The 64,738-nt window shown below is 44.0% G+C and overlaps 3 protein-coding genes across 3 annotated transcripts; 1 reads left to right on the forward strand and 2 right to left on the reverse strand.

Moving 5' to 3' along the window:
- Window positions 1-163: 163 nt before the first annotated feature.
- Window positions 164-33,412, reverse strand: LOC136635918 (1-phosphatidylinositol 4,5-bisphosphate phosphodiesterase delta-4-like). The gene is made up of 12 exons (XM_066610994.1): window positions 33,286-33,412; window positions 14,310-14,369; window positions 13,292-13,450; window positions 11,197-11,425; window positions 10,036-10,165; window positions 7,794-8,025; window positions 6,665-6,866; window positions 3,394-3,538; window positions 2,928-3,080; window positions 2,150-2,323; window positions 1,267-1,423; window positions 164-616 (listed from the first exon to the last, which is right to left on the reverse strand). The coding sequence occupies exons 2-12, from the start codon at window positions 14,332-14,334 to the stop codon at window positions 300-302; spliced, it is 1,923 nt and encodes a 640-aa protein (XP_066467091.1). The 5' UTR covers window positions 14,335-14,369; window positions 33,286-33,412; the 3' UTR covers window positions 164-299.
- Window positions 33,413-42,440: 9,028 nt separating this feature from the next.
- Window positions 42,441-56,227, reverse strand: LOC136635917 (CCR4-NOT transcription complex subunit 9). Its single transcript, XM_066610993.1, has 8 exons — window positions 56,014-56,227; window positions 50,553-50,732; window positions 50,042-50,157; window positions 48,682-48,791; window positions 47,184-47,293; window positions 46,175-46,273; window positions 44,703-44,794; window positions 42,441-44,065 (listed from the first exon to the last, which is right to left on the reverse strand). The coding sequence occupies exons 1-8, from the start codon at window positions 56,035-56,037 to the stop codon at window positions 43,897-43,899; spliced, it is 900 nt and encodes a 299-aa protein (XP_066467090.1). The 5' UTR covers window positions 56,038-56,227; the 3' UTR covers window positions 42,441-43,896.
- Window positions 56,228-56,416: 189 nt separating this feature from the next.
- On the forward strand, window positions 56,417-63,608 carry LOC136635916 (ubiquitin carboxyl-terminal hydrolase 37-like; the record flags this gene model as incomplete). The annotated part of the gene is made up of 4 exons (XM_066610992.1): window positions 56,417-56,498; window positions 60,249-60,457; window positions 62,216-62,384; window positions 63,508-63,608. Coding segments are annotated over exons 2-4 (426 nt in total), but the record flags the coding sequence as incomplete, so codon positions are not given.
- Between the last annotated feature and the right edge of the window lie 1,130 nt (window positions 63,609-64,738).

Consider the following 64,738-nt stretch of genomic DNA (forward strand, 5'->3'; position numbering starts at 1 on the left):
ATGAGAATCCCCACATTTTTATGGTAGCTTTGATTTGAAGTCCAGATATTTGAGCCATGTCCCCTTCTTCAAAAAAGCAATGCCTTTTCTTTCAAAAAGATGAACCCAACTGAATACTAAAATCGCAATGAAGAAAATACAAATTTTGTAAGAGGTGTGCTTCATAGAGTCCTGAAAAAACCTACCTCAGCCCTGTGTAACTCCTCTGCCTTTTCAAAAGGGGAATCTGAGCTCCATTTCCTGCACTTTCACAAGCTAGTAGTAGCCCAGGGTATAAATCTGGTGGCAGATGCAGATGGTCAGAATGGCTGACTAGTTTTTTCTTTCTTCTTTTCTCTGTCACCAGAGAGAAGACCCAGGACCCATGGTCTGGGAACAAGCCAAGTGAAGTGCATAATGGAGGTGTCTGCTCTGCAGAATGTTGACAAAGACATTACAAAAAATGAAAGTGATTTCCCCCCTTCCGCCAATGACCCTGGTATTTGCACCTCATGCATACCCATCTGGCACCCCACATTCCACATTGCTTGGGGGTTGTAATTGGAGGAGTCAGTCCGCAACCCACTGGGAAAGATGCGTGTCAGCTGCCAGGCATTATGGCGGACGAAATCATTCCCTGCAGGAGCGAGGAAGCACAGCAATAGTTAAGGAGCCAGGGAGCCCTGCACAGTAAATTAGGCGAGAAGGCATTTGTGCTGGTTGGTTTTCAAACCTGAACTCTCATTTAGGATTTTCCTAACAAAAACCTGTTCCAAATTAAAAATGGGATAGATTTGTGCCACACCCCAGAAGATCCTGAAGGAGATAAAATCATGTTTTCTCTACAGCGAGAGAGAGTGCGGGAGTGGGGGTGGGGGAGTTGAGGAAGTTGTGGTGGAAAACCCGGATATGCTCAAAGCCACTATTGTGTAGGCAAGAATAAATGGAACTCCTGTCTCCGGAAGCACTAAGTTCCTGTGGGCTGCAGGGAGCAGTCTTGAGGGGTGCACAAATTACCCTCTGGGAATCTGACACAGTGTTAGCAGATTTGCTGTCTGCTCATAGGAGCTGGCTGGCTTTTGCTCTGCTTGGTGCCTATATTAGTAAATAAAGCAAACACTACAAAAGGCCCCAGTACTCTCTCTCAGTCAAAAGAAACCAAGTTCAGCAGTAATACTGCCAGATCTTCTCTCCACTCAGGCAAGTGGGGTGAGTAACAATATGGGAAGGAGAAGGTGTTTGGCCCAAATATCTTGCCTCCTCGCAGCCCCATCCCCAGGTTCTCACCAGCCTCTCGGATGAGCTTTCGAGTCTTGGATTCAGCAAAGGAGGACATCTCGTAGGGCTTGTAGTGGCTACGAGAGTGCTGGAAGGTGTAGAAGGGCACACTCTTGCAGTAGATAATACAGTCAGAAAACTCCTGGGAGAGGGTCTGTTTGGCTTTCTGCAAAGAACGTGATAGGCATAGTTTGCATATTTCTCTCTGTGCACACAGATATGGACATTAACCCCTCCATTACAAAAAAGAAATAGTGTTCCCATTTTTTTCTGGCAGGGCTCCGCTGACTTTAACTGGTGCATGGCAGGTAGTAACAGAAAGGAAGCTTTGCCTGGAGGTGAGAAACTGTGACAATGAAATCTTTTTAAAATAAATGTCTACCTTTCATACAGCTGATACTTTAGGGTGGTAACCCTAAAAATGTTACATCAGAATTGTCCCTTATTAGAATGTTACAAATTAAAAGATAGGGATGGGCCATCAGTCAGCAGTAGCGTGTACAGTTGACGTTAAGAAAATGCCAGTCCTTGGCATCTCCAGTGAAAAGGATCTCAGGGACAAGGTTGGGAAAAATCCACACTTGGAGATACACTGCAAGTCCGAATAGGCATTACTGAGAGGATACTTTGAGATCGCTGGTCCGATTCAGTTTCAGGCAACTTTAAAGGTGCATCTGATAAGAACAGTTCACCTCGTAGCTTCCTAGGCAGAACCGCTAACCCCTCATGATACAAAGACTATATTGGGGGGTGTGAGCATATTTGGCCCCTCTTCACAGCATAAATTCTTTGGAACTCCCCATAGAATCAACTTTTCCCTGAAATAAAAAGTTGCCACTTCTGAGTTGATACTATCTCTAAAGAGCTGCCCACCCAAGATGTCCATATACACCTTCTCCTTCTTCTTCTCTTCATTGCGCAGAGTTTCCTCCTCTGTCTCGGGGCCCTCCTCCTCCTCCTCAACATCCTCCTCAACATCTTCAGACACTTCATCTGGCTGCCCATTCAGATAATCTTCTAGATATCCAATCTTCTTCCCCTTCAGAATGATTTTGCCTTTCAGATCCTGCATGAGGACATAAAGCAGGGAGCTTCCTTCAGGTAATGGGGGACAGGATTTTCTTGACTCCCACAGTTCCTGCTCAGCAATTTACTCATTTTCTGGCAAATTCACCAGTAAAATTCCATCTTTCCCCCACAGTTTCACCACTGCTATGCCAGCCCATCACGTGCTTCCAAGAAACATCTCTCCAAACCAGCCCTCCATTGAATTTTCATTCAATCTATCACCAGGGCTGAATCTATCAACCTCTTTTTGGGCTCTCAATATACATCCCTCCTAACTTGGCTCTCTCAAACACAGCCACTCTTTTCCTCATAAGTTCTCTTTGAAGCTCTCCTCAGTGGTTCCCACAATAACCTTAATCCCCACAATTACATCTATATAACCCACTCCTGGCTCATCATGCTTGTAAATCCCAGCACCCTGAGGTTCCCCCTATTTTGCTCCTCTTCCTCCCATGGACACTTTTGTAATGGTTCAGACTGAGGAAGACCTTGGGGTATGTGGTGTGACTATACTGTAACTGTTTGCCCTGAGACTGCAGCCACAATTTCTTAACCCAGTTTCGGGGGGGGGGGGGGAAGTGTGAACTATTTCAGTTCCCTACCTCAGGAGAAGGCAACTGCATAGGGACACGTCCATCAATGGTGCTAGTAAGGAGCTTCTCTCCCAGAATTCCCTTCAGCTGTTGTGCCATGATATCCTGCTGCTCTATGCTGCAGTGGTTCTCAATGGAGAGGATGATGGGATAATCAGAAGTCTAGGAGATCAAGATCATGAGTTAAAGGAAGGTCTAAGGGTTACAAAGGTTGAAAATAGAGCATCAGGGTACAGGAACAGGGGAATGACAGGGAAGAGAATCCCAGTGGCCTTTTGAAGCATATACCGGAGTATAAGTATAGTGAGTTGTCTTTATACCCAGGATAAATTGATTCTTGCAGGATCACACATGCACCCTCTTCCCCAACTCTGTATGTTCTCCTCTGTCTGTGTCTTGTGCCATTCTTCCTAGTGACTCCTTTCCCTCGAGCACAGCAAAGCCATCATCCTCTTTGGCAGAAAGTCCAACCTACCCGGAAGGCATATTTCTCAAGGGTTGTCACTACTTCCCGGAAGAGGATCTTGGAAGTGAAGGTATGGCCATGGTAGACAATAGGATCCCCATTAGGCCCATCCCAACAGTCTACTTCTAGGCATCGACAGCCCCGCTTCAAAGCCCTGCAGAAGGAAGAAGGTAGTCCATCAGCCCTTCCTATCCTCCCAGAGCATAGGCAGCCTCCTCAGCAGATAACACAGGAAACCCTCTTTTGCCTTGCCTTTATCCCACCAAGTTGTTTGAAGATGGGCGGAGGTGGCACCACATGTGCCTGCAGGCACAATGCCGGGGTTTTTGCCCCCCAGGCCCCCCCAGGCCTGCCACTGCTTTGCAAATAGGGATAGCTGAGGGTATGGCTAAGGTCTGCACCACTACAGGAAGGGGGCACAGCTAACCAGCACATTCCTGTTTGCCCTGTGCATGGGTACACTGTACCCACTTTCTTTCTATAAGACCTAAACAGGTGTTGTGTCTTGCCATATCAGCTTAAATCACTTTGCTTCCTGTCATTAGGGTGAAAATAATGTGGCTACCTTGAAAATGCAGGTACCTTTCTTTTTTGATGGGCTCATAGCATGATCAGGGTTGCCACCTTGTTTCCTGACACAGGCTCCTGTGCCTTTAACAGTTGCTTGATGGTGAGAAATTCAGCTGGTACATTTTTCTTCCTGTAGTGATGAAGGAAAAACAGCATTTGTTGAATTTCTCAGCATTGCGCATCTGTTAAAGTCACATGAGCCTCTGTCAGGAAAGAAGGGGGGCACTAGTAAGTATGATTCCTATCATGCTAACTGCTTGGTTTGTGGTGATTCTTCAACAGCTGCTGCCTGCAGGGCAGATTTGGGGGGAGGCGAAAAAGAGGACACTGGCAGAACATAAAGTCGCAGGATCCAGATATGCAGTCAATGCTTATAAATGCTGTGCCTTAACCTGCGCAGCAATTTTATATAGCACATTGGAAGGATCCTGTACACTCTGCAAAATGAAGGCCACTCAGGTGGACCAAAAAAATAAGAGTCTGGTCCTCCCTTTTCCAGTGAGATGGTGTGGCTTAGTCACAAGCCGGCTGAAATCATGTACAGAAGAGGCAAGTCAAGGTAGTCTAGGAGAGAAGAAAGTAGCAGGACTGCCGAAGCTGAGGAGCCAAGAAGTGAAACAGGAAGGGACAGAAGCTGTGAGTCTTATGTGCCTTATTAGGAGCAGCCCAAGCTGATCTGCTGCTGTCTGAAACAGCACCAGATTCTGCTGCCAATCTCCCCCAATCCATCCCTTCCCTTGCCAACATGTGCAATGGTATCCCCTTCCATGTCAGCATGCACTGCCCCATCCGCCTTTTTCAGTATCCACTCCACTGCTGCTTCTTGTAAAGTAACTGGGTGAGGAGAATCCTGGGAGTGGAGCCTATTCACTTCCAACATTCTCCTCATACAACCACTGTACAAAAAGCAATGTGGGAAGAAAGGCAGTGGAAGAAGTGGCAGCACTTTCCCCAAGTGCTCTCATAGATTGACAGTGCTCAGAAAAACGCCTGCTGCAGCAGCTACTTTCTCTAGTGCTGCCACAATGGTCAGCAAGAACACTGCAGTAGCCTCCTATCTTCTTCTTGCTCACTCTCCAGCATCCATGAAGAGCTTGAGGCAGAGGTTGGGTGCATGGCTGGACAGGTGGCAAGATAGGGAAGGTGGCAGGCATGCATGGGGTGAGGGGCACTCCCTGTCAGTTTGCCACCTCCTCCAGCCCACCGCTCAAACTAAATGTTTCAGCCAGCGTCCTAGTTGGGCTGCCCCGGGCCTCATAGAATAGATGGTTAGCTATCGAGATTGAGAGGAAGGAACAGGAAATGACTTTGCCCAGTCATATTGGAATGGGACAAACCAAGTCAAAGAGCTAGTAAAGCCACCTGGACCAGGGGGTGGCCCAACCACAAAGCCACCTGAAAAGTTTGGTGTGGCAGCAAACTCCTGGCTCATCATGCTCATGTGATGAGCCCCTGCCTGTCTGCCTCTCTAGTCTGTCACTCCAGTGGGCACTCTAAGCCTCTTCTGAACTGCAGAGAGCAAGTTGAAAGAGGATTGCAGCAGTGGCAGCTCCTTCTCCATTCAGTGCTGCTGGAGGAAGAGGCAGAAAAGTAGTAGAAGTAAAGATTTGCACTCTCTATCCACAGGTTAGGACCTGCAGATTGAACTTAATGTAGGTCCCAACCCGCATCTGGAGGGCCTCATCGAACCTCCTGAATGTGACTGGAAGTGTCTTCTAGGTGCATCTAGGAGGTGTTCTGAGGGGCAGGAAGGCCACACGGGGCCTCCCCACGCCTCAGAAGGCTTCCCAAAGGCTTCTGAGAGGCACTTCCAGTTTGATGAAAAAGCAGTAGTGCCTTTCAGAAATCTCTGGGAGGGCTTCCGAGGCCTGGGGAGGCAGTGTACATCCAAAACACCCCTGAATGCAACCAGAATGCACTTCTGTTACATCTAAAGGTCGTCTTAGGGCCCCTTTGCAGATCTTAATATCTGCGGCAGGTTCAGGAACAGATCCTCCACAGATACCAAGGAGCTGCTGCAAAAAAACTGCAGCTCCACCTCTCCCTCTCCCCCCCCTCTCTGCTCCTCTTACAAAGCACCAAGTAGGCAAGGAAAGGCAACAGCATCCATGACCCTCCTTAACACAGTAAATCTGGGAGGAAACTGGCCTGCTACAGTAACTCTTTGGCATGTGGATCCGATAACCACGAAGGAGTGTACAGAAGCTCAGGGACCCAGCTGTGAGGCTACAGCTGCTGCGGAAGTTCATTTTGATCCAGTCTAGTGTGAGCCTAAATACGATTATGCTAATTTTCTGCAATCGATTTTCTATATTCCAAAAATTTTAGAGAGACTTAGGAGTGTGTTTTGATTTGCATATTACTTTATCTAGCTGCCAAAGTAGACCTGGGCTCTGCATCAAAAGCCTAGTAGACCTGAGCTCCAAAGACTATTGTGGCTGTCAGCACCCTCCCCCACCCTATTTTGCCCCCTGTTCTGCCTGCCCCCATTGCCTCCTTTCCCCTTCTGGGAAGGGACCCAGAAGAAACTTTGTACCCCCTGCTAAAATTCCTCTCATAGGCCCTGATGTCATCTTTTTACCAGGGGAGATGGGCATCCCAGGTGAAGAGCGTAAGTAAAGATTTTGGAGGAATCTTGTGCTTGGTTCTGTTGTGGCAGACCACAATTGCCGAGGCAAACACATTAGCATCTGCGCTTTGGCTGTAATACCTGATATATCCTTCGACACTGCTCTGTCCTCGCAGCTGGTCCTCCATCAGATATGTGTTGTGGGAGGAGGAGATAAAATAATGACAGAGGGGCTGTGACATGTCCTGGAATACCTTTTTGTGCTCAGGGTTGAAGATGGAGCCGTCTGGAGAGCACAGGTACATGAGGAAACCATCAATGCTCAAGGAATGGCGAGCCTTAGCTGTGGGAAGAAAGAGAGTGGAATGAAAAATGCAACAGGAAGGTGGATCTCCAAGTGACACTGCAAAGAAAAAGGCCTTTAAACTGGGCAAAGCCACTGAAACAGGAAACTTTGGAAAACTGGGGGAAGCAGGTAGGCAGCCATTTCTACAGAAGTAGATGTCATGAAACCGATGTAGGAAGTGGAATATGCTTTGCAGAGATCTACTGGAGTGATGCTGTACACACTCCCTCTTGCCTTGCATGGTCAGGAGTTCCTGTCCTTGAAGGACTTGAGAGTTACACAGAGAAAAGTGCTAGGTGCCTTTCCAGAATTCACCAGCTCTAATGGTCCCAGAAATGGAACCCTTGCACTTGGGAAATGAATGGAGGAGGTGGATTCAAGGGGGGAGACCTACACAGACCCTAGGGGCTCCTAATTCAGAACCTTCTAAGCAAGGGCATCCATGGGTACCCCTCCACATCCAGAGGACACAGATTCACCCTCTTCCTTCAACTCTGAAGACTCACCTGAGGAGCAAGCAAGGAACCACATTCCTCCCCCTGCCCCACATCATCAGAGTCAGAGGTTGCAGGACCAGGCAAAGACCCTTTAAACCACAGCAAGCTTCTCAGGGGAAGGCGCAGAGTTAGCCACCTTGCATTTCTCAGTAGATACTTCAACCTACAGTCTGCTTCACACCTCTCATGAAAAAACATTGAAGCCTGTCTTGCTGGCTATGGCTGACCCAGTCTTGGAGCCATCTGACCTCATGTGTGTTCTGTTTTCCTTGTAAGTTGTTGAAAGCCTGGCTCTTGGCATTACACTCATGTCATGATCTGAACTCTCTGCATTGGCAGCCCATGAGAATACCTGAATTAGGATATAATTCTGGATATTTGTCAACACTATGGACCTAACAGCTTTCCTTCCCACTGCTGCCCCCACCTGACTCAGATGGCTCATATCTGTCAATCAGCTCCATGGCCAACTCATCAACGCCATTGCTCTCCATTTGCTCCTGCAACAAGAAGTCCACAAACTCCAGCAGTGTCATCTTCTTGCCATCCTCAGAGTACTCCTGGAAGATTTCAAGCACTTCATCTCTCTGAGTCAGTGCTTTGTAGAACAATACAAATTCCTCCCCCTCTAGTGTCCCAGTCTCGGATTTGTCTGCCATCTGCAAGGAAAGGAAGGATCTCAGTATTACCGTAAACACATGGGCAATTGAACCGAGACAATTAAAGCAATGGAATGAGAGACATATTATTACTACTGTAGCTTTAACTAAGCACTAACTGTTTATTATATGCTATACGGTACACAGAAGCATTGTTCTCTTGTCCAGAGAACTTCAATCTACTTTACCCTGACAAACTGGGCATTAGATGAGGGGAAGGGAAAAGCTAGGGATTGCAGGTGGGAGAGAAGGCTTACAGTGGGGGAGCCAAAAAGGTTCAGAGAAGGATTTGTTGGGTCTTTCACAAATAGGGAACTTAAAAATATGAAAGAGAAAGCTTGATAAAGAGAGATGAAGGCTCTCCAAACTTATCATGAAAAAAGCAATGAAAATAAAGAGCTTATGCAATGCAGGAATTCAATTAAAAAAAAGAAGAAACAAGACAGGCAGTATCAGATGTAGCTCTGATTATAGAGCTGAAAAGTAGTGGAATTACAGGTATATACAAACATAAATTAACTTGCAATTTTCCAGGTTTTTTGGAGCACAGCTGAAAATTGTGGTCCAAAAACAGTTTAAAAAAAAATTTGAATATATACATCAAACTATTAGTAGTATTACAGATGGAGAACTAAGGTTGAGTGACAATTGACATGCCCAAGCCACCTATGTAAGTTCATGGCTGAGATACAGCTTGACCCTGAAACTCTGTCCATTGGATGTTCCTGGTTCCACAGCTGCTCCTCTTTAAATAGCAACAGGGATCTGAGCAATCTGAGCTGAGGGCCAAATATAAGGGCCCGGGTTGTCTTCCTACCTTTCCTCCAACAACTGCCTGGAATACCCATCAACTGGGAATATTTTTGAAGTCACCCCACCCCTTTCTGGATAATGTAAAAAGGACACTAGATCATTTTTCACAAGTGATCCAATTTTCTTCTGCATTTATATCTATATCTATGCATATGTAAGGCACAGATGTACATAGGGAGAGGGTGCAGGGTTATTTTTAGCATTTTTTTTCAGCAGAGCCAGCTCTGCTCTTACACAAGAACACAGGAAACCGTCTTGTGCTGAGTCAGGGCATCTTGGGCATCTAGCCTAGTACTGCCTACACTAACTAGCAGTAGGTCTCCAGGGTTTGTCTTTCCCAGTCTTACCTGGAGATGCTGGGCATTCAACCCGGGACCTTCTACATGCAAAACGGGCATACTGCCACTGAGCTATGGTTTCAACCCCTTCTCCCTACTTTTACTTCTGTTCCTATTGACATGTACCTTGCCCTGGAGTGAAATTGGATTTTCGATTTCCAATTTCCCCTACTCACAATGGATTTTCATTGGAGGGGGGAAGCAGGCATGTGTGACACACAATAGTTTCTTTGGGTTCTTTTTCCCCCCGAGGCACCTGACTTGCTAATCCAAGCCTGTTGGAGCTTTAGCTTTAAGCCTATTAAAAATATCCTTTCTATGCATTTTGAAACTGGGTCAGAGGAGGAAGAACGAGGTGCCTTCCTGACTGACACAACAGGGATAGCCAATCATTGCTGGGCACAGCCTTACTCTGAGAGGGAGAAAATGGCTTTATGACTGACAGAAAAGCCAATCGATTGGTGCTGTACAAATCCAGTTTCTCCGGAAACCAGAAAAAAGCTCCCTAAGTTACATCTTGGACAGAAAGCTATACAAGTATTGCAAGAGTGTCAAGTGTTGAGGAAGAGGCATTGGTGTATATGTACTACAGTTAGAGGATCGTGGGTGGCAACATGGCTGTGAAAAGAATAAGCCACTGCTACCATCAAGGAAAACCCAGGACCTCTTCGTGTAACCAGTCCCATAGTGGTTGGCAACCTTCAGTCTCGAAAGACTATGGTATAAGCCTACAGCACCCGGTATTCCCAGGTGGTCTCCCTTCTAAGTACTAACCAGGCCTGAGCCTGCTTCTAAGATCAGACAAGATTGGGCATGTGCAGGGTAACAGCATAGTTCTCCTACTCAAACACACAGTTACCTGGAAGAGTCGGAAGGCATGGTCCTCATTCATATCCACGTTCATCATCCTCAGCAAGTGTTGCACTTCCTTGAAATTCATGCGTCCATCCTTGTTTTTATCGGCTTTCTGGAACCAGTCACAAATCCATGTGCAGTCCAAGGCATTGATTAAGGAACACAGACTCATAGAAACTGAGTAGAACAAGGCCTTCAGAGTAGGAACTAACAGCCCAATTCTATCCTTCCCGACACCCACAAGAACAGCAGTGCCAAAATGGCAACTGCTGTATCCTGCGGGTGCCCGGAAACTGCTGGAGGTCTCCAAGGAAAGTTCCAGGCCCCGCAATGGGGCTTCTCACATCTGCACCAGTTATTTTGCCAGCACAGACAAGAGAACCTCTGTGTCAAGCTTTTCAGCCCTGCTTTTTAATCTTTCATGTCAAACTTTCCAGTCCTGCCCCACCCCATCCTCACCCTGCCCCAGAATGCCTACCCCAAAATCTCACACCACTGCCCAGAGCTCTTACCTTCCTCCACGTGGCATCCTGGTGCTAGGACCAGCACTGGTGCGCCTTCCTCTGAGGATGCCATAAATGTGCTTTATGGCATACTTATGATACCTAGCACTGGTGCTGGAGCTCAGCGCCAGGGCTAAGGGCCTTTAGGATTGGGCCCTAAATTGGTTATAATGTGCAACTACATGGATATGTAGTGTACAACTACATACCCCTTTCCTCTGTGACTCTGAGGCTGAAGGGGTGCATCCAAGGAGCTCCTTTGCTCTCCTGACTCACTAATCACATTGCAGTTGGTTGAGAGTTGCCTTTCCTCCCTTGCCTCTAAGGAAGGCAGGCCACGCCTGCACCTTGGGGCCCTCAACTTTACAAGATAGTCATTCCTGATTTCTGATACCCATGACAGAAGCAGTTATTTGACTGGGAATGGCTATAGAAGACAAATGTGTATTTCCCCTCCTGAAGTAGGAGGGGAGATACGTAAAAGGAACTGAGGGAACAACATAGTTGATGTGAAGGTACGATGACACTTGGGAATGCCGGATCATATATTTGATATGCCTCCAATATTAGGGCCAAAATCAAGCTGAGCTCTTGCAATTAGCTTTCCATTTTTTTCTGGAAAGGCACTGAAATGGACAGCAGACCATTAAATGGAAGGATATTGATCTATCTTCTCTTTCTGATCCATATTTGCAACAACCTCCACAAGGCGCCGCAAGCCTTGGATCCAACACTGAGCTTCCTCGGCTGTGCCAGCAATTAGGTCCAGGTTGTTACGGCGCCCATAGAAGACGACAGTGAAACAGCATTCGGGTGGGAACTCTTCAGCAAGACTCTGCAGTACCTCCGATTGATGCCCCTCACGCACAGTCTCCACATCGCTCACCGAGACTGAGAGGGGGGCAACCAAGAAAGGTCACCCTTCACCTGTGGGCTGGGCTTATGTTACAAAACTGTGGCCTGCTTCTTCAAGCAGGACAGGACAAGGGGCAATCACATAAATTACCTATCCAACTCCTCTATTCATGTATTCCTCTGTTCAGCCTGTCTACCCCCTCCCTCACATGTTCTATTCAACTCTAACACTAGAACAGTATCTGCAGCTACTCTGGTCAAAAAAATGCAGAGACAACAGCTTTTAAAGGACCAACTAAATATCAACACTAAATAAAAGAAATACAAGCATATTTAGCATAAACTGCCAGCTGTAGAAGTGAGCTGAAGGTAAGACATTTTCACCCAGCATGTCATTAGCTTGGGGAAGTCACAGCAGGAGGGTGGAAGTTCAGAGAAATTCCAAATGGGAGAAATGTTTAAATGGTTTGACAAAACAAAAACATCTAGATGATGTAACAAAGGAAGGGAGGACACACTGTTTGTTCAGGTCTAAATCCAAATTCTGACATTACAGGCTAGGGCTCAGTGGGTCACTGGGGGTGTGGGCCGCACCAAGGGATGACATGCACTAGTAATCAAACTCTCTAAAATCGTGGTTTGTAGGTGTAATTTACAGCAGAATGCAATGGGAAAAAACCACTATGAAATATCTGTGTTCTTTCAAAAGATATAGCCAAAAAACCAGCAGAGCGGGTTGATGGTACATCACCACGCCCACCACCCACCTCACTCTGCCCACTGCATGGCAGGTGGTCCATCATGCAGGTGACGCGATGGCCTCCTGCACCAGCTGGTGCAAACCCTAGTGACGCCACTGCTAGGGCTCACTGCATTCGTTTTGCATCTCCCTGACCAAGACGATAGAATCTTTGAGTCTTCCTCCTAGGATCACCTCATTTTGATGCCCAAGGCAGAAAATTCAAATTGTATCCCACGGTGGCATAGCTGGAGGGCGGTGGGACACTCAGCCTGGCAGGGGGGTGGGCGAGTGGCCCCTCCCTTTGGAGCTATGCCCCCCCTGCCAGGAATGGCTCCGAAGGGAGGGACTGCATGCCCACCCCCCTGCCAGGCCGAGTGCTCCGTCCCCCCTCCAGCTACGCCACCGGCATCCCCTATGCAATGAGAAACAATGGTGCATTAAGTAATTGGCGATTTGGTGCCATAGATCTGCCACCTGAGATCTCATCATGATATGGTCACTGTCCACAGTCAGATATGAGAAACTGGGCTCAGGAGTTGTTTGGGCTTCTGCACAGTTTCTGCCCTCATATTCCCAAATGTTCCATACCAGAATTTATAGCTCAGAACATACATGTACACAAGCAAACAACCAGATGTGAGGCCTCCCTGTGGGGGAGGGGAGGGCCCGCCTGGCCTTTCCGAGGGGGACCCCCTGGTGGAGGCCTCAGACTAGTTCCCCCACAAGAAGGGGGGGTTGCGTCACCCAGTTCCCCCTCTTAGGGTTGGCAGCATGAGCTAGTCAGGAGCAGGGGCTGCTAGCCATGTATCTCTACTGCAATTTTTTTCAGATTATTAGTCAATTAAATTAATTGATTTATTTTGCTATGTAGACGACTTTTGAACTACCTTTTGTTGAAAAGCAAAATATAAGTATTCTAAACAATAATAATATTTTGCTCTAGAATCATGATATTGTACATTTTTACCACTAATGACAACTAGTGGTGTCAAATCTTCATTCAATCATTTCAAGTGTCAGTTTATGCAACTTGAAAAAAAAGTCAACCCATGTGTAAGGATTCACATGTTGAGCTATACACTTGTTTGCAACGCAAACACACAGTGTTACACAGGACCGTTCCCAGTGTCAACAATACACAGCAGGGAATCTAAACTCACAGGCGGACTTGGCACTGCCAGACATCTTGGATTTGTACCAGATGGTCATGCAGTCCTCCTGCAACATGAAGTAACGCTGTTTCTTCCAGTTCTTGGATTTCACCTTGCGCATCATTGTCCCCTGCTGCATCTGTTCTAGGTTCTCGTCCAGTGGAAGGCCTGAACAGAGGGGAGAAAGGGATAGCCATTTCAAAATGAGAAGCACAAAGGCTGGTGCTAATGCAGAATGGGTCACATGCATGTCATACGTGTGTTTCAGAATATCACTGAGACAGCATCTGAGCTTTACAACATGGGATCTTGGGGCCAAACTACACATTACATTAACATGCATAATTTGGTCTTGCATGTTTTTAAGCACAGCTGCAAGGGGGCTCAGGACTGGAAGGTAGAAGACAGTAGGCAGAAAGGAAGCATTTCATCTTTTCCCATCACACCACAGTCCCACCAAAAACCACACCCTCCCCAAGGTGTTATTAGCCCTGTGAGAAAGCTTCTGTTTAATGGAAGCTTCTCTCTTGGGCTAATGACAGCCTCGGTGACATGTGATGGGGGGGGCAGAGAGAACAGCAGTGTGACAGGAAAGGGTTACATAGCCACATGCCATAGCCCTGAACTTGATCTCTCCATGGATGCTACTTGAGTACAGGAAGTGAATACAAACAAGGCCAACCTGTGCATTTAATGCAATGCATGATGTGTAGTTTGATCTCAGATGGAAGACCAGAAATGTCTAGCTGCTGGAGAAACATGGGATCTGAATGACCCATAAGTTCTTTTTAAGAACCATAATGGCTGTAAGTTCAGATCTCATTTTGCTTTCGGTTACTGTGGCCATGGGCATACCTTGTCATGTGTCTTCTCCCTCAGGCCCAGAGAGAGAATTTGACCAGGTGCTGGTGAGTTTGAGGAGTGGGGCTTACTGAGAAAGAGTCTAGGGACAGTGTCTTGTCTGAAGGCCAACCAGAACACAGAGCTAGCATTGTCTGGTTTCTTGGAGACTCAAGCAAATACTCACGGGGGCTGTAGAGAAGTGAAGCCATGGCTCTTCTTTCCCTGGGTTGGCACAACTGTCACCCTATGGTACAAAAGAGCAGAAGCTGTTGAAAGAAAAAACACTCTGGGACAACAGACACCTGCGTTTTTACGCTTTTTGTTAAAGTAATACAATATAATAAATGTAGTCTTTGTTTAGACATCTATTGGTTTGGTTTTCCCGCTCCACCTCCCCAGCTCAGTGGTAGAGTCTATGCATTGCGTATAGAAGGTCACAGGTTCAGTCTTTGGCATTTCCAAAGATCTCAGATAGCAAAGATGGGGAAAAGCCCTGACAGGAAGAATGGACAGATGCTGCAAATCAAAGAATACAGCACCAGGCTCATTGACTCGGGCTACAATCCTACACACTTGCCTGGGAGTAAGCCTTCTTGAACTCAGTGGGATTTACTTCTGAGTACACGTGCATAGGATTGTGCTGTGAGTGTTCTATCTTGGCACAAGGCAGCTCCTTAGATTCTATCCCCAAATGAAATCTAACCCCTCATGTTCTAAAGAACAGTCTGTCTGGGATGGAGAAACCCATAATTATTTTTAAAAAGTAATGTTTAGTCCCTTCCCAGGTACGTTTTCTGTTTCTTACAGCCGAACCCTAACGGAAGCCCCATGCTGGAACCCTCCGTTGGTGCAGCCTCCACTGCATTCAGCGTGGGACTAGAGGCTGCTGGAGGTCTCCTTGGGATAAGGGGACTTTCGTCTCCAACCAGTTGTTTCACAGGGAAGGCAGAGTGAGGAACTGAACCCTGCTTTGCCTACCTACTGATTAGCAGAAGTTAAGCATTTTTTTAAAAGCTCTGCACGTGACTGCTTTGATAAAACTGTGTCTGCAGGATCATTTGGTACATGTGGTTCTATCTGTCATCCCACTGGGGAAATGCACACAGAAGCTTGCTTCTCTGTGCATGTAGTGCCCCTGACTGAATAACTGTATTTGTTTAGAAGAATGGGAACTAGCTGTGCACTGAAAGGCTGAGCAGTGATTCTGTCCCTTCAATCTAAGACCAGCCTCTAACCACTATACCACATTTGCTCTTAGTACAAGTGTGTATGTAATATTAAATGCCAGGGATCTGTCCTTGATTTCTATCCATCCTTTTGATCTAGAACAGTGGTTTCCAAATTGTGGGTCAGGACACACTGGATAGGTCACAACCTGATTTTTGGTGGGTCGTCAATATCAGATAACTAACTGCCTCAAGCCTTGAGGCAGTTCAAAAATCAGATACTGTAGTTGCTCATTGTACTTGCTAAACTGAACCCTGCAAAGAGTTCAGCTCCTGCAGTTTGCAAGATTGCTGCTAATTGTCCTGCAAGGAGCTGAGCTCCTGAAGTCTGCAAGCATGTGTAAATACAGGGAGATAAATGTTTTAGGGCGCAATCCTAACCAACTTTCCAGCACTGAGATAAAGGCAATGTAGTTCCAAGATAAGGGAGCAAACATTCTGTCACCTTGAGGAGGCCTCCTTGACTGTCCCCCAACTGCAGGATGCAGCTGTGCCAATGGGGCATGTGCTATATCAAAGTTGCAAAATTGGTTAGGATTTGGGCCTTGTGGTTTTTTTCTGGTTATAATTACTTAGAAATAAACAAATAAGATATTTTTTTGTAGATCTCCTTTTTAAAAGTCTGATAAACCTAGGTGGATCCTGATAGTGTTGTTTAAAAAGGTGGTTCCCGGTGCTGAAAAGTTTGGGAACCACTGATCTAGAAGGATCCCTGAGGCTTTCATCAGAGAATAAAAGACAATGACATTGGGGCTTACTCTGTCCCCTCCAACACATGGTATTGCTTTGGGATAGCATATCCTCCCCTCAAGAACCGAGTTCTCATTAGGTCATTGTGGGAGTTGCATAGAGGAGCAGGTTTCCCAGGGTAGCACCTCTCATTTATTCCGTTCAGGCTTTGTCTCAGCTCCCTGCTGATCCTACTTATTTGCTAGCAAGGGGAGAGGGCAAGGAGAAACGGGGCACTCCACATCTAGAAAGAAATCTGACACCGAGTGGTGACCCCTCTTTAAAATCCTAACCTTTTCTCTCCAGAGCTTTCTCTGACCACTCAGAAATGGGCTCTTAGGCCAAGAAAATACACAGAAGCAACAAAAGGATGGGTGTACATTTAATTGAATGATGCCATGGACTTCTGGGAAGAGTTATTTGTCTCAGGAACACACAGTTCTTTCTTACTTAGATCAAGGGGGAAGCGGAGAGCAGTACTTTGTAAAGAGAAATGATAATCTTAACAGGGAAGCACACTTTTTCCTACTGTAAAGCCAGTTCCCCAAGGAGACCATTATCCCAGAGAGAAAGGGCAGAAAAGAACTTGAACTTTGCTTTGCTCAAGCCCCTGAACATGAGATCTCCCTGCAATGTGACAGCTGTAAGCTAGAGCTGACCTTGAAATAACCAAAGCAAAGTGATACAGAATCTGTCAGGAATGGCAATCTAGCAGGAGCTAGATTTATTTCCATTTGATGGCAAGGGGAACCCTGAGCACCTTGCCCTGTGGAAATTGATGGGATCAAAACTTGTTTCTTTGTCAGTTTCCCTGCCTTGTTCAAGTTACAGTACTTAGTTGTCATCCTCATCATTATAAATAATTCACATGGCACTTTTGATCTGCCAAGTACTTAGTTTCCCCCTCCTAATAAGTACAGTCTCGCAGCAATGTCTAACCATATATAACAGTGTTTCTCAAACTGTGGGTCAAGACCCACGTGAGCCAATTTCAGGTGGGTCCCCATTTTTAATATATTAGACTTGATGCTGTCATGGTATGTGACTACATTTGGGGAAATGTTACAGACCTGTACTTTTAACAGGCTACTATGTATATGCTTTTAACAGTGAAAGTCAATGGGACTTACGCCTGGGTAAGTGTGGGTAGGATTACAACCTAGGATTGTTAAAAATTTTCATGCTTAATGATGTCATTCTGGTCATGACATGACTTCTGGTGGGTCCTGACAGATTCTCATGCCAAAAGTATGATTCCCGGTGCCAAAAGTATGAGAACCTCACATAAAGGCTAATAGGTTCTGAGCTGACTGTGACAGATCAGGAGAGAGATCTTGGGGTGGTGGTGGTGGACAAACCGATGAAAGTGTCGACCTAATGTGTGGCGGCAGTAAAGAAGGCCAATTCTATGCTTGGGATCATTAGAAAAGGTATTGAGAACCAAACAGCTAATATTATAATGCTGTTGTACAAATTGATGGTAAGGCCACACCTGGAGTATTGTGTCCAGTTCTGGTCGCCACATCTCAAAAAGGACATAGTGGAAATGGAAAAGGTGCAAAAGAGAGTGACTAAGATGATTACTGGGCTAGGGCACCTTCCTTATGAGGAAAGTCTATGGCGTTTGGGCTTCTTCAGCTTAGAAAAGAGACGCCTGAGGAGGGACATGATTGAGACATACAAAATTATGCATGGGAAGGATAAAGCGAATGCTCTTTACACTCTCACATAACACCAGAACCAGGGGACATCCACCAAAACTGAGTGTTGGGAGAGTTAGGACAGACAAAAGAAAATATTTCTTTACTCAGCATGTGGTTGGTCTGTGGAACTCCTTGCCACAGGATGTGGTGATGGCATCTGGCCTGGATGCCTTTAAAAGGGGATTGGACAAGTTTCTGGAGGAAAAATCCATGATGGCTTACAAGCCATGATGTATATGTGCAACCTCCTGATTTTAGAAATGGGCTATGTCAGAATGCCAGATGCAAGGGAAGGCACCAGGATGCAGGTCTCTTGTTATCAGGTGTGCTCCCTGGGGCATTTGGTGGGGCCGCTGTGAGATACAGGAAGGTGGACTAGATGGGCCTATGGCCTGATCCAGTGGGGCTGTTCTTATGTTCTTAACCACTGATATATAACATAAATTGAAAAATAACATACCTCTACTGACTGGAAAAGTTCTCTTTTTTTAAAATCAATTATCCCACCCAGGAGAGTGTGGTGTAGCATTTAGAGCCCAATCATATGCATATACAGTATTATTATCCTTTACAAGTGCCTCATAAGTGTTCCGATGCTCATTCCTTCCTTCAAGAAGCTCATGGTTATATCCTCCCCCATTCTTTTTTACTAACACAGGCTCATTCAGATTGTGCCTATCTTTAATGATAACCTGCTTCCACATGCCATATTTTAAGGGACAGTGGCTGTAGCTCAGAGGTAGAGCACCTGACTTGCATGTAGACGGTCCCAAGTCCAGTGTCCGGCATTTCCAAGAATGTTTCCTGTTTGAAGCTCTCTAGAGAGCTGCTGCTAGCCAAGATCAGCAACACTGAAGTAGGTGGACCAGTGGTCTGAGGGTAAGGTATGTTCCTATAGCAATATTTTTTTCACAGTTATTCTACCTTTAAAAAAAAAAAAAGATGCTACAAATATAACCATAAAGTTCTCATAGGAATATATAGACTCTTCTCAAATGGATTTTATCATTCTGAAGCCAAACTTCCAGGTTGGCAATTTAGAAGCCGGACCACTGTCTCCTGTGATCTGGAAGCAATTAATAAGAGTAGATGTTCTCTTAGAGCCTGGTGCTGTTAAACATTTCACTTGCAACTCACACTGATGGCCACTGGAGAGTCCACAGTCTAATGTTTCAGGATTCCCTTGGCAAGAAGATATATTGCTTTCCACCTCTTGGGTGGCAGCTGCTTGATAGATCTGTCTTGCTTGCACTTGGCTGGGCTGCTTTCGAATCTTGTATATGCCACTGGCACAGACCAATGGGTTCCCAAGGAGAAATCGTTTGTCCTTAGCTTTTCATTGCTTTACATCTTGCATCAGCATTCTTGGTGTTTGTAAAGCCTCCAGGTGCATGCCAAAATAGGAATGGTATGGAAGTGGAGGGTTCAGATTAAAATCCTTGCAGATGGGTGAGATTTCAGAAGTATGTAAGAGATTCCTGATTGGTTTATTTTCCTTCATGAGGTAGTTGTGTTGGTCTGCTGAAGCGAAAATAACAAAGAGTTGTCTCATGCAACATGCATCTGATGAAGTGGACTGCAGTAGAAGAAAGTTTTTTGCCAGAATAATTTGGGGGCTAGTCTTTAAGGTGCTACAAGACTCTCTCTCTGTGCATTTGTGTTTAAGTTCTGTTTCCCTCCCACACGAAACCACACCACTGAAGTCGGTAGCTAGTTCCTTATTTGCAGAGACGAAGAGCCATGCTACCAGCAAATATTGGCAGCAGCCTGCAACATTCAGGCTCTACCCTCTAGAGCAATGTTTCTCAAACTGTGGGTCAGGACCCACGAGGTGGGTCGCGAGCCCATTTCAGGTGAATTCCCACTCATTTTAATATTTTATTTTTAAAGTATTAGACTTGATGCTACCACGGTATGTGACTGCATTTGGGGAAACGTTACAGATTTGTACTTTGAACAGACTACTACAGGTCAAACCTTATTATACACAGATTTTTTTATACACGAATTTGACTCAACACAAATGGCCACTGCAAATGAGAAGGAAAGTGCTGATCCCTGGAGAAGGGGAAAAAATCCATCCCTTTAAAATCACAGTTTAAAAAACTGCTTTTTACTGTTATAGAGATAATCATGCACGTGATTACAGGTATAACCTAATTTTCCATGGATTTTTCCGGAGGGGGGGAGGAGGGAATCCACAGATTTTTCTATTCCATGAGAAGTGCCCTTTAAATTAAAGGAAAACAGTCATTTAACAATAGCCTGGTTAATGCAAGAGAGGGCAGCCAGCTGACAATGCATCAATCATTCTCCAGGCTTCACTTCTCCCTTTTCCCTGAGCACGTGAAAGAAGGCTAAATGGCAGTGATTATCATCTCCATTCTTTCCCCCTCACTGCAGCTCCTGGTGAAGAGAGGGACTGCTACCTCCTAGTGAGGCCTAAGCACCTGGAGAAAGACTGATTACCTCTGTGTGCATTTCAAAAGGTCAGCAAGGCTGTTTTAAAATCACAGGAGCAAAGGGACTTAGTTCTTTAAATTGATTTGCTTTAGTGCATTTTTTGCCATCCACATGAGTTCTGGGAATGGAACCCTCTCAAATGAGACTATATATATATGCTACATATATATATATATGCTTTTAACAATGATAGTAAATGAGACTTAATCCTGGGTAAGTGTGGGAAGGACTACAGCCTAGGATTGTTAAAAGTCTTCCTGCTTGATGATGTCATTTCCAGTCATAACATCACTTCCAGTGGGTCCTGACAGATTCTCATTCTAAAAAGTGGGTCCCGGTGATAAAGGTTTGACAACCAGTGCTCTAGAGTAGACTTTAGGCTTCAACTTGGCACCTACACTCAGGAGGGACTGTGGCTCAAGCTCAACAGAAATCATTTGGTTTAGACAGGTGGTTCCTAATCCAGCAAGAGGATAACTTGAACACTTCAAGTTTATGCTTGTCTTCATGTAATTGTGAAATGAGTGTGATTGATCCATAAAACATAAGTTCATTTGAACTGTATTTTATTAATGGGCTGCTTTTTAAATAGATGTACTGTACTGATAAATTTATTTATTTACTAAATATCTACCTGCTTTCTCTCTGAAGGAGATTTAAAGTGGCTTACAACATAAAATCACACTAAAAACCAGTTTAATAAAACCATAAAATCACAGTAAAAACCAGTTTAATAAAACCATAAAATCACAATAAAAACTATAAACTTTAAAAATCTACTCAATACAAAGCAGCTTTAAAATATCAGATTAAAAGATCAAAGACAAAAATCATAAACTAGCAGCAATCACTAAACAGTAACAAAGGGACCAACCCATAAAATCTAACCCACATAAAAATCCACAATATCCAATATTAAAAAGACCTAACCTCAAAAGGTTGATCTAAACAACGTCTTTAGGCCCTACTGGAAACCCTCTAAGGAAGGAGCAATTCTGATAAATCCTCTGGCAGTAATCCTGAAAAAAGCTTAAGTTGATGTTGATGAGTTTTGAACAGCCTATGTGCAGCAGCGCAGCCTCTATTCCCATCACTCTCTGGATATCATCCACATACAATGGTGCAGTGCAAAATTTTAAAGTTAGGGAGTTCTTCATGACAGCCCCTATACCACATCATACCATATAGCCACACCCCATTGAGACCATGGCAAAAAAAATATTTAAATTCCTTTATTATCGTATTTTTTCTCATGCCACTTATTTCTAAACTGAAACTTATACTTTAAGGATCTCTAACTCATTTCAGCCCAGACTCTTGGAGTGGATTGCAATAGTTTTCAATGCATAAACACTGAAAAATGGGATTAAAAACATATACCAAATAAATATTTAAGAGTGTACTAAAGTGCTATCTTATGCATGTTTATTCAGAAGTAAGTCCTCCAATGTTCAACTGCACTTTGTTTATTTACAGCCCAATCCTATCCACACTTTCCTGGGAGTAAGCTCCATTGACTCTAAAGGGACTTACTTCTGAGTAGATATGCATAGGATTGGGTTGTCAGTCATTAAGTGGTGTCCAATTCTTCATGACCCCATGGACCACAGCACACCAGACCCCCCTGTGTTCCGGAGTTTGTCCAAATTCATATTCATTGCTTTGGTGACACTATCTAATCATTTCATCCTCTGCCATCCTCTTCTCCTCTTCAATTTTTCCCAGCATTAGGGTATGTCAATTGGACTTACTCCCAGATCAATTTGCATGGGACTGTAGCTTTAACAATGAACTCTGTAGTGTCTCGGAGGCACTTCCACTATATTGCTGGCCTTGTATAAACTGTGTGGCCATTCAGAGCCCCCCCCCCCCACACACACACACCCCAGAGCTCTTGTCAAGTCAAGTCAACCTTTATTAGGCATAAACATTTGGTAGGTGAAGACTGTACGGAAACCGTAGCCAGAGCTCTTGTACCACCAATACTTATGTAGAGAAAGAAGCTTCCATGTCATTTCAGGGCTGCACCTTTCAAGATTCTCTCTTTCACACAACTATTTAAAGTACAGGAGAAACCTTGTTCTTTTCTTGCAACTGATCATTGAGAAATATGAAGCTGAGACAGGTAAAACTATCAGTTCATTTATAGCCCAGGCCAGTTCTGCTTATAGGCAACATTAAACAGAGAAAACATGAACAATTGACTCAGCCTTTTTCATGCATTGTTTTCCATAAACGTCAATACAGTATGTCTCAGTCTGGTTCCTACGTTCTCTGCTTATGTCCTCCATTATTTAGGCTTCTTCTCCCCCTACCCAGTCATCCTTCACAGGGGTGGCATCAGAGGTCGCCTGAGGGCCCACATCAGGGCCAGCTGAAGTTATTGAGCTGGCAGAGGCAGCACATAGCTCAATCCTTCCCTCCCCCCCCCCCCGCATTGGGCTCCTTCTTCCATGCAGGCTGTGTTCTTTTTCTAACTTCTAGCACTAGAAGCACTAGAGAGCTTTTTTTTTTTTAAGGTTTCAGCACACTCGGGTCATGTTCATGCTTATGTCACTTCTGCCCATTTTCTATCAAAACAAATAGAGGAATCTGTCAGGAAAATGGCGGCCTCCAGAGTGTAAGAACTGTACAGTGACAACATGGTGAGCTCCATACAGTTGATTTCAATGTGGGGATGCCATTTTGTCATTTTTAAAATAACCATGCTGGAAGCATGCTAACAGCATGCTGGAGATGTCATTTCTGGATTTTTTCTAGCTCAAAAAAATAACACAGCCACAGACTCTGGAATCAAAGCAGGAGATGTGAAGCATGCTGGGATCACTTCCAGAGTACTCTACAATTCCTCCTTTGTTTAAAGAGCTCTGACAGTGGAAAGAGCAATCTTGCTCCTTCCCCAATTGGGATCTTTTGAAGATTGGTGGAGGAAGAAGAGGATCAGATCCTCTTGCCAGATCACTACACTCCAAGGATCAAAACTCTCACTCCATCCTCTACATGGGCTCTTTATACAAAGCAGGCAACACAATGCATGGTGGAAGTGTGCCCTGCATCCCCTGCTTTGATTCAAGAGCCATGTACAGGAAGGGACTGGTGAGAAGGCCAGCTCTGTCCATGGCAACAGAATGGGGGGGAGATGGAGGACATCATTTGCTCCCTCCTCCACTTGGGCCCAATCCACAGCCTGATGTGAATGGGCTCAATTGCATTATAGATGGGCAAGCCCTGATCCACATACATCAGAAGATCTACCCGGTCACGCTGTCCTAGACCCTCAGTACCAGTAGCAATGTGTCATCAGGCAGCAAGAAAGGGCACCATGTGAGTCTAGTGCAGGGCTTTGTCCATTCTAGGACTCCCCTCAGCTCGGCCAGTGCCTGTCAGCCTTCCGCATATGACAATCTGTCTTCTTAAGGCAGCGTCCATTGTCACTAATTTAATTAAGCATGCACTTATGTTGCCAAAGGCTTCTAGATGTCATGTGTGTTTGGGCCTTTCCAGAAACACTCCCACACAGCCTTTTGCTGTCAAGCAGGTGCTGCTTCGCTTACAAGGCAGGGTTGAGAAAAATGGGGACGAGCACCCACATGCTTTAGGGCAAAATGTGATGGAAATGAGCAAAGATATCTATGGAAGACTGAAGCCTTCAAAGAGATGGAAGGAGGAATAGGGTACCATGCCCCAAGAGATGAATTCTGATGCCAACATAATGTGATACTTCTCTGCATGCAACAGCTTTATTAAAGTTTCCTGCTCACGGCTGTAGCATCTGTACTTTTGAGAAGGACATGAAAGCACAGCAATTGACAGTGGCCTATTGATAAATCTTACTCCCAGAATTTTCTCCATGCCCTACACCCTAAAATTAATACCTATACCTGTATTGTCTTGTGAAAGGCAAAAACTTTGCTTTGTTCACACTGGCACCAAGGGAAGCATTTCTCCTGGGGCAAATAGCAGCCATGTGGGGGGCTGATACAACTGGGACTACAGCAGTGATTAAGGATTAAAGTCTCCCTTCCTCCATGATGGAGCCTCCCCAATTCGGTTTGTTCTCCCCCCCCCCAGCTTTTTTTTTACAAAAGAAAAACTAAACCCATCAGGATTAATGGCACATTAAATCTCTTATAGAGTTTCGCCCTGGACCCATGTTCCCAAACTGTAAGTTGGGATCCACCAGGGATCATGGTGGGGCATGAAACTAAAACTGACAAGGAAAATGTATTGAGCCCTATGGACAGTGAAACTGAATGTGTGTTTACTCATGAGTAGACTAACATGCCCAAGTCCAATTCAAAGGGCAGTCCAAGAGGAATGCAACACCACCAGAGTGGTACCAATCCTATGAATGTAGGCCCCAAAAAACACTTGAGAAGGAAATCCCCCCCCCTTCAAGCTGACAAGGAAAAAATGTATTGAGCCCTATGGAAAGTGAAACTGAGCCAACATATGCATGTTTACTCAGGATAGGCAAACATGCCTTGGCTCTTATTGAAGGCCAGGTGAAAGGGAACACAAGGCCACCAGAATGATGATGATCCAATGAACATGGAGCTCAACAGTCTGACAGTCACACTGCCTAACCCCCTGTGAGCTGCCACTTTCTACTCTAACTGCAGTTTCTCAATGGGCAGCCTCGCACAGAGTGTTTAACAGAAAGTTAGACAGGAATTACCTTAATGCTTCTTTCCCGCACTCTTCCCTCTGAACGCCACATAGCTGAGGCTCACTGAGCTGCTTTCCAAAAATGCTTCCCCTGAGAAAGCAATCTTGGCTCCCTTTGCCTTGAATGAAGCTCCCCTTGCCCAGCCTGATGCTAACTGAGGCTACTGCTTGCCTCTCCCGGGATCTGCTTATCAAGCCACTTCTTCCTCTGTATCCACCTTTGAATCAGGAGATCACTGAATCTTGGCAAACTAGCTGCATGCAACACAAGCCCAGCAGATCCTGATAAGTAAACTTTGCCTTGGTACCCCTAGCCATTGCCCACCCGCAACTCTCTTCTGTGTCTCATGTGCAGTCAAACAGACAACAGGCTGTGGTGGAATCGCAAAAGATTCTCAAGGAGATAGGGCGTGGTGGCAGCAGTGGCCCCATGCTCAAGATCAGCCAGGAAACCTAGGGCTAGGGTTAACCCCAGGGCCCCAATCTGCAGTGGGCTTGCTGCACAGCTGCAGCCATTAGAGGCAGTCAGGTCATTACAAGATTAAAAGCAGCACCTGGAGCAGTGAGAGAGTTTGCAGGTAGCAGAAGGAGGACAGGTTTGCAGGAAGGAGGGAGAATTGACTAGCTGACTGACGAACGGACTGGCTAACAGACTAATGGACCTACTGATGGATTAATGAACTGGTTAACTGTTTAAGGGATCTGCTGACTGATTAACGGGCTGACTGATTGACTGACGGACTAGCGAATGGACAACTGCGGACTACTGGAACTGTGACAACTGGAGACTGCTGATTGGAGGAGAACTGGGGAAGCTAATTAGCTTAAAGGTGGTCCTAACTTCTCTGGAAAGATTAGAGAGAGAAAACTTGGGCAAAATACAGGCTTAGCATAAACACAAATAAAATTGTTCCCAAAATTGTTTGAGTTGATAGACTGTAGGCACCTTCTTCCTCCTTACAGCATTACGGGGAACTGAAAGATGGCTGCCTTCTAGCAGAATCTCGGCTGCTGGAGCTCTTATCAATTTTAGCCTTAGTGGCAACACGGGAGGTTTTTACTTCACCCAAGTTATTTTAACTTGCTGAAGATCCTGCTGGCAACATTGATACTGGTTATTTTGCTGCTTTGGAGTGCCTACTCTTGCAGATTGATTTGGATTGAAAACATGGACAGGAGAAGGAAACGGCAGCGAGCTGCCAGCAGTTCCCCACTGAAGGTCTCTAAACAACTTCACCTGGACCAAATAACATCTTGGAACAAGATCATAAGTGTTACTCCCAACCCTGCTTCGTTTAACAACTCGGGCTGTCTAGAGACTGAAATTGATTTGGAGGGGGAAGAACATAACAACATACCATGTTTGGGAAACACTAAGAATGGGTCCTGCCCTGAAGTGATTCTACAAAATGTTTATGCTCGTGAGAGTACGCTGGGAGATAAGGACCTAGCTCAAAGGGACCAAGAGGAACCGGTGGACCTAGAACCAGGCAATACTTCCCTCTTAACTCTTTTGGGAGATCACTCCCTTGTTGCAGCTAGAACAGTTTTGGCAATCTTTCAGGAACTTAAGTTTATATCCTCCCAAACCAATGCACTACAGAAGAAGCTGCAGGAGTAATCAACCCCAAGACCCAAGGGCAGTTCTCCGGCAACAACAGGAGCTTATAGTCACATGCAGATAATGCCCAAGGACGCCTCTGTCTCTGTGAAAGAATCAAGGATCAAACCTGTCTCTTTGCCTAATGCTGCTGGCTCTCACTCACGCTGTTTCCAAGCAAACCAAATTCTCTTGGAGCTTGGCAGAGTGCCAGTAAATTATGGAAAATGGAGGGACAGGTTCTGTGTAAAAATATCCTTAAGTAAACTTTTATGTGTGGATCTAAGTCAGATTGATATGATAAGTGCCCAATGGCTAAGTAGTCCTGCATCTAGAGTCGGACTCCTTCTATCCTTTGACACCTCTACAATTCCCTTGACTCTGTTTTGGATGAGAAGGTTTCTCAGCACATTTAAAATAACAGCGAAGAGAGGCTTCTCTGATTTCTCTGTCTCTAATCAAGAGCTGCTGCCCTCCTCCACACATAGCTTGAAGGCTCTGACCACTGCATCATCCTCCATCCCTGCACAAAGTGATTCTTGGCTGCCTGCCCAGACAGCTGATAAGACTGCAGCAACATCCCCCTCTAATGAAAAAACAAACTCTCCGAGTCCAAATATAATAAAGAACACGACTGAAAGGGACTCAGCTACCTTGTCTTAGTGGTATAATCAATGACCTGACTGGTAAATTTCCCTCTTATAAGATTCTAATCGCAGGAGATTTCAATTCCAGGGTAGGGCATAATTCTGACATCTTTCATCAACTTTGGGATTTACCTACTGACACGATATTGCCAAAGACCTGTCTATTCGAAAGATAAAACAATCAATGCTTCTCCTAGCCAAATTTTATATTACTTATGGCCTTACTTGGCTAAATGGCTTAGACGCATTGGGGGATAATGGAGAATTCACTTACATCTCACCTAGAGGTGCAAGTGTTATTGATTATATCTTGGTTCCTCCTCAACGCCTTCCCCAGATAGCAAACTTTTGTGTTGGATACCCTCAATCTAGTGACCATCTTCCTCTGTTGTGTGATTTAGACTATCTCCCAAATCATTATCATAACACTAACACCCAGGAGGAAGAAGGTTACCCAAATATAACAAAAAGAATTAAATGGGACCCAGACTCTAAGGACTCATTTTGTGCATTGATACAAGCAAAGAAAATCCCTCAGTTGTCCACCCTGGATCAACCAAGGATTGTCCACTTTTTCGAGGACTTAATATCTACTCTTTTGAACGTATTAGGTAAGATCCCCTCAACCCAAAGAGTTGAGGGTGGGCGAGATGACTCTAAGATTGATCAGATCTGCTTATCTCTGAAAACTGCCATTCGCAGCACTTATAAAAAATTTAGAGACACTAACAGTAAAACACTTTTACACCAACATTTCAAGCTGACTGCCCACCTGAAGGAAGCTGTCAGAGTTTCGATCCATCGTATTGCAGAAGCAAGATGTTCACTGCTAATCAACGCTGTTAGATCAAAAAATGCTAAGAGTTTTTGGCAAATTATATCAGGTTTTCATAAAGAGTCAGTTGGTACTACCATGATCCCTGCTAAACTGTGGGAATCACACTTTAAATCAATTTTTTTTATGAATCCAAATCGACCTCTGTTGTTCAGGCATCCATCCTGTCAGACCTCCCAGAGTGGCCTGCTGTCTCAGTGGATGGGGTCATCTCAGTTATTAACCAGCTAAAACAGGGTAAAGCAGCTGGCCCAGATGCAATTCCCTCAAACATTTATAAAGCAGCACCAGACTGGAGGGCACCAATGATCGCGGAACTGTTCACAAGAATCAATAAATTTGGAGTAATTCCAGAATCCTGGACCAGATCAATCTTGGTCCCTATTTTCAAAAAAGGAAATAAGAACCTTCCTTCTAACTACAGACCAATAAGCCTTTTGGATGTCGCAGGGAAAATGTACGCATCCCACTTACTGAAGAAACTTTCTTCCTGGATATCTGATTATAACATCATAGGTCCAGAGCAAGCAGGTTTCAGACCAAACAAGTCCACAGTCGACCACTGTGTGATATTATCCCATTTAATTTTCAAACAGGTGACTCAAAAGAAATCTTGACTCTATGTGGCATTCCTGGATTTAAAGTCTGCCTCTGACTCTCTTGATAGGGACAGACTCTGGGAAAAAGTTGAGAAGATGGGACTTGACAAAAGATTATTAGAATTAATTTGTATCCTCCACCTAAACACTTCCTGTCAAGTGAAATTATCCCCACAAGGTGACCTTTCAGCTCCAATTCCGATCAACAAGGGGGTCAAGCAGGGTTGTATGCTGGCACCCATTTTGTTCATCCTTTTCACCAATGATTTGGCCCCCTTCTTAACAAAGTTTGACATGCAGTGCCCCAAACTGGGATCGGTGGACGTCCCTTTACTTTTATATGCTGATGACATGGCTCTGATCTCATGTACAAAAATAGGCTTATGAAGACTGGTCAAAGCCTGCATTGAATATTTTACAATAAACTCTTTGTTATGTAAACTCTTAACTTGTTGTTAAGTTATGAAAAGTCTAAAATTGTGGTTTTTGGGAACTCATGGAAACCACAATCTTGGCTTTTCAGTAGAAAATTAATACAGCGGGTCAAGGAATTCCAGTACCTTGGTCTTTGATTTCATTACAAGCATTCCTGGTCCTCTCATCGATCAATTGCAATTAATTCATCCAAACCAGTGGTTCAAGCCATAACTCGCTTTTTCTTCTCCTGGGGCAACTGGTTTGTACCAGCTGCTTTACAAGCTTTCTATTCTTAAGTCATACCACAAATTTTATATGGCATCCCAGTATAGAAGCTGGCATTAAATAACACAATTGAAAGGGTTCAATCTAAATTTCTTTACAAAATTCTCGGGTTACCGCATTGTATTCCCTACGCAACACTCTGCCTGGAATCAGGTCAACATATACTGGAGTTACATCCATGGTCCAGTTTTAAATAGTGGGCCAATGTCTTTTTCAGGGCTGATCACGATTTGCTGCTAAAGGAGCTGTTGACTGATTCAACGTTAACCCCTTGCCTAGTACTATTTTATAAAAAAAACTCAACAGATGGGCCTTGAGGCCAATCTACAAGGGGCCCCCTCTCCTGAGGTTATCACCAGACTTTTGGAAACCGGACTATTTGATATAGAAAGGCAAGAGATTCTAGGCACAGCACGGAAAAAATGTTCACCTTTGAATTTTCAACTTAAAAATTACAAGTGGTCAACAACCAAAATATCTGTCCCTCCTAATGCACCCCCTGGAGAGAAGAGCCTTTACCTTGGCACGTTGTAATGTGACCCCCTCTAATGACTTACATGGCAGATTCAGAAATGCCTCCTGGGAAGACCGTTTATGTAGCTGCAATTTAGGAGTAGAAGCATCCATACACATTATGTTGCACTGTCCCAGATATCAAGCGCTAAGACAGCAATTTCTCTCTCCGTTGCTCAATGCTAAAACAGGGCATTCTGAGAACACTATAATTCAATTCCTTCTAGCAGGTGACATAGAGCATACAACCCTCTCAGTCGCACAGTTCCTAAATTTGAGTAATCTGACTCGAGCCAAACTTTCTATACCAAGCAATCACTGAGTAGATTACATCTTGGCAATATCTATAGAGTAACTGATTGATTCCTGTCTTTTAAATAATTCATGTGTGTATGTTTGCATCTGTTTGTACACGTAGGTGTGCACATATACATATATTTGTGTACTGCTTAGGTTTCTATTCTCTCTACGGTTTCTGTACAGAGTCTTCACCCATCAAATGTTTATGCCTAATAAAGGTTTTGTTGACTGTTGATAGGCTGTAGTTGAAGAAAAACAGTTTTACCTGATGTTTCGCCTACTGCTATGGTGGACATTTTCAAAGGCTACCCTCAGAAGAAAAAAGAAAAACAGTTATCAACGGTCACTAATCACTTGCTGGCCTCTGGTGGAGTCACTGCTGTTCTTAAAGTTCCTTTGTTCCACATAAGTTCACTGTTGGTCCTAAAGTCACAGGTGCCTATGTTCCTCAGAGCCGGTAACCAAGTGTTGTTGATACACAATGTCTCCTCTTTTCCATTCATTTTGTTCTGATGTTTCGAAATCCCATTGGTCCCCCCTCCCTCTCCCCCCATATAAATACATGCTAAGCCTGTTTTGAGCAAACACAGGTGTTATCTACCACCAGACTCTATTACATATATATATAGTCTGGTGGTAGATAACACCTGTGTTTGCTCAAAACAGGCTTAGTGTTTCTATCCCTTCTTCCTTTTGTTTAGCATCTTTTTTATTCCCCTGCCCTGTTGTTGTATGTTTATGCCCACAATAAAATCTCTTGTTGCATCTACATATTTGCCTTTCTCCTTTATCTCATGCTATTCTATTGCATTATGCCAGGAGCCGCTGCACTTGTACAGATAGTCAATTGCATGCATGTTGCATATGTCTTAGAGCATGGCTAGTAACAACAGTACCCCTCTTCCAGCTAAAAGCAAGAGAGCCTTCCCTTTGAAAAGGTGACTCTTTGATCGGTTAGCTGGTCTGAGAAAAAGATCAGAATCACAAGGATTTCAGTCATAAGGAAACAAAGGTAAGACACTCCTAGTCGGTATGCTGCTTCATCTCTGAGGATGCAATAAGATCTCCTGCAGTCATGCAACAGAATTCTTTCTCTTTTTCTCAAAGTACCAATACAAGAGGCAGGAAAACAGGCTTGCATAGAGTAGAAGAGGCTTTCTGGAGTCCCAAAACAAGTTCGATTGTCTTGCAGAATTCATTTTCAGATAAAAAAATTATTTGTCCCAGGCATGTCTTGTTTCAGGCTTTCCAGAAGTTGAAAGAAAATTATTCTAATTTGAACCCTAGAGCTTATAGGTCAGAGAAATGCCGTATCTTGTCTGAGTCCCAGCTAGAGGGGACAGCACACATTTGCCTTTACAGAAAGGTAAACCCATCATCCAATTTCACATGTTGGGCTAGATAGTAGATCCTGAAAGGAGGAAGGTATCCATACATTGCATCCTAGAAAATATATTTCTGCTCAGCTATAATACAAAAAAGTGGGTTGATTTTTCAATGGATAACTCACAACATCTCATCTCTTCTAGTCACAAATTTTCTATTGATGCTCAATCATAACTGAACAGAAACTGCTCCACCTTAAAAGCCAAGGCTGTGGCTCATCCTAGGTGGAGCTCTGTGCCACAATTCCCACTGTCTGCCTCTGAAGAAGAAACTTCTGATACCAAGGACATAGAAGTGTTCCTTTTCAAGGAGCACTTTATCAAGGAAGAAAAGTGCTCAGGACTTTTCAGTGTTCCATAAAACTTCATCCTGCTGGTCAGTTTTTTGCAGGGAAAAATTTTTTTACCAAAAAAGTCCCTTCATAAAGAGATCTAGAGGCTAGAAAGTAGATCTTGGATTTGAGAGAGCTGAGTTCTAGTCTTTCCTCTGTCACTGACCCATTGCATACCCTTAGTTTGGTTTCTGCTCTATAAAGTAGGTGCAACAGCATGGGGACATGGTTGTCAAGGTTAACACTGATATTCAAATTTACTTAGAAATCAGTCTCTTTTAGATCAGTGAGGCTTGCTTCCAAGTAACAGTGTGTAAAATCAGACTGAAATCCAAAAGACTGTGAAGCACTTTGCAACTCATTTTTGCCCAGCTCACAGGTGTACTTTGCTCCCTGTTGTATATATGCAACATTGGGCAGAAATGGCTTAAAGCAAATCTCGGGCATACATCATGGAGCCAGCAGGGTGACCTACTATTGATGCATAAACAGCAAGCAGGCGAGCAAGCTGGAGCTTCCTTAAATATCCAGCTTTCACTTCTCTCATGGATAAACGATCTTCCAAATCAGTTTTGTCCTTTATGAGACAGTGTTTAGCGATGGAAAAAAAGACTCATTTCCCGGGTTACTACAGTCCCAATCAAATGTGTGCATGCACACTCAGTTGCATGCTGAAAAATGCACCAGTGAACAGAAAAGAAGAAAGCCAGACATCCTCTTGGAGGAGATGCTATTATATCCCTTGAGGCCATGAAATAAAACTAATGAAATTATCTGAACTGATTGACCATGGCCCCTTGCGGCTATTAGTTTCATTGCCTCTAGTTATTTGATGTACTACTGTTCAGATTTCAGCTATTTCCCTTCAGTAAATAATCTGCCCTTCCCTGGCACAGAAAAGCCTCGTTTTCATTTTGTCCGTTTTTGCTCCTCCAGAAGACAAAACAAACAACACTTGAGCAGAGGTGCGCGGGCCAAACTACTGAGCGTGGATCTCACTCTCACACAAAGTAAACAAGCACACACATTTCCATGTGAGCAACCTACAAGGTTTAGAGTTCACATCTACAGTTATACCTGGACACAAGCTTGTGAGCACATGTTTTAGAAATAATTGCTCTGCCCCCGCCCCGCCCCATTGAATGTGTGACTTCCAGAATCACCAAAACCTCTTTTCTGCATTGTGGCTCAGCTAAAAAACTGTAAAAAAAAAGAGAATTGTCTCTGAACACATAAAGAGTACCTTACCACGCAGTAAACACAAGCAACCCTGCACACCCTAGGATTAAAGGTTTCCAGGACAAAGCACAAGACTTCAATGCATGCTGGAGCCCCCAACTCCTTTTAGAAACTAACCATGTCTTTCCCAGTTCCCCCACCCCCAGTGAGCACGACAGCAAACATCCTCCCTAATCTTCTTTCTCTAATTGCAGTGCCATCACAATACTGCTTTCTTACCAGCGGACAGAGAATCCCAGGGCTGGGGAGGTGGACAGTTTCAAGGTGCCTCCGGATCTTGGGGTGGCATGCTGGCTCCTTCTGCAACTCTGACTTTGAAGGACTACCTCATGCTGTTGGCACTTGGAGCTGCTACTGACGCAGCCGCTGAGCTTGCACTAAGGGAAAAAAAATTGAGCTCTGAGCACTCAACCCTGCTCAAAGCATTGCCTTCCTGTTTAAAGGCACAGAGCCAAAGGCTCACTTGTCACACAGCCAGCTGCCAAAGCTGATCAGCCTTTTCCATAGGAGTGGAGGAGGATAAGCATTGCTCTGATGGGCAACAGCTTATGTCCAGTGGTTAATCCTGAGCAGTCTTACTCTCCCTTGAGACTAATCTGATAGTACCCAGATAGATGTCCCTCTTCTTCTCCCCACACTGGTTGTCTAGGTTAGTGCTTCTTTGTAAACTAACCTGTCATGAAGAATATCACCCAGCTCTCATTTGCTCTGGCAGTTTCTTGGTATTATCCCAAGGTAGTGAATGATTTCTTTTGTGTATATTACCTGTTTATCCCATCTTTTGCCCCGATGGAATTCCAGGTAGGTTATATTGGTTCCCAGGTAGACCCCATACAGACACTGACCACTCTCCCCTCTTAGCTTCTATACAGTTTACCCCCTCTGCCTTCAGAAACCATGCGCTTGACATTAACAATCCACAGTGAAACTGACTCAGGGGCAGATTCAAGGGGGGGCCATAGGTGCATGCTCCCCCCAACTGTCTGCTAATTGGGTAAGAGGCACTAACCCCTGCTAACCCCTGCTAATTGGGTAAGAGGCACTTTTTCAAGTGGGTGCTCCTTTTTTTAGCAGGGGGAGAGTAACTGGCCCACCTCACCCCAGCACTGTCTGTTCTAGTGGCTGTCTGCTGGTGTTCTTTTTGCATCTTTTTAGATTGTGAGCCCTTTTGGGACAGGGAGCCATTTAGTTATTTGATTTTTCTCTGTAAACCGCTTTGTGAACTTTTAGTTGAAAAGCAGTATTTAAATACTGTTGTTGTTGTTGTTGTTGTCTGCCAGCAGCCAAGGGCACCTGCTGGGCTGGGGAGCAAAATTGGGTGCAGGGGAACACCCACTAGGTGGGCGCCCATGAGATTAGCTGGAATAGGAGCCCAGGTCTACTCAGCTGGCAGACCTGGGCTCCAAGACTAGATGGGAGCCCAGGTCTACCTGTCTGGTTGACCTGGGCTCTGGAGTTGATAGTGCTCATGGCCCACCCCAAACACAAACACTGGATCTGACCTGACTTCTACCCTGATCATCAGCCATTAGGCATGCTCTGAGGTTGACATCTAGCTGCTTGGGGGGATTACTGTAGTTTGTTTGGGGGGATTACTGTAGATTACTGTCTGCTGGAAATATGTTTTTCGCTTGTTTGTAAATCATGTTTTTAATTGTGTTTTTAATCATTGTTGTAAGCTGCCTTGGGTACCTTCGGGGAGAAAGGCAGGGTATAAATAAACTAAATAATAATAAATAATAATAATAGTTCTATCTCAACAAGAAACTATTTTAGATTTGCATATATTAGCATGAATTACTACTATATGTACATAAGCCAAGTAAAATTTTTATTCTCTCTAAGAAGGTGGCATCCTACAGTTGTGGAGATGCTTCTGCTGAAGTTATTTTATTTTGTTATATTATTATGAAGTTATATTATTTTGCTCTACTGGTGACAAAGGAGGGCCTTTTGATTGCAGATAGTACTATATCTACCTGTGTTTAAAGTCACTAGGCTTATAACCAAAGCAAGAAGAAAAGATGTCATATATCTGCACTATACATTCTAAGAATGTCTGTGAGATTCTGTGAATCACAATAAGCCTTCCCCACTGAAGATCTCTAGACTATTAAGTTGATGAGAATGTTCCTTGACAAACCATGCATCAAAGGTGTCAAGGTTAATGCTCACCTCCTAATTAGTTTCCTCTCAGCTCATGAATTGTTAAGTCTTGAGTATCGCTATTCACATGCTGAATCTCAGTATACAGATGTCCCCAAATTAATGCTTATTTTGTGGCTTTTATTATGAGAACTGGCCACTGTGAAATTAAACCCTGCTTGTCTCAGACATTAAGTCTGAGAGTCTGTCATGTGAGTCTGAGAACTGGTGAGGAATGACCAAACACAACATGGCAGCTAAGGGGGTGCCTCTTGTCCTTTAAATGTCAAGCCAAGCAACAAATGCCACCCAAGCAACAAGTGTTGCTGCTCCAATGGGAGAAGTTGGCTTGATCTCTGACTACATGGAAATAGTTGAGTTTCTTCTGTACTTATAACACATTTACCTTAAGGCAGTATAAGTCTGCATACAGACCTACATAAATGCAGGAGCCAGTAAGACCCATTTTCACATCATGGGGCGAGTCTGACTTTCCTGTGCATTCTATCAAATGGCATGTACTGTGTGCGTCTCCATAATAAACATGATTTCCTTACTAGTTTGGTTGTCTGCATTTATATAGTTGATTAATAATACAGCACCTTAAAAAAATACAATTGCTGCATTTGTTTTTAAATTGAAAAACTGTTTTGTGAAGGGGAGATTGGGAGGGTCCTTTATCATGTCACAGGCTCCCAAGCCAATCAGTGTTCTACACAACACTTTCTGCTGCAGACTGGCAGAACTTGTTCCCCTGCGCACCATCCTTAAAAAATTCCACATGGGACAATAATTTGACACTTCTCTTTCAGGGAGCAGGGTGCATTTCCCAGCAGGGAAGGGCTCCTTTGGCATACATCTACATTCTCCCTAAATGAGTTATTGTACTTTGCCGTTCCTTTGCAATTATGCATATCTACTTTTCGTTAATAGCCAGTTTTATAATGTACTCCTGTGCCTTCTTGCCTTGCCTTGCCTTGCAGAGATAAACATAGACTTACCTCTCTAGAAGTGTTGCCTACCCATGTGTCCTGAGAGACATTGAAGCAGTGTCAGATTCAGCATGAAAACTGCATTCCATCTTTAAAAGTTTCTTGAGGTTTACTGCAGCTAGAGAAGTTGGATAGAATTCTCCAGAGAGCAGTTGTCATGTGGTGAGAAAACTGGTTGTATTTAATTGCCCAAGTTGTTGTTGTTGTGTTAGAAGTACAAATTTCCTTGAAAGGAAGGGTGCTAAAGAGAGAACCACCACCAAGGGAAATTGATAATATCCACAATCACTACCAAGGAAGAATATGGCGCAGTGGATAAAGTGGTTGTGCTGGATTCGAAGAGACCTGGGTTCAAATTCTGACTCAGAGACCTGGGGCATGATAGCAGCCCAGCCTACTGTACAAGGTAATTGTGGGGATAAAATGTAGCATGGCCTGTGCTACTTGCGGGGAAAAATAGAATACAAATATGATTAAAATGTTGTTAAGAGCATGGATTGCCAGGATTGATATGCCTTTACTACATATATTCATATTATATTGGATGTCAAGTATATTGGATGTATATTGGGATCTCCTAACTGAAGTTAGATGGAAGTTCTAGTCTTGCTTGCAAAAAGTCTTGGCTTACAAGATGTTGAAGGTGTTGTCAAGCATACACAGTCTACAGCCTGTAATAATCAACTTCGAGACAGAGTTTGCTAAGAGTGAGCATCCCATGTCTTCCAGAAACACAACTATATTGGCTAAAATGTGGTCAAATTTTGGGTTGAGAAACTTCCCAGGACTGGAAACTGTTGAATTGAGAAGTTGCTGCTGGAACCTGTTTTCATTTTTGAGTGGCTTGGTGAACATGGAATGTGTACAACTCTTGCTCAAGGGTATATGAGCTCACCAAGAGTATTTGCTAATCATTGTTCTGAGTTGGTTGCTTGTTTCCTGCAAACTGTCATGTGCAATTTTAACATGGAACTTGAAATCTAATTCCATGCCATGGTATAAGCGAGTGCCAGAAACATGGGCCTGCATGTATTGTCTTTCCTGCAATGTAACTCTTTGAATAAAAGTGACCAGCCATTATCTGTATTATCTGAAGTCTGTCTGCCTTTCATAAAAAGGGAACCGTATGCAGAGAGTGAGCTGAAGGTTTTAGATCATGTCTCTTCCAACAAGGTAGACTTTGGATTAATTCTTATATGTACAAAATGGTCATTGCAGGTCAAATGCTGTGAGTCAAATGCTCTCAAATGCAGGTCAAATGCTCTCATTGATTTTGGGTAGAGCATGTCTACTATGCATGTCTTATTCAGAAGTAAGTCCAATAGGGCTTACTTCCAGGAAAAGATGGATAGGATTGCAACCTTTGTTGAATACAGTGACTTGTGTGAGCAGAACTATGCCTAAGTAAACAGATCCTCCCCGCCCCCCACTGAAACTCTTCAAATGGCACTCAAATGCTGTTTGAGAGGTTCCCTTGACCGTCAGGAATGGCTTTTCAAACAGGGCTGCAGAAAGAAAGGAAAGCCCCGCTGTGCAGATGGAGTTCAGCTTATGCAAGGTTGGATCAGAGTTCAAGCCCTGTTTTTTGGGTTTTTTTTCCCCAAGGGAGGCAGTTCAAATGTCCAGCTATGGACTATCAAGTGAGGAAAGTATCAAGTGTGCATGTGAACCAATCTCCAGGCATTAAGTCTAACACAGACAAGAAATTCCAGGATGTTCCCTGTGCTGGAGTGCAAGCACAGAACTCAATGTAATGATGAAGAAACCGGAGGTGAAAGGACAGTCTTGAGAAGAGAAAGGTAGTACCACTAAAAACGTTTCATGTCCTATGAACAGCTGAGTTCATAGGACAAGATATACATTACACTCTGAAGCCTGAATGTGATGGCTGATTTGTTGTTGGTGCCACTTTGAAAAGCAAGCAGGCAATGGAAAACCAGAGGACCCTCGAGGAAGGAACAATCCCAGTAGCTTCATGATAAGTCCCACTATAGCAGGGGTGTCCAAAGTTTTTTGCAGGAGGGCCACATAATCTCTCTGACACTGTGGTGGGGGCCGGGGGGAAAAAAGAATTAATTTGCATTTAAAATTTGAATAACTTTACATATGTTTACATAAATGCATATATTAAAGATGAACTTATATGAATGAATGAAGGTCTTGTAATAGCACAAGGCCTATAAAAGGCCTTGCACAAAGCAAGGCTGGTCTTTGCTTTGCTGCCGCTACTGCATCACAGATGTGAAACAGCAAGCAGTGGAGGGAGCCCACATCATGCAAGAGGTCAAACAGTCGCCCTCACGCTGAGAGCAGTTGCGTTGAGCAAGTGTGGGCTCCAGCAAATCTCCAGAGGGGCAGAGGCTCATTGGAGACTGAGGACTCCCTGAGGGCCACATTGGGAGTCCTCAAGGGCCGCAAGTGGCCCCAGGGCCGGGGTTTGGGCACCCCTGCACTATAGTTACGAGTTCCCAGGGGGCAGGGAAGCACCCTCAGTTGTCCATGGCATCTGCTTTCAAACCAATCAGATTGCTACTTGACTGAATGCCATCCATGAATTATAGAGAATTGGTAACTCAAGAGGGGAGAAACCTGGTGCCAGGGAACAGAAGGAGAAAGTAATATAGTCACAACGCCTCAGGAACTTGTGCATTTTAGATCTCCACTTCCTTTTCCCATACTCTGCACTGGAGCTTCATTTAAACTGGGATTTGTTCCCTAGAACTAATTTTCTACCCAGGAATCCTTCTGACACACATGGAAGTAACCAGAATGCCACTGAGCCTATATAAAGTGTGCTCCAAATTAGAAAGTGCAGACTGCAGACAGACTCAGGGCACAGCATCTTTCCTTTGAGGAACTGAGCACTGCTCAAATCCATAGACTCTTTGCTGGTATCAATAACTCACATTAGCAAAGAGTCTATGGATTGGAGCAGTGCTCAATTCATCAATAAAGAGAGCTTTAGGACTACAGGACAGCTAGATAAGATCTTATGTACTATGGACGATACAGGTAAAAGTCAGGATAGCATATCTATTTCTTTTTAAAAAAACAACAGATTCTGCTCCAAAAAGTGTGATACGAGTAAATTATTCTGTGTCTGGGAACCATGCAGGGACAACAGGCTACAGAAAGAACTTGAGCCCCCAACCCCTCATATTTGGAAGTCCTCTTCAGCCATTTTCTCCTTCTGAAATGTCATTGAGCATTGCTCATATTTTCCACAATTAAGAGGTAGGAACTTGTTTTTAAAAATGAGGCAGACTTACAAAACCTTGGAATTGCTGATTTCCCAGCTGTCATAAAAATAGAACTTATCCTGTTAGTTGGAAAGTTAGCCCCCTGGACAAATCCCTTTTGCACATGCATTGTGACTTAGGGCCCACTCCTAGTCAACTTTCTAGCGCTGATGCAGCAGTGCCAATGGGGCATGTGCTGTATCCTGCAAGAAAAACATGAAGGGGTATGAAAACAAATCATTTATCATTATGAAAAAAGCCCAATTATTATTGAAGTATACAAATCTCCTGCAGGACAATTGCAACAAACACAGCATACATCCTGCATACACACAGTTCATTCTATGTAGCTAAGGGTACAATGCAGCAACATTAAAATAATTTTGACAACTGCTACATGACCAAATTGAGGGTGCAGTTCCATCCCACTGAAGCAATCATTCCAGCTTGCCATCTCTTAGACATGAGATATCCAGGTTTCATGGCATCTTTTGGGAATTTGTTGACTGATGCAGTGAAGAGGATTAAGCTTCTGGCAATAACTGCTACTGTCACATTAACTGGACGATGTTTCATGGCTATTTTTGGCTTCTAATGGAACACAAGATTCTTTGGGCTTGGTCTACTGCTTGCAGAAGAGATGCAGACAGTTTCTGAGCCTTCCAAGCAACAGCAACAAACAATTCAGGTCTGTATAGGAAGTCAATTAAAGGCTCCATGGAAGAATACAGTATTTTGAAGTTTTATTAGAAAAACAGCATTTAAAGTGTCGTTCTGCCCTCTCTCTATACCTTTTTTATTTTACACTGATTACCTGTATTTGGAGAACATTTAGACAATCAACTTTTCAAAAACTATCCCAGAATAGAAACCAAAAATGCAATCAAGGACAGTTTTAAGTCTGACTGGAATGTAAATCACTGGCTAGGATACTGCTATAAGCAGCTGGATCCAGCATCCCCCCTGACCAGAGCATAACCTGTAATTTCGTTAAAGAATTCAGCATCTTGAAAATACAGTTTTCATTTAAGATTTTTTTTTAAAGTTATTTCTAATTCCTAAGGCTGCACAAATAGGCATAAAAGTGCATGGCCAATGCCAAGGGGAATCTCAAAGACTTGGGACAGTAACCTGAATTTCCAGCATTATGGCTTCCATGTTCTTATCTAGACAGTTCTTTGTCTGTCTACAGGGTTAGTAAAGCAGAATGAAATAGAGAAAATAAGTTTACTTGGGGCCCAATCCTATCCAAATTTCCAGCACTGATGCAGCTCTGCCAACAGGGCATGCAGGGGAACAATCACAAAGCCTCTTCAAGATAAGAGAATGTTTGTGCCTTTACCTCAGGACTGCATTGTGGCTGTATCGGTGCTGGAAAGTTGGATAGGATTGTGCCCTTAATATGTGCACATGCACACACAAGTGGCATTTATTCTAACTGGTAGATTTATTTTTAGTGCAAAGCCTATGAAGCTGTGGACACCACCTCAACACATGAAATGTATGCATCTATGGTGGAAAGGAGGGTTGAGGGCAAAATGGGCCTAGTGGCTAGTGACTCACACTCCATTCTGCTCACCCTTCTACTGAGGAGACTAGGATTTACTGCAGGATTAAGTAGTCTCTGTGTTGCTGCCACCCAAGGCTAGGGAGCCCAGACAAATGAGGGTGCATTGGGGAAGCATATTTTGGTACTCCAAAATCCAGTTGGACCCCTCTTCAGAAGTAAAATAGTAGTAGGAGATAGTATGAAACATGGCAAACCTGGTCACTGTCAAGTGTTTCCAGAAGTCTGGTCCCTACGCTCACACAGTAGGTAGGTGTATCTTTTGCAAAGCACCATCTGCTTTCAACAACAGACTCCAACACACCTAAGCATCCTTATGCATGACCTTAAAAATCGAACTAGGGTTGATTAGGTCATCTGATTGGGCCCTTGATGGCTACCTAAGCATACCTACCTGCCCTCCAATATGGTAAGGTGGGCATGAATACTGAATTGGCTGCTGCACGCCAGTCCTAAGAGGTGGGTTGGCTAGGGCCTGCTGTTCTTGGGGAAGCCAGACAACTGAGAATCCACAGAACTTGTCTGCTGGGCTTGTGGGCTTTGTGCCATGGTGCTAATTTTTTAAACCATTTCAGGGACACATTCCAGAACAGTGGCTATTGCATTAGGATGACTCAGCAGGCTTTTAAGGAGGCTGAGGCATCTCTAAAGCTTTTGAGGAATTAGAAGAGTACAAAACAGGGGGAGGGGACGAATCAGGTATTTTCGACATGGTACCCAACTATTATACCAGAAGTTGCTATGCGCTCATCTTGCTAGTCAATAACATTTAGCCCAAGTAATCTGAGAGTATCTGACAAGCAAGTGCATGAATTCAGAGCCATTTGCATGCTTCAAACAGGCCATTCTGGGTTACATGGCATTTACCTGGCAATAAGGTTAATGAAAAAATACAGTGAAATACGCATGCCAACATGATGCTATACTCTTATCAATTGTTCTAAAAATAAAGCTTTCCCTTCCCTCCCCCCCAAAGTAGAAAATACCTCCCCTGGTTTATCTATATAGCTTGTTTATGTATCTTGATTGGTGTAAGAGAAAGGAGTGCTTGTTCCAACCTTTTTCCAAGTTTTTGGAAAGAGGAAGCAGACTAGCAACAAATACTGGAAGCCCTTATTTTTCAGGTGCTTATTTTGCTTTGCTATGTTAGGAACACCACCCACCTTCCCACTGCACTCCTTGGACCTGTGCAGCTTTGGTGCTGCCTATTCCTTGACATAGGATAGGAATTGCCACGCACTTAAGTTCACCACCATACATCCACCATTTCTGAAGCTCCTTATGGGCAAAACATCAGAGTTCCTTTCTAATCTAAAGGAAAGTGCAATATTGCCCCTCAATGGCAAAAACAAAGTTTTCTGGGGCTAAATTGTCTACCACATTCCTCCCTGCCCTCATTCCAAGACACTGTTAAGTCAAAGAAGATCCAGATTCATTTGCCTTATTTTTTATTCAAGTTACAAAACAGAAGCAGTAGGTAAAGTTCATTCAAGGCAGGGATGGAAAAACAAGGCTGTTATAAAACTGGGAGCCGCTGTAAGAGCAAAAGCAGTTCATGTAGAGAGGGAAGAGTAAAGACACTCTTGGCATGGCCAGGCCAGCCATCAGCAAAGGAAAAGTTTCCTACCCAAAGCAGCAGCAAGTACTGATGCTAAGGGATCACTTGCTCCCAGTCTTGTGCAACTGACAGCCTGAATGATTTCCCCCCTCCCCACCCCTCCTTTTTGTTTGCTTCTTCAGTTTAGTGGGCAGAGGAGAAGCTGCCATTATAGGTTGCTTAATGGCTCCGTGGCCAAGGCAGATGTCAACAAAAGGGACAGATTCAAGGTGATGAACTGGATGCACTTAATCTGGTAGCAAAGGAAGGAAAAGATAAAGAGCACGAGAGCCCTTGCGCTTTGCAGCCTTTAAGCTTTCTAGTGCTGGCAAGCAAGGCTGAAGTACCTGCAGCCTTTACTAGCTGCCTGAAAAAGCTCTTGGTCCCTGTGCCATTCGGTACATCCCAGGCTTAACTCTAAACTAACCAGAGACATTGGCTGCAACAAAGTGAAAGGCCACATGGCTAGCTGGTCCTAAGCCATGGCACCCACACAACAACACTTCCTCCCTGGCATAGTTTAAATGGTAGAGGAATGTTTTGGCAACATTCTGGATTCTACTGACAAGGAAGTAAGTGGAGGTGGAACATTTGTCATTGGCTCAAATACAGTCACAGAGGCAGGGACTGTTTGAATGCATGGCCCAAAGAATGCAATCCAGAAGTCCCTGCCTTGACATACCAGGAACAATCCTTTTAAGTAGCTGAGGACATATTATGTTTCCATTCCCCTCCCAATCCCCCAAAGAGTTAAAACTCTGGGAGCCCCAGCCACAATGGCTGAACTTAGAGAGAACGGATAAAGGGGCCCCACTTTCAAAAACATAGTTCCCACTTGGAACGAGGGAGATGGGACTCCTCTGCTTACAGAAGCCCAGTGCAGCTCAAAAGGTACTCCTAAGAAGGTCAAATGACCAGACGAGCCTTTATTGAACTTACATGTAAACGCTGGACAACAAAGAAGCTGAGGAATACTTCCCAAGCCTGCCACATTGAACCAGACAGGGAGAGGTGCTATTGGCAGCAGCACTGCCCAGCTTGGTGCTCAATGGTCATCACAACAAAGCCCACCCTAAAAGAGGGCTTATCAGTCCCAACTGTATTTGCTGGTGTCATAATCCTCAGAGGCATGGTGAGAAGTTGCTATAGAATGGGCCAGCAGTCCAGGTGGCTATTGACAGTCCAAAAAGCTGCCCACGCATGCCTGACAGGATCTGGAAGAGGTCATTGGTTCCTGGCTCTCTGTAAACCTGAGCTGTTTCCTCCTGGGTTCTGCCACCTCCTCGGCTGTCACTGTGGAGGAAGGGGGATGCCCCTGGGGTCGGTGACTTGGCCTTCCTGTAGATTCTTGACCAGCTGCGCCAGCCAACGCTTGGTGGTGGTGTCATCTTTCAGAACCTGGGCAAAAGTGGTGTCTTTCAGCTGGTCAGGAAGGCACTGCCTGAGGGCTTCCCGTGCCCTACATCAGGAGACAAGAAAGAGGCAGGCCAACAAATAAACTCACATGGACACAGGGGAGCAAGTCCCCCTCCTGAATACCTGCTGCTAAACCCATTGCTGTCCTCTACAGAAAGGCTTCCACAGAACCCCCTATACCCAAGTCTATATGCCCGATCCTTTCCATCTCACCCACAGATGTTTTTGAACATACTACAAAGAAAGCCTAATGATTTGTCTATAGAGAAAAGGGCTTGCAGTTGGCTGAATAAATGAAGACATGTTTGGAGTTTAGAAAAGAGTGGGGGGAGAAGAAAAATGAAGCAATTCTCTATCATGCTGTCGCTTCACTCTCCTGAGCTGAGTGAAAGAGTGGTGTCTCACTGATTTCACCAGAGGATCGTATATTCTCTGCTTATAACACTGGATTCTACTTGAACTTGCTTCAGTCTCCAAAATCACCAAGGAATTCAGAAGAACCCAATTAGACTGTAAGTTGATGATACAGTTAGCTAATTCCATTTCACATTTGCTCAGGAGATGCAGAAGGATCACGATCCTCACCTTGGCACCACGAAGTGTAATTGTCTAGTACCAGAGAGCAACACTGACTCCCCCATCCCCACCAAGAAACCCCAAAAAACTTCTAAGGTGTCTACCTTGGATTATCAGAAAGGCGAAGGTAACAACGGACCACATGTTTCAGTAGCCTGGCAGAAGGCTCCTTGGAAAGTTGCAGAACCATTTTACCCTGGGTTAAAAACATGACAGAGAAGTTGGAAAGGAATTTGTTGCAGGTAATATACATGAAGGCTGCCTTCACTGACATTCTTCCTTTGTCACCGTCCCCCATCAAATTTTCCTGCACTCCAAATATGCACAAGGTACTAGCAAGAACAGAGGCAAGAATCTGTAATTCCCCAAAAGTGTGCTTCTACCTCTGTGTACTAACTCAGTGCCCTAGACATAAGGAACCAAGTTTGGAATCTGGAAGAGTGGAATCAATTTGTTTTACTAATGATCTCCTTGATCCATGTCCATGAAGATTCAGAAGATTGCCTCATCTCTCCCAGGGGCTGGGAGAAGAGACTGCAAGACACAAAAGTGTTTAAAATGCAGCAAGCTGAGCCCTCAGAATACATTACTCAATCTACCATGCCAAAGCCCAATACACTTAACTTTTAGCACACAATTCTACAGATGCCAAGGACCAACCGGCAATCTGATACCAAAATTGAGGCCAACAACTCAATGCAGTCATATGTCTAAGCAGGCAAGATCTGCAAACAAAAGCTGGGACTCCCTGAAGTTTTCACAGCAGCAGAAGACACAAACCATTTTAAAGCACCTAGTTTCTCAGAAGAGAGAGGTGCTGCAACGAAAGCTTAAATCTTGTGCTGTTTTGTTTGCGCCTGGTTACTCCTTCCTGGTTACTCCTTCTACTCTTGTAGAACTGATCCTCTACGCTAGGGGTCTTTAAACTTTTAGGTCATATCTGGCATAAATTTTAAATATAAAATTTAAATAAATACATTAGAAAGTCTCAGAAAGCCTAAGGCCTTCAGAAAGCCCAAAAACATCACTTCTGGTTTTTCAGGAAAACCAGGAAGTGATATTTTTAGACCTTTAGAAGGCATTCTGAGGGGAGACATAGGGCCAACCTGGCCCTTAGAACACCCTCCAAATGCAACTGCAGCACAGCTCTGATTACATTCGGTTGAGTAGGCCAGGGGTCCAGCGGCTTGCCACAGGCCAGACAGAGGCTTGTCGTAGGTCACATCTGGCCCTTTCGCTGGGTTTGGAGACCCCTGCCCTACACTAACAAATTAGGTCATGCAAGTTTTATAAAATATATCTAAATTTTTAAAAATCATCTTTTTAATCATCTTAGCAGCAGAAAGCACAAGCTACTAAAAAGCAAGCTGACTGGCTCAAGTGCACAGCTCATCTCTGGCATGGCTCACCACATGAAATTCTTTTCAGTAACAGCTGTTGTATACTCCTCAACTCCTGAAGAACTTGTACACTACCCAGACAAGGAGTGTTTGTCAATTAGCCACACTTAGTTTAGTTGCCTGAAAACAGTGGCTACATTCAACTAACAAGTTCTTTGCAAAAACAGCTTGCTTACCAATATCATTGCAACATGAGAAAATCTCTCGTAAGTCTGACAGATGTAAGCCAATCCCGTATCATCCAATAAGATCTTCTGTAAAATAAAAGTAGCAACCTGAAAAACAGAAGAAGGGCAAGGTTGACTAAGTGCTTGAGTTGCACAAGTGCAGAGTGTAGATGGATCTCCACATTCTGATCGCACCACCAAAAACTCAGGGTCAAACCAGAAGATTAAAAGGATTGGTTGGATAACAGTTAAGCCTAAGAGAGGAGACTTTTGCCACTATGTAACCAAACACGTGCCTCATGTAACACAGTGAAACAAGAAACAGAGGGTACTGCAACTAAATATTTTCCCCAGTGTCAGAGATAAGTAGCAACTAAAGCCTTATTGGTCAGATAGAAAAATTAAAAGGGGGGCAGGATAAAGAGGTTTCAACTATGCAGGCAAACAGCAGTATAACAACCACTCAGAAAAGTTACTGGCCATTTAAGGGTGGCAAATGCCTAAAAGATGCAACTAATCTAAGGGACACAGCATGAAAACTACCTAGGAGTTCATGAAGTACACACTATCACAGGTTTTATCCCCAAACAGAGATTATACCTATGCAACAACTGTTCCTGTTGAAATAGGTGCTACGTTAAAAGTTTGGTTTAGAAATTGTTCTGTGATCACATGCTTTGACAAGGAGTATAAAAGCATCTTGGAGGGAAAAGCAGTACACCAAGGAAACTGACATCTGTTATGCAACTTTGCTCTCAAAGCAGTGTTTTTCCTCTCAGGGGAGTGACTGAAGATGTACCCACTTCAAATAGTCATGAATCACTCTGCATCTTTTCAGATCATGACCATTTGAAGTGGATACTGCAAACTCTGCAAACTCCCAAGAAAAAAAAAGCAAACTAAACTTGTATGCCAAACAGGTCTGCTGCATGCAGGAACATTATGTACAGGATGCACTGGAAAGTAAAGAGAAAATTGCCAAGAGGCCAGAACCACTTCATTATACTAAAAGCAATACCGTTTTGGAAAGTTCACTGCCAGATTCCATGATGCGTAAGCACAAAGGGATAATTTCCGTTGTCAGTAAAAAGTTTATTACTTCTTGCTCATCTGTCTTCACCAGAGCCCCTTAAAAAAAAAAGAACAAAACCCCAAGGAAAAGCTTTGCAAAATCTGGCAAATTTCCAATACAATCAGAATGAAAAACTCAGTCAATATTACTAATTCCATAACAAAGGGTTTTGCTCCAAATCTTAGTTCTTATTTAAATGGTTATGTACTGTCTGGGCAGAAAACAGGCACCAACCTAATTTTCCTACTAATGTTCAGTGGGCTAGCCTTCCCGGCACAGAGCCTGAAGACAAGATGGAAACTGACTAGGCTGAGTGTAGGCCTGAGCTCCTGATGATGCAGAACTTTTTTTTTTTTTAAATTAAGGCAGCATTTGCCCTTCATTAACCAATTTTTTTCCCCCTGCATAAATTCTTTCCTCAGTTACTAAAATGCTGAAGCTCTGTTTATTCAGCCAGAGACTCTAGCACATACTCAAGATAGTAACTTGTCATCCACTACAAGTTATGACTTCTCTATAAAAATGCCTGGGTTTTAGAATAGTGTTGAATCATCTTTGAAGAGACCCTGCTATGAATTCCTTACAGATCTCCCATTAAAGTAGATACTGTATCTTAAAAGTCACGAATGAGCTGACAGAGAGTAATGCTCTCAAGTATACAGGACATAAAAATCTCTTCATAACCTGGTCAACACCAGCAACTTGAATTGAACTGGGACCTAGTTACTGAACTGGTCAGATAGGCTTCACTTCCCTGTGTTTGTTAAAAGGCAGTATGTTGCAGTATACACCAGGTGATATTACCAAACATACTTGAAGAATAACCCAACATAAAGAATGCTGAAATAACATGCATTACAGAAGTATGGTTGGCGGTAAGATCCTTCAGCACTTAGAAGGTCCTGGTCAGCATATTACATATATAAGAAGTTCTGCCCACTGCTTAATTTAAGCACACTTCAGTTGTGTACTTTGACAGGTTGGGCTCATACTGTCAACAGTAGGCAGTTCCAACTTCTGCAAAGGGCCAAATTTCTAATTCTAACCACTTCCATTCTGTCCCAATTTAATTTAAAAAATAAGTGCTGGACACAAGTTAGAGGGAAAAACTAGCCAATTTTACAACAGAACAGAAACTTGTGTATCAATCGTTCTTACTGACAACTTCTGACTGAATATTCACTTCTGCCATATGTATTTCTCAGAAGCCTGGTTGTGCGGAACAGTATAGAACCATAACACGGAAAATTTTCAAACACTGACAGCCTGCTACATATATAGAGAATTTCAGAACTCCCTGTTTCACAACATGCAACCCACATCTCAAAAGAACACATACTAGATCAAGATTGTGCCCTTTGCTGGTCTTCCCATGGATTAACTCAAACATCCTGTTTTTCAAAAGTGAGCTCTTACTAGTTCCAACATCAGAGTATCTGCTTACCAATTACTCCAAGGCTGGTGAGTCGTAGGTACTCAAAAGGACGAGTCTTACTGACAGTGTGCAAGAAAGGATATAAGAAGAGAGGGATGTGAGCAGCAAGGAAGGCTGACCTAAACAAAGGGGAAAACACATTTGTTCTTTTGTCAACCACTGATGAGACACAATCTGCTAATGTAATAGTCTAGAGCTATTAAAGATCTACATAGATGGTAATGCTCCACACACCAAGGAAATGTGCAGTTATGAAATCTTTAGACTACTATATGCAAAGTCTTGGGTCATGGACAGACTTAGAGGAAAATGCCTTGGAGCTGGGGAGGTGGACACAAATGCACAACAACTGTATATTCCGTGTTTGGAACCTCAGCTTCTCTGCTTGAGGCAATGATATTAATCAGTTCTACAAGATCAGTTCTACAAGATGAGATGAAGATTAACTATGGCATTCATTGTGATGCAAAGATCTCCAAGTCTCATGGTGTTGCACAAGGGTAATACTGGGCAAAGCAGTAAAGGTTACATTTTACCACTTTCTTGGAGGGAAGAAGTCAGATTCTTACTCTTGAATAGCAATTATTTACTCAGTGTATGCGCACTGTCCTATGACCACTATCTCGTAAGTCTGATATAGACAGTAATGGCAGTGCAGGAACACAATGCTGACTTTAAAACTTATTCATTCAAGATCAAGTTGCAGATCAAGTTCCTTCTGTATCTCCACCAACAAGGAATACTGAAGATGTCTCTTCATTCACCTGCTGTTTAGTTTTTGCAAATTTAAACCCCTTTTCGCCCAGTCCACAGGTGTAGTACACATTTGATCCCTGTTGGATATCTGCAACATTGAGCTAAAATGGTCTAACTGTTATTTGGGATATCAAAACTATGCACACTTACACAGTTACCATCTAGGGAGCTCTTTCGGGCATGACTAGTACAATTTTTTTCCCTTCAACAGCAAGATCCCGTACTGATTTTAAAATCACCCCAGGTATCAAGAATGATTTAACGTGAGTGGTTTATAAAAATCAAAATATGTAAAAGCTCCACCAGGTGCAGAGAACTAGCATGAGGTTATCTAGATTGAGACCATGACCTAAAATGGAGTCCAGATTACGAGGCACATGTTCTCAGAGTATATGGATGTGAAAATAAAACTGGCACATATAGAAATCAATATAATCAGGTTCCTGCATGAGGGTCCTGAATGGGTAATATGGATGCCTTACTCAAAAACCATTATTTGCTCTGCCAATAAGGTGCAATAGCAACAAGAGTCAATCTTTTCTCCAATCTCAGATATATACCTTGCTAGTACAATACAACTTTTCCACAGAACCAACATGTAGAGTTTACATACCTGGTTTCAGGATGTGATGCAACACACTGCAAAAGTGCAAGAGCATTACAGACTCTGTTGGACTGATGAGCTGTCAAGGTTGGCGGATTTATAGATGGGTAGATATTTACAATTTCCTAAGAAATAAAACCAGAAAGTATTTGAATGGAAAAGCTTTCACACAATTAAACAACCTTCAATACCAAAGATTTGTCAAACCCTCCCACTAATCCTTATGACTAGTGAGTCATCCTTATGAATGAGACGTTAATTTCACTAACAGAATTTTCAACTAGGCTGCCCACAAATTATCAGCACAGATGCAAGAACCCAAAGAATAATGACATGACAGGTGCCCATTCACTTAGAACCACAATATTTAATGTGCAAGTTAATGCACATTAACTTGGATGGTTCAAGTTTTCTACTGCCACCTTCCAGCATTGATAGATGCATTTTTACTAGGCCAAGTGAAATTTCAAGTCCTGACACACTACAAAAAAAAAACAAGGAACTTAGATGTTCTACCCACCTGTAAAAGAGCTGCTATTGTGCCAAATGAGTGCCATAGCATTGGAGCAAGATCAGGGACAGACTCTCGCTTTTTACTCAGCTCCAGTAATGCATTCTCACGTGTCTCGGGACTGGAAAGCTCATTGATCCACTGATAAATCTTCTCTCGATCAACCTGAGCCAGTGCCGTTGGCACAGGCTTCAAACAGAAACAAAAGATTTCCGTAAACATCTTTGGATCCATTTGAACCAAAATGACAATCGACAGGTAATTAATACTGTTTCAGAATAAGCTTCAAGGACAAACAAGAGTGATCAGCAGGCAATTCCAAGAAAATAGGAATAGAATTAACAGCATAATTCTCATTCAGAGGGCAGACTAATTGTATTAGTGGGACTTATCACAGGTAAGTACGCAAAGGACTGCAGCCTAAGTAAGCATAGGGTCGAAAACTTAACATAAACACAGTATCAGCACTGGAGAAAAAATACTTCACAGTGGCAGAAAAACAAAGGCACCAAGCTACATTCAAATACCAGATGATACCACTCTAGAGAGCCTATAAAATACAATAGATACATGGTAAAATTCTTATCACTCAACAGAATTATACAGATGACTGAGTTTACTTACCCTAGAGAACTTTGGTCATCTGTATGGCCTCAATGCTATTATTCTGTATGCCAGTGGTTCTCAAACTTTGAGGGACCTTTACTCCCTCAGTAAGTTCTTGCAGCAGGCTACAGGAGGTGCAGGAAGCCCTGCACAGCCATGCACAGCGCTCCCTGAAGCTTGGAACGTTCGCTAAAAGTGGGCGCAAAGCATTTCCTGCAAAATGGAAGTGCTTTGCACCCACTTTTAGTGAAAGTTCCAAGCTTCAGGGAGCGCTGTGCAAGGCTGCTCGCACCTCCTGTAGCTGCTGCTGCCCTGCCTTCTGAAAATAAGTGCAAAGCACCCCCCCTTGCCTCCCTTAGTGACACGATCCTGGGGATTGTCTCACTGCCTCCCTCCCCTTCCCCTTAAAGGGATGGGGGAAGCGTTATACGAACTGGTGGGTCGAACTGGTGAGAACCACTGCTGGATGCCATATGGAAGCCATACAGATGACCAAACTTCTCTAGGGTAAGTAAACTCAGTCATCTGTATAATTCTGTATAATTCATACGGTGTGTGGGTTTTTAGATAGTGTTCAGTTATAGTTCGTGAATACCCTCCCACCTGAACAGTCAGGTACCTGGTTCATCCCCTAGTAGGATAAGCTGTCAGGTGGGAGGAAAGATTCACCTCACTCTAAAGAGGATTTTGGATTATGACAGGCAGATGGTACTATAACACTTCCTGTCTATCAAACCAAGTTTAGAACAAGATACCAGTAACTGAGAAAACCTGGGACAGGTTACGAGTCAAATTAAAACTGTTTTATGCTGCAGAAGAGAAGTTTTAGAGATATAAAAAATGACCACAGAAAAAACAAATGAAAGCTACACATTAGCCTCATCCAGTATTAAGCAGCAATCCAGATTATACAACATATGCACATAAGTCTCTTGTGTATGGCTCCAGGGCTGATATCATAGTGAAAGAAATCCTCAGTGCTACATTCCTGACTTGCTCACACTTTCCTCTTGTTCTGGGACCCTACAAATGTCCTTTACCTTTGAGGGCTGCTGCTGTACGGAAGTACAATTGCTCCTTCCTGTAAGAGATTTTCATTAGTTGGCTGACCAACTAAGAGAAGATTGACAATGGCTGTACAACAGGATGGTTAATAACTGAAGAATTCACCCTGCTTGTGTAGTACGTCAAAGGCAGGGTAAGACAACAAGAGACATAGCAGAAGTTACAGCCATGCATCCTTCACATCAACAAGGAAAAGATTGTTATGACAATATAGGCACCCTGCTTGGCAATGTAACAACAGAGGTAACAACAATGTAACAACAGAGGGAATCAAAGAAAAATAGAGTATAAAAAAATGTATTTGCAGGGCAACTGCTACCCATATTTGCAGCATTCTATTGTACAGTTAATGAAAGTTGCAATCATTCCCTGTTTCACTTGCCTTTGAAACATGGAAAAGTACATTGCTAAAATATTCTGTATAGTTATGTTGCCTCATTTATTTTCTGGATAAAAAAATTTTTTAAATCATTTTCCAGTGACAAAAGAGGTACAAACATCCATATTTGAACTAAGACCAATTATTACAACTGTCTAAACCTGTAAATCATCTGTCCACCATTTGAGATAGCAGATTTAGAGCCCAATCCTGAGCTCGGTGCTCCAGCTTTCTGCCGGGGCCCATTGTTGCAAACATACCATAAGGCATGCCTGCAAGGTTTACCGCCAGGCTAGTTCCTGTGCTAGCCCAGCACTGGCTAGCGCTGGGCTAGCGCCAGGCAGGCGCCTGTCCTCCACTGCTCGGCAGTCTCACGGACCACTGATCAGCAGCACAGTTAGCGGGGGTGGAGAGGAGGCATTCCGAGGAGGGGGGAGGCAGGCAGAGGGCGGAGAGAGGACGGGGAGGAGGCATGCCGGGGAGATGGAGAAAGGGCAGACGGGAAACGTGACGGGGGAGGGAGGGAGGCGGGTCCCGTGGAGTTTGGCATCCACCAGATCCAAAGCGTCTGTGCGGGACTCAGCGCCCTACACGAACACCTTTACCTTACCTCCGGTCTTTTAGTTGGTGATAAAGTTGCGGGGCTGCTTCCCTTACCTGGGAGAAGGGGACAAAAATTCCCTTCTCCTGAGGCGCCACCCGCAGCAGGATGCAGCGGGAACCTTTCTCAGCACTGCTGCAGCCACGTGTGCCGGGCAGCTCAGGATTGGGCTGTTACTCAACTCTACAACTCATATAGGAAAAGGCCTAAATATTAGGACAGAAGAATATCCCTGGTAGAGCTACTGCATATGCGCTGATGTTTCAGAATGTGCTAACAAAGGCCAGAACTAAATCTGACAAAGAATGTGGGGTTGTTGCCAAAGAAGATGGCAAGTACCTATTGAATTCTTCCTAAGCTGCCTTATAACATGAAATAATGGAAACACTGAAATGCACTTCCTTGCCACACCTCCTCCCCCCAAAGCTCTGTGGGCTATTAAGCAGAAAGTGAAACACAATGGGTCTGCCTTTTTGGCAGTGGCTTCATGTTCTCTGTTACACACCCTGGTTCAACAAAGTTGATGATGTATTTATAAGGGACAATTTTCACTGGGCAAACCTGTAGTTTTTGTAACTGAGTTAAATAATATAATCAAGATCAGTCTAGTAAATAAAGTTATTTATAAATCTTGGCCTTTCAGGAAGCATTGCAGTCTTGGGAATATTCAAATGCTTCTAGGAAGTGCTCAGATGCTAAATCCTAGAAGAAAGCAGATAGGGTGGAGAGAGTACATTCAAGTTTTTCCCCCCAGCTTCATTTTAATTCTATTTAGAATGAATTTCATTTAAAAAGCCTTGTTTCCTAGGTGAAATGGAAGCTTCTCTCAATTCATTGATCAGACAGAAAGGATTAAGGGCAATAAGGACCCTGCTAAGCAATTGTTTTTGGCTCAAAAAAAAATCCACTGCTTGATAAGACTACAGATTGCTGAAGAAAACTTCACTGCCTTGTATCATGTGCCTTTAATCCCTAATGCTAATTGGGTGAAAGAAGGTTGTAACCAAGTTAGAATGCTTGGTTTCTCTATGTATAAGATAGGGGGAAGGGAGAGCCCACCTTCGATCATTAATGTAATCTCAGTATAGGGTACCTCTGCAATGTAGTTTCCCAAAGAACTGCTACTTTGTCAGTACCATTCCAGACTGTGTGTCAGTAAATATTGCTTATGCAGGATTCTCCTTTTCTAACTATGGCATCACCTCTCTAAGGCATTATGCGCACCCCTGGATCTTCAAGGTTCTGTTCAACAGCTGTTCCTCAATGCTAGTTCCCTATTTTTCCTAGATTTCTTGACCCTACTTGATTTTTATAAACCCATAAAAACGCTTAGGCTACAAATGGTTACAGTCTGAAAAAGCTGACAACACCTTGGTCAATAAGTCCTGACAATTACATGAGTATGACAGGTGAAGATTCATTCAGTTTAAAATAAGATTGGAAGGGTGGGATAAAAGGGATAGGAATAGAAAAGTAATGGCAACACACACAGTGGGAATACGGAAGGAAGACATTATAAAGATGCGCAAGAAATTGTCAAATAAGAAAACTGAGAAAAGGCAATGAAGGAACAGGATTGGAGCCCTACAGTTAGCTTACAAGATGAGCCTTGCATCGCAAGGGGTGCCTGCATCCCTGGTTTCTTTTGCTACCTCTTCTTATGTCATCTTGCATCTTATGTCAGATGCAAGGGAGGGCACCAGGATGCAGGTCTCTTGTTATCTGGTGTTCTCCCTGGGGCATCTGGTGGGCCGCTGTGAGATACAGGAAACTGGACTAGATGGGTCTATGGTGTGATCCAGTGGGGCTGTTCTTATGTTCTTCCCAACTTCTTCACCTAGCACCATTTCCACTCCCAGATATTGCTAACCATGTGTGCATATTTCTATAATGTTTACTTATTACAACAATCTTATAAGTCACATTGCTGTTAAGTTACGGTACTTAAAATCACACACCACTATCAGTCTGTTTTGCCCTACCAAAAAACAAACATTCTATAGCTATGAATGTTCTAAAAAGGAAGTCTCATTAAGCTCTGCAGAACTTACTTCGATGCAAACTTATTTAGGAACGGGGCTCACAAGGGTAACTTATGGAGAAGCTGCTCAGCAATCATTAACCTGTTTTTGGTTAATGTTTTTTGGGACCCACATTTGGTCCCTGTTGCGTTTATACAACATTGGACAGAAATGGGCGTTTAACTCCAGCACGAAACCACTGAAGGCACAAACTTGATGTGGCCCCATTGAGAGGCACTGGAATGAGTGGCTGTGATGTGCACGGCAACACAAGGGCCTGTTAGCACATAGATCTACAGTATATGTGCAAATGCAAGCAAGCATAAACCCAGCCACTACTTAAGAGCCCAATCCTATGCATGGCTACTCAGAAGTAAGTCCCATTCTAGTCAATGGGGCTTACTCCCAGATAAGCGTGGATGGCATGGCAGTTGGAGAGCTCAGTCCTCTACATGTCTACCCAGAAGTAAGTCCCATGCTAATCAATGGGGCTTACTCTCAGGTAAGTGTGGATAGGAGTGCAGCCTTAGAGCCCAGTCCTATGCACGGTCACTCAGAAGTAAGCCCCATTCTAGTCAACGGGGCTTACTCTCCTGTAAGGGGCTGCACCGAATCGAGCCCTGCTTCGAAGCGCGTGCCAGACACGGGCAACTCGAGGCCCGCGCAGGGAGACGGCCTTCCTGGACACGGGAGGAGCGCCTGCTCCATCTACTCTGCCCCCCACCAGGGGAGGGGGGCGGTTCCGGGCTCCTCAGGCGGCCCCCCCCGCTGGGACACGCAGCCACCGCCAGGCCTCACCGCAGCCGTCGCCAAGCTGTGCATGGTCGGAGCTCCCCCGCGGGACGGCGCTCAGGAGGCCGCTTCTCCCTCTGCCGCCGCCATCATGGATCCGGCAAGAGGCCGCCGCCGCCTCCCCCTCCTTGTGGTGAGGCCGCTGCCGCGACCTCTGACCTCTCTCTGGACATAAGCAGTAGGCCCTGAGGAGACCAGACGGCGCACATGCGCCTTGCGGACCTCTGCGGCGCATGCGCGAGTCGCCCACCCGAGCGCCGTCACTTGGCCTGGCGATGGCGACGTCGCCGTGATGACGTAGAAGCTCCTTCACACTCCTCTCGCCCCGCCCCTTCCCTCACGCAGTTTTTTTAAACTTTTTTCTTTGCGTGCGTGTTTGCGTCACACGGACGGTCGCGCAGCCGATCTGGTTCCCGCCATCTGCCCTTTCCCTGAGCGCAGGGGAGGCTGCGGGGCGCTTCGAGGACGGGGCGACGGCAGGGCGGCGGGCGGTGAGTGGGAGCAGCTGCTGGTCCCCTCAGTGAGGGGAGGGCGGGGGGAGCACAGTACAGCAGAGCCCAGCCCTGGGCGGGTCTACTCAGGAGTAAGCCTCGCCGCGCTTAGTGGCACTTACTCCCGGGAAAGGGCGTGCAGCCGCAGCTGCCTGCCATCCCGTCCACACTTACCTGCGAATAGCCCCGTTGACTTGAATGGAACTTCCTTCTGAGTGGACCTGCCTAGGGTTGGGCTCCGAGGCTGCACTCGCGTCCGCACTTGCCTGGGAGTAAGCCCCATTGACTGGAATGGGCCTTACTTCTGAGTAGGCGTGCACAGGACTGGGCTGTGGGAGGGCAAGCGACGGAGTCCTCAGACACTGAGGCGAAGGGGCAGCGCAGGAGGCGTGTGGTGCGCACAGGTGGGTCTCTGGCCTCCTGGGCAGAGGCCGCCCCCCTTGACACCCTGTCAGGCTTTCCTCACACTGAGCTTGACCTTAGTCGGCTGCTCCCTCAGGTGGCTTCTCTCCGCCCTCCTGGCTTCCCTCCAGGCACCCGAGCATCAGTCCGCACACCTCCCCTTCCTGCCCCTCTTCCCACCTCGCCTAGGGTGGGGGCCTTCCCTGACGTTCCAAAGGCTCCCAGGCTTAGCATTCATAAGGGGTGTTCACTGGAACTGGCCCCATGCTTGTGCTTTCCGTCCTGTTACAGGTACCACCAGAAGTGGTGGCTGGTGGTACTCGCAGGACCCCTGGACCCCTGCCACGAGGCAGAGACCAGGAATGTGACACCACAAACAGCCAACCTGGATGCTTTTAAAAGGGGCTGGGCAAATTTCTGGAGGAAAAGTCTATCATGGATTACAAGCTGTAATGGGTATGTGCAACCTCCTGATTTTAGAAGCAGGCTCTCTCAGAGTGCCAGATGCAAGGGAGGGCACTGGATGCAGGTCTCTTGTCGCCTTGGTGCTCCCTGAGGCATCTGGTGGGCCACTGTGAGATACAGGAAGCTGGACTAGATGGGCCTTTGGCCTGATCCAGAAAGGCTGTTCTTAGTGGTAGGAGGCTCCAAGGCATTGCTTTTCTGCACTCAGAAAAGCCCTCCCGTCCATCCTGAGCCTCTTACACTGTTTTGTGGTGTTACATCTGGCACCCCAACCCACATAACTGGTTTTGATGTTGTTGTCAGTTACTTTTGGTGGTACTTCGAAGAGGTGGACCATGTGAAGTGGTACAGAGGAGGACAAATGTTGAGTAACTTTGTAGAGCTAAAAGAGATGAAGAGATCTTGGCTTGAAGGTGGAGAAGTAATTGCTATGTTTTGGGCTGCTCTTAAAAAAACCCCGCAGGACTTGGATTAGTTTAAAAAGTGACTGATCCTGTTTGTTTATCGTCTTTGTCCCATATGCCCTCATGGGGTTTAGTGCTGCCATTTTTAATGCCATCCTGGTAATCAGAAATGTACTAACATGCTCTACAATCCTGAATTGGGTGCAGGACCTGGGTTTACTCTCAGTTTCACAAATGCTGTAGAAATGCGGGGGGGGGGGATGGCGATGGCGGCGGCGGCGGCAAGGAATAACAAGGATGGGCACAGGTGTGCATTAGGGCTTCTCCACCTCTTCCCCCCCCCCCCCGTAGTGTTCCCACTCTGCCCATGGACAAGGGTGAGACCTGTATTGAAAAACCACCTTGCACCTTTGACAGTTTGAGTTATTGTAGGTTGTGGTCTATATGGGACTGTTTTGTGAGAGTGGATCTTCCTGAAAATTTCAACAGCTCTCAGTTAGAATGTTGCAGGAATCCTGTTTATAGTTAGAACCTATTTAACTTGGTGGAAATGAATAAATGTTAAGCAGACAACAGATGTCCAGATCACTATTTTGCAGAGGATCTTAAAGGAGTGAGAACTGATTGCTTAAAAAAAGTTGCATTGCAATATGTTTAAAATTAGGTGTTTTGTCCAGAGTGCTGTACTGTTGCAACCTAATCCTGTGCAGAGTACGGCTCACCAACTGCATAAGACTGGGTTCTTGTGTTAAAAAGACATGTAATAGTGTAACCATTTGTTCCACTCTCTGGTGTTGGAACTAGCAATCTGGGGCAGTTAATATTTAGAAGCTAAAATTGCTATGAAACAAATACATTGGACTCCTGCTTTACAACGGTAGTCTGTTCTGGGAAACCCATTATATAGTTCAAATATAATATGAATGCACTTTTGGGGGGTTATTTGGTCTTGGATCTCAGAAGTTGATGTTTCCACCACAGAATGAAGCTATGTCTCTCTCAGAAAGATGATTTTAAAGATGCTTACTTTGCTCTTTAGGGTCCATAGACATTAATTTACATAATGTTGTAATTATAAAACACAAATTACAAGACTGTATCCTTCTCTCCGTGCACACAGCCACAATGTTACAAATGCTAGTATTGGCTGAGACGCTACCAAACACTTGCATTCGCATCACTGATTGGCTTATCTATCACCTATGGGGGGGCCTTGGTGCTGGCAATTGTAAGCCCATCATATAGAGAACCTTATTTTACTATAGAGACTGCAAAGTTTTGGTATCCGCAGGGGATCCTGGTCGTAGGTTCCGATTCATAGGGGCTCTGAATGCTGTTGGAACCAGGTTCTGGTCACAGCCACAGCCCTTCTGAGGCCCATAGAGGCCACATGCAGAAAGCCTTTGAGACATAGCCGGAATGAGGTTCCAGTCATGTCTGGAAGGTCTTTAGTTGATCCAGCCACAAATTTGGAACCTGTGGTTAGTCAAAAGTTCGGGTCCCAAAACAACAGATAAACAGGCTGGACATGTGCATTGTTAAGTGATTTGTTATGCTGAATCCATCCAAAAGTGGGAGTCACCTGTATTTGGAAAATCAGCATTAGTGTACTTCTCCAGTACAGATGTTTGGTCATTATGTTACCAGTTACCAATGAAATATCCTCACAAATATGTTTTAAATTGTCTTTGTGGGAAATTTTCATACGTGGGATAGATCTGGGAAGATATACTTCTCAAATGTTAGCGGCTCTTCATTTGTAGATTCCACTGTGTTGTTAAGTAATCTTGAAGGTTTTTACTAGGGTGCAGCTGCTTTTTTATGTAGTTATATTGACTTCAGACAATGTGAGCAATAGTAGAAGTATTTTTAAAGTCAATATCATGTCCTACAATGGTTTGTTAAATGGTAACCATAGGGTCTCTAACAGTTTGGGCCTTTTGGATGAATTTTATAAGGGAAGTAGAACTTGCTTATAAGCATTTGTACATTTTTCTGTCACTTTGAATTTAATTTTATCTGATAAATTTGACTTTCAGTTTCATCTTGCAGAAATTATTTTAGTTTTGCCATTTCTATATAAGCACATGTGTGTAGACATGTATTACACCATCTTACTGTCCATGCTACACTTCTGTGATTAAAATACCTCTTTTTAGTCAGAAGTTGAAATTCCGCTAAGCAGGTTTTGGCACGAATAAAAAGTGTCGCCGCCGCTGCCCCCCCCCCCAAACCCAAGTATGAAGTTCATTTATGAATAGAATGCTTTGGAGGGAAGAAAAGGAATGTGCAGGTTTTCTTAGAAATGTGCTTTGCTCATTCCTGTGAAATTCAGCCGTGGCTAAAATTGTGTAGTGGTTAAATGTAGATGTTTCATTACTTCCTTTATTAGACTTTGTAAGGTACGTACATCTTCAGAAATAAGTGATATTGAGTGTGTTTACTAATGTGCTAATGTATGCTTTTCTTTTAAAAACAGGCTTTGTCTAAACATAAAATTTCATTATTTTCACAAATTATTTGACTGAAAACATGGCTCCGCTGAAGTTACGTGGACCTATTCGAATGCGCAGCATGCAAACCGGAACTACAAAATGGAAAGAAGGGACATTTGAAATTGTGGATAAGGATAGCAAAGTGACTCTGATGGTTTACTACAATGTTGGAGGAGTCCCGAAGATATTTCAGGTACCTCAGACTTTTTGTCTTGAGTAATGCATGAATTGTCTGTCTGTGAACAGCAGTCCTTTTCAAGTCCATTGAGCTGTCACTTGAACTTTCCTCAGAGACTTGTTTTTGTTTCTCCTTTCCAGAACACTGTCCTGTTATATTATATCGTGAATTATTCAGGTGTACTGCTCAATGGACTTGCACAGCAAGGTGGAAATTACAAAAAGATTTAATTTTTTTGGGGGGGGGGGGAAATCTTAGAAATCATAAGTATCCGGATACTGCTCTGAGTGTTGGCATAGATGACAGAAGCAATGAGTAAACATGTTTATTTGATTTTTTTTCCTGGTAGCAATGCTTATTCTGTGTACAGATGCTTACTTGAGATGCGTTGCTTGATCTTTGTTGCTCTGTGCTTCTGGCTCCCATGATTAGCTGCTGTTCTCATGCCAACAAAACGTATTTGGAGTTTGTGTCCAAGTCTGTTTAGTGCTCAACTCTTCCCTTATGTTCAGCACTTATATCTAGTTGAGTTTGGAAAGCTACCTAGTATTGTTGCTATTCTGCTTTCTCTGGAAAGTGATTCTGTAGGTTTATAGAAGATACTTGTGATCAAGAAATCTTTCATAAACTAAAAAAGGTTCTTAATAGTCTGTTCTGTATTACAGAATAGTGTTCTTAATATGTGGTCCTTTAACAGAAAGCATGAAGAATGCAAAGAAATCATGAGCTTGTGTGTTTACTTATTGTTTTAAAAATCACTGTACCACTTGTCAGTATAAAGAAGTTCTTTGAACATTCAGACTGGAATTGGGATGGGATAGTGTGCCAGGGAATGAGCAAGGGGAACCTACTTTTATGTTTTTCTGTGTATTGTTAGCAGAGGTGACAATGTAGATGTTGCTCTGTTTGCCAACAATGTGCATCCAATTTGATGGACAGCCCAATCCTAAACTCCCTTGCACTACCGGGTGCAGCGGCCCCAAAATAATAATAATAATAATAATAATAATAATAATAATAATAATTTATTGTTATTATTATTAACAGTATTTATATACGGCTTTTCAATGAAAAGTTCACAAAATGGCTACCTCTGCATACTGTGGGGCCAGGGAGGCTGCCAGACAGGAGCAGGGGAAGGAAGGGGACTTTCTCCCCCTTACCCTGAGGCAAGGCCCAGGCCCTGCAATGGGGCTCCTCACATCTGCGCCAGCTGTTTTGCCAGCACAGATGAGAGAAGCCCCGTGTTGAGCTCTGCAGCCCGATGTGGGGAATAGGATCTGGTGGAGGATGCCTGTGCCAGTCCTGCCCTCCTCCCGGGCTGGTCACACCCTCATCCTGCCCCAGTACGCCTCCCACCCTGCCTTGAAAAGCCACACCGGTGGCCGTGCATCATCCTTCTGGCGCTGAGGCCCAGCACCAGCACTCTCTACCCTCTGTGTGCCATAAACATGCTTTATGGCAAATAAAGCCATTTTGCTTCATGGCTCATTTGCAACACCCAGAGCTGGTAGTGCGTTTGTACTAGAGAGCTCAGTACTAGAGAGCTCAGGATCGGGCTCTGTGTCCCTGCCCTTTGTGATAAACTGCATAGTGTTACATTGTGGTACACTATAGTTAGAATTGGATATTTGGAGTCATGTGATCAGACACAGATTATGTCAGTGGGGAACATATTGAAATGTATTTTTCTTAACATTGAGAAAAAAATTTTTTCCTTGTCTTTCTTTCCTTGAACTGTTTATCATATGGTCATCTTTATTTTCTTTCCAGCTAAATCATAATATTAAAAATGTGGTTGTGCGGCCAAATAGGGGGAAACTGTGTTGCTTGATGATAACATTAAAGGATTCCAGTTTCTTGACAGTGGATAAAATACCATCCAAAGATGCAGATGAAATGAAGCTGTATCTGGAAGCTGTTCAAAACAGGGTTCATGCAAGTAAGTGCAAAACACACTTTCCTTTGTTGTGTGGAAGGGTAATACCTAGAGTTGGCTTCAGTGCTTGTTTAGAATAATCTCTCCTGGAGGTAACTTGTGCGAAGTTTTTTTCTGAATAAATTTATTTGTCAATTTCTTTATATTTGCATGGTCTCTTTTTCCTGGACATTGCTTTTTGAACAGGAGCGTTTCAGAGCATGTATGTAAACTTTATTATAAGCTTTGCACTGTGTGACAGACACTATAGCAGGCTGGCCAAACTTCCTTCATATAAGAGCCACATAAAATAAATTTTTATGCTTGAAAGCTGGAAGACAGATGTTTGAGAGCCACAATATTTTAAGAAGCATTTAAACTCTGAAATACGTTTATTCACCATGAACATTAAACTTGCATTTTAATCCAACAGACTCTCAGTTTATACCCGAAAAATAATCATAAAGCTTGAAAATGTTTTCTTTTATATTAATTGTGATGCAAAAAGGAGCTCAGCCAACATATTTCCCTGAGTTGCACATTAGATGTCAAAGAGGTGCATGTGGCTCACGAGCTGCAGTTCGGCTGTCTCTGCATTATAGGAACATTATCCATTTCTAATTTTCCAGCTGTATTTGAAAGTACTTGATGACAATACTTGAAAAAGCAACCCATTATTCAACAGTACTAATTTGCAAGAGAACTACATGAGCAGGGTGGCAAAGAAACTAATAAGAATCTGGCTGTAATCCTGCCCATGTTATGTGAAGTGGTTGCATCACACTACACTGGCAATGTATGCTTCCAAAAAGCAGCCAAGACTGTGCTGTGGGGTATGTTTCTGATGAGATCCTATCCAGGTTGTGTGATGCACTTGTAGTTGCCATGCACATGTAGTTGCCAGTAGGAGCAGATGCTATTTTTTATTTTTATTTATTTTTTGAAAAAGAAAACACAAGCTAATATCTACAACTGTTGTAAACAAAATCTGCATACGTTTTTGGACTTTCGATTAAAAGATTCTTCTTTTACAGAAGAGAAAAATGTCATAGTGAAACTTTATATACAAACATGTTGTTCAATCTGTGCATATACATATTTTATTTGTAATTATATAATTGAACTTGGTGGTTCATGTATGTTTTAGCTGTGAAATCCTCCCAGGGATCTGGCAGTTTTGGAGGTGTCTTGGGCAACAGAACCACGCAGAAGGATTCCAACAGGCAATTCCCTTATATTGAAAACCAGGTATTTTAATTGGTTTCCTCAATTTCCCTTTTTTTAAAATGCTCTTCGTCTCAATTATGTTATGATCAGACACATACAACATTGGTCACCATCTTCACCACAGCAAGCAGACTGGTACCTTTTGGCAGGGGTGGTGAGCAAACTTTGGTTGCACACAATGCAAGCACCCCAGTCACTTTTGCTGAGTGCAGTTGAGTGCTTTCTTCTGCACCAGAACAGGCAAGGACAGTGCACGTAGTGGGTTTCTAGTTACACTTGGCCAACATGCCCTGGATGCTTTGGCCAAGCATTGCCAAACAGTTGAGTTCTGCACTTTCCTGTCCTGTTCTTGAGGTCATAAGCATACCTGAGGAGTGGTTGGGGGCAGTGCCCCCATGCAGCACGCTTGGGAGGCTGCCACTGTGCTGCCATTCACTGCCCCTGTGGCACACACTTGAAGCAGTTGCACGCTGCTCTGAGCAACACCAGCTTCTTTCACTTTGGAAAAAAGGGGGGAAAGCAGGTAACAGCTCAAAGTGGTGTGCAAGCACTCTGAGCATGCCAGAAATAATTGTGGTGACACCATCAAGTAACCACAGTTACTTTCAGGTTGGTGGGGTAGCATTTGCATTCTTGGCCCTGGGCAACAGATGATCCAGGAACACAGCTGCTTGGGGGGAACATGACAGTTTGCTGAGGCACCATAGATACTTCAACTGAGGTAGGCCCATTGGCTCAATCCCTTACTTCATTTTCGTCGACTGAGGCATAAAGGGGTGCCTTAGCTGACTGTGGCCAGTGACACTTCCTCTTTCTTTTTCTGATCCAGAGAAGAGTGGTTGCCTTGGAGGCAACCACAATTATCAGTTGGCAAGTAAGGCCACCTAACAGTTTGGGAACCCTGTTTATAGTAGATGCTTGAGATTATGATTATGGTAGAGCAGTTAGGAGTAGTGTGTGTGCAATGTCTTGTAAATTAGTAGTTGTCAGATTGGGAAGGAGAACAACACTGCATATTTATTTATAGAGCTTATATTCCTCTGAAATATAGGGCATCAAGATTGCTTACAATAAAAAGCAATTAAAACTATTGCTATTTTTACTGTGTACTTTTTGTATTAATCTCCTAAATGGACTTCAGGTAGGTATCA

Source organism: Tiliqua scincoides, unplaced genomic scaffold (assembly GCF_035046505.1).
Source record: "Tiliqua scincoides isolate rTilSci1 unplaced genomic scaffold, rTilSci1.hap2 HAP2_SCAFFOLD_133, whole genome shotgun sequence".
NCBI classification, from domain to species: domain Eukaryota; kingdom Metazoa; phylum Chordata; class Lepidosauria; order Squamata; family Scincidae; genus Tiliqua; species Tiliqua scincoides.

Coding starts and splice junctions, on each gene's coding strand:
- LOC136635917 (XM_066610993.1), bottom strand. CDS start 56,037: ATGCACAGCTTGGCGACGGCTGCG. Junction 50,158..50,552: donor CAATAGCAGCTCTTTTACAG/GTGGGTAGAACA, acceptor TTTATTTCTTAG/GAAATTGTAAATATCTACCC. Junction 48,792..50,041: donor GCATCACATCCTGAAACCAG/GTATGTAAACTC, acceptor CCCTTTGTTTAG/GTCAGCCTTCCTTGCTGCTC.
- LOC136635918 (XM_066610994.1), bottom strand. CDS start 14,334: ATGGCTTCACTTCTCTACAGCCCCC. Junction 11,426..13,291: donor TGGCAGTGCCAAGTCCGCCT/GTGAGTTTAGAT, acceptor CCCCCCTCTCAG/TCTCGGTGAGCGATGTGGAG. Junction 10,166..11,196: donor CAGAAAGAGAAGATAGATCA/ATATCCTTCCAT, acceptor CTTGGACTGCAC/ATGGATTTGTGACTGGTTCC.